General features: G+C 36.9%; 6 protein-coding genes across 7 annotated transcripts in view; 4 read left to right on the forward strand and 2 right to left on the reverse strand.

The window, feature by feature from the left end:
* Positions 1-274: 274 nt before the first annotated feature.
* LOC131928987 (multidrug resistance-associated protein 1) lies at positions 275-16,918 on the reverse strand. Its single transcript, XM_059285171.1, has 32 exons — positions 16,833-16,918; positions 15,871-15,937; positions 15,066-15,248; positions 14,696-14,827; positions 14,415-14,543; positions 14,039-14,161; positions 13,791-13,852; positions 13,359-13,493; positions 12,642-12,875; positions 12,170-12,347; positions 11,651-11,819; positions 11,358-11,509; positions 10,804-10,941; positions 10,465-10,611; positions 10,187-10,271; positions 9,830-9,896; positions 9,420-9,546; positions 9,102-9,278; positions 8,154-8,321; positions 7,736-7,925; positions 7,148-7,253; positions 6,819-6,939; positions 5,632-5,869; positions 4,684-4,994; positions 3,873-4,072; positions 3,570-3,696; positions 3,169-3,270; positions 2,851-2,997; positions 2,279-2,437; positions 1,795-1,961; positions 754-948; positions 275-406 (listed from the first exon to the last, which is right to left on the reverse strand). Exons 2-32 carry the CDS (start codon positions 15,934-15,936, stop codon positions 292-294), a joined length of 4,650 nt encoding a protein of 1,549 aa, XP_059141154.1. The 5' UTR covers position 15,937; positions 16,833-16,918; the 3' UTR covers positions 275-291.
* Positions 16,919-30,327: 13,409 nt separating this feature from the next.
* On the forward strand, positions 30,328-38,224 carry LOC131928986 (S-methylmethionine--homocysteine S-methyltransferase BHMT2-like). Its single transcript, XM_059285170.1, has 8 exons — positions 30,328-30,340; positions 31,449-31,642; positions 32,576-32,770; positions 33,666-33,777; positions 35,356-35,534; positions 36,910-36,991; positions 37,352-37,500; positions 37,912-38,224. Exons 1-8 carry the CDS (start codon positions 30,328-30,330, stop codon positions 38,035-38,037), a joined length of 1,050 nt encoding a protein of 349 aa, XP_059141153.1. The 3' UTR covers positions 38,038-38,224.
* Positions 38,225-46,558: 8,334 nt separating this feature from the next.
* On the forward strand, positions 46,559-53,494 carry LOC131928983 (betaine--homocysteine S-methyltransferase 1-like). Its single transcript, XM_059285166.1, has 8 exons — positions 46,559-46,688; positions 48,848-49,041; positions 49,589-49,783; positions 50,393-50,504; positions 50,870-51,048; positions 51,895-51,976; positions 52,066-52,214; positions 53,328-53,494. The coding sequence occupies exons 1-8, from the start codon at positions 46,667-46,669 to the stop codon at positions 53,451-53,453; spliced, it is 1,059 nt and encodes a 352-aa protein (XP_059141149.1). The 5' UTR covers positions 46,559-46,666; the 3' UTR covers positions 53,454-53,494.
* A 2,233-nt stretch (positions 53,495-55,727) lies between these two features.
* Positions 55,728-62,386, forward strand: LOC131928984 (betaine--homocysteine S-methyltransferase 1). The gene is made up of 8 exons (XM_059285167.1): positions 55,728-55,831; positions 57,493-57,686; positions 58,349-58,543; positions 58,931-59,042; positions 59,445-59,623; positions 60,142-60,223; positions 60,855-61,003; positions 62,112-62,386. The coding sequence occupies exons 1-8, from the start codon at positions 55,819-55,821 to the stop codon at positions 62,241-62,243; spliced, it is 1,056 nt and encodes a 351-aa protein (XP_059141150.1). The 5' UTR covers positions 55,728-55,818; the 3' UTR covers positions 62,244-62,386.
* A 2,176-nt stretch (positions 62,387-64,562) lies between these two features.
* Positions 64,563-67,958, reverse strand: LOC131928985 (peroxisomal membrane protein 11C). Of its 2 annotated transcripts, none has more exons than XM_059285169.1 (5): positions 67,839-67,958; positions 67,250-67,549; positions 66,614-66,789; positions 66,376-66,450; positions 64,563-65,962 (listed from the first exon to the last, which is right to left on the reverse strand). In XM_059285169.1, exons 2-5 carry the CDS (start codon positions 67,490-67,492, stop codon positions 65,722-65,724), a joined length of 735 nt encoding a protein of 244 aa, XP_059141152.1. In that variant the 5' UTR covers positions 67,493-67,549; positions 67,839-67,958; the 3' UTR covers positions 64,563-65,721. The 2 variants fall into 2 exon arrangements, with proteins under 2 accessions (XP_059141152.1, XP_059141151.1); XM_059285168.1 differs by having other exon boundaries at positions 67,801-67,949.
* An 83-nt stretch (positions 67,959-68,041) lies between these two features.
* LOC131928990 (uncharacterized) overlaps positions 68,042-70,878 on the forward strand; it is a 7,684-nt gene continuing 4,847 nt past the window's right edge. The window contains exons 1-3 of the mRNA XM_059285175.1: positions 68,042-68,164; positions 70,252-70,384; positions 70,519-70,619. Of these exons, the coding sequence (XP_059141158.1) occupies positions 70,254-70,384; positions 70,519-70,619 (232 nt within the window). The 5' untranslated portion in view covers positions 68,042-68,164; positions 70,252-70,253. The remainder of the gene's footprint in view (positions 68,165-70,251; positions 70,385-70,518; positions 70,620-70,878) is intronic.

The raw sequence follows: 70,878 nt of genomic DNA on the forward strand, positions 1-70,878 counted from the left end.
TACCAGACCTGTCTTGTGGCCCTAAGATACCAGACCTGTCTTGTGGCCCTAAGATACCAGACCTGTCTTGTAGAGCTAAGATACCCGACCTGTCTTGTGGCCCTAAGATACCAGACCTGTCTTGTGGCCCTAAGATACCAGGCCTGTCTTGTGGCCCTAAGATATTAGCCCTGTCTTGTGGCCCTATGATACCAGACCTGTCTTGTGGCCCTAAGATACCAGACCTGTCTTGTGGCCCTAAGATACCAGGCCTGTCTTGTGGCCCTAAGATATTAGCCCTGTCTTGTGGCCCTATGATACCAAGCCTGCTGTTTTAGCCATGCTGTAGAAAATGCCATCAGTGTTCTTCAGTAAGTTTTGTGGTGTGTCATATTCTCTCACCTCCCCCTTGTCTAACACAAGAATCCTGGGGAATTAAAAAAATAGAATCATAAAAAAATCAAATTACATTAGTCGTTAACTCTTAGTAACTAAAAACAAAACATCATAAAATTTGATATCCATTTTAAAAATAAATTCAAATTCATAGCTTTGCTACTTTTTAAGAATGGAAATTTTCTGCCCAGTCATCCGATATCATATTGTAAATACTTCTTACAAATAAGAAGCTACAAAGTACCTTAATTTTATTTTCGTAAAAGCAGTTAAGCGGACATTCCTTAAGTTAAAAATTGCAGGTCTAAATGAAGGATTGGCAAAAAGCCAAAATAGATCTTCCCTTTCAAGTATTATCTAGCAAAGTTATTTCAGGACCTGTCATAATCCATGACGGTGTTGAGTCTATGAGCTATGGTCAGGATGGTACAGTCGTGGAACTCTTGTCTGATGGTGGTCTGAATCAGCTCATCTGTCTCCATGTCTACAGCTGCTGTTGCCTCGTCCAGTATCAGAATTTTTGTCTTGCGCAGCAAAGCCCTGCCCAGACACAGCAGTTGTCTCTGTCCAACACTAAAAGAAACAGAAAAAAAGTATCTGGTTAAAACCAAGGTTATTTTTATTTTATTGCATTTAAGTTCATTTTTACTTTCTCGTATATACGAAGTATAGAGAAAGTATTGATACGGAAAAACATAATTTTGCAATCTTGTCCGTATGTCTGTGTGTGTGTCTGTGTGTAAACACGATTACTTGAGTACCGTTACAGCTAGGTTGATGAAATTTTATATATAAGTATTTTATCAAAATCGTAGATCCGTATCAACTTTTGAGCGATTTCCAACAACCGGAAGTGGTACTTTTCCTACATTGAATTTTTCAAAAGCCTATAACTTGAGTACTATTTCAGATAGATCAATGAAATTTCACATGTAAGTAAAAGATCTAATTCTCTACCTTCTATCAAATTTTGAGTAATTTCCGTTGACTGGAAGTACTAATTTATGCTATTTCCGATTTCTAAAAAAAAAACACATGTAAATTTATAAAGTACTAATAATATTGCGCACTATTATGCACTATTTGCCGTTCGCTTGGTGCGCAATTCTTTTTTTCTATGAGATTCTATTCTATTTTTAAAAGTTTCAATATTTAAAAATCATGTCTACATTCCAAGTTATATAAGAATATTCCAGAAAGTTTAGGGGAGATCACTCCCGGTTTATTTAAATTGATTTACATTCATATATTCATACTTAAACATGAAGAAAATTGACTAAATTAATGCAACTTATTTGACTAGCCTGTCTGAGGCTAAACTTTTTGTTATATTTTTAAACAATGACTTGGTATGGCATCACAAGCAGCATGAACAGCAAAATAAGATGTCAGGGTATTTATAGGGACCAAGAACACTACCTCAGATTTTCTCCACCCTCCCCACACTGATGATCCAATTTGTCCGGCAGACTTTCAACAAAAGATTTCAGGTGTGCGTGTTCCAGCGCCACCCATAAAGCATCTTCTCCAAATTCACTGAATGGGTCCAAGTTGGTTCTTAGAGTCCCTTCAAATATCACAGGGTCCTGCAGGAAAATACCAGAACATCAGCCAAACTAACACATTCTACAACAGATTTTAAACAGTCAGTCAATGCTTTCAATCAGTTAGCACATAATCAACCTTCCCTATAAGGAGCAAGGGCCATATAGTTAGCTAGACGCTGCTCTGAAATGACTTGTACATGGTAACATGTATTTAACAAAAGGTTTACCACTACTGCACAGCTGTTCAGCTCAGAAATAGTGAATAGTGATTGTAGATTTGTGCCCCATTAGACTAAAAACTGTGATGAAGAGTTGTACCCCTTAAGATTTAAAGTTATGATGAAGAGTTGTCCCACCTGGGGTAGTATTGTGATCTTTGACCTCAGGTCATGTAGACCTAGCTGGCTAATGTCCATTTTGTCAATAATAATCTTTCCACCAGCAGGCTCCACTAGCCTGAAGAGTGCCTGTGTGAGTGAAGACTTGCCTGCCCCTGTGCGACCCACTATACCAACCTGAAACCAATAAAACGTAACAGTAGAAAAACAAATTGTGGCTAAAATATTTTCTACAGAATTAAATCTGTTTTGAGAGAGATCTAACACTTAAATAAGTAAACTATGTCAAAATAATATTTTAATTGTTTCATGAAACAGTTTTTTAAAACCAAACTATCATTATAAAAAATCTCTTCAAGCAAACTCGAAGTTCGATCTTTAATATCAGAAAATAAGAACAATAACAGATTCATTTTCATATATACTAGCATAATTTGATTTTCATCAACACCGTTCTACATTGAATTTGAGATTTAATATAAGTAAATATTATATAATGCTTAGAAAAAAGTTTTAATAGTCTTTTTTTTCTTGCTAAATAAAAAAAAAAATCACAAGAATACAAATTAATTTAGTTTGACAACAATCACCTTTTCCTGAGCATTTACTTCAAAGCTAACAGACTTCAAGACAAGGTCAAGGCCATCCCTATAGCGCAGACTCAGATTTTCAATCTTGACATGTCCAGTGGTTGGCCAGCCAACAGGACTTTTGTACATGAAATTTTCCCAGGCTGCCTAAAAACACAAATAAAGTTAATAGGATGACAGTCAGCAGCTAATTTAACCCAATGAGATAGAGACTTAGAAAGGTATGAGGTGACAAGTTTCTCATGTCAAGTTCTGTACACTGTACTACCCTCTCCATTATGTATAAACATGCCAGTGATAGAATAACAAGTTTCTCACCTCAGTGTCAAGTTCTGTATACTGTATTATCCTCTCTACTGACACAATCTGAGTCTCGAGGTCACTTGTCATTCTCACCAACCAATTTAGGTTTTCCGTCACCTAGGGAAGTACAACAATTTTTATGCCTTTACAAAATTAAATTCAAATGATTTTAAAATAAGTGAACTAAAACAAAATTGTTAAAATTCAATCTATTTTTGTTCAAAAAAACAACACTTTTTGAAAAAGTATATTGCTTTACATAATTCTTTACTGAAAGCTCAATACTTAAGTTTTATCAATGTTGAAATCAACATAAGTTCAGTGCATTTTAAGCTGATGACAAACTTAACATGATTGGCTGGGTTAAAGAGGTTTAATATTATATGTTGCTGTGTTTGAAAGGGTTAACTACATACCTGTAATGCATAGGTGATGGAGAGTCCCATTATGCCGCCACTAATCACATCTCTGGTGGCCACAGCTATAATGGCAGCAGCGAGTGTCACCACATTGCCCACAAACTCTAGACGTACACCAAGCCATCTAAAAGTAAGAGAATACACCACAAATGTTCAACCCAGCCACATGTTTAAAAAATCAAAGATTTACAAAACAGAGATTTCATTTATATCAGTGATTCTAAGTGCAATTTATTGTATGATCGGTTTGGGGAAAGAGGGGGTGTGTGTGTGTGTTTAGACCACACCCTATAGACCTACCTATTGCAACTGTAAGTTATGAACATGAAGATCTGATTCAAGTCCACCTTGCTATCAGCCTCTTGCACAAATCTTTTCTCCGCTCCGAATGCTCGGATAACGCTAGCACCAGTCAGGGTCTCACTGAAATGGTTAAAGATGGGAGAGGTAGTTTTGGCTCCTAGTCGCTTCAGTTGACGAGAGGTGGCTATAAAAAACCTCTGAAAGAGATGTGTAGTTTTTTTAATATTAATTGTGTTATAAAAATATAATGTGAACTACTGAAATTATAACAATATTGCTGATTTAGCCTTGGATGACAATGGATATGTCCAGAGAAGTTAAATCCTCAGGGGGAGTACCAGGGCATAATCTGATCATGGGTTTCTGGTATTGTCCAAAAGAATGTTAAACATTATATATTGCACCTATAAGTTGCAGAAGCTGCCAAAAAGAAACCAGTTTGCAATCCTATTGTCTAAGATGGTTTGAATTCAAAGTTTTCTCTTCTAGATGGGTTTCGATCCCAGGCTGACGAGCCTCATTTGCTTGTGAGTTCAAGCTCTAGAATTTCAGGTTAGTAACCATGTGCTCTCCTATCCAACCATGCAATCCCCATTATAGAAACCTTTTTAAATTAAAAAAAAAAAAATAAAGTAAAATCCATTTTTTATTTTTCCTGAATATTATTGTTTTTTTTAAAGTGAACAACATATTAAAAAGAAATGAAATTTAATGCCTAAATAATTTTATTAAAACATGTTTTTTTTTACAATGGAAACTCTTTTTTAAATAAAACAATAAAAATAAAAAAACAAAGCCAGATACCAACCTGAATAAAAAAATATAGAACAGCCAAGGGCAAGAGGAATGGTAGAAATATTGGCGTGCTGTATGAGATAATGATGACAGAGGACAGGACAATGAAGACACAGTCCAGCCAGTAGTGGAATGTCATGGGGATCTGCTCGTCAACGTCATCCATGTCTTTAGAAAAACGGTTGATGATGCGCCCGACTGGTGTGGTATCAAAGAAAGACATGGGGGCGTGTAAGATGCACTGTAGCATGGAGCTGTGAAGTTTCCTTGAAGCGTGGATGCTGCGGAAGCTCTCAGTCAGTGAGTAACCCATAACAAACAAGGCTGCAGATGGTAAAAAAAAATAACTGCCAATAATTCACTCTCATTTAAAATTAAGGCTGAATTTTAAATAATACATCATCTTCAATAAATTATCTATATATATAATTCTCTTCTGTGAGCCGTTAGAAAACAAGCTGCAAGCGCGCCTTACAGTCCCCTCTCTTCCTCTCTATCGCTACCACCCCCACCCCCTCACATGGTCTGGTGAGCTGTGGTTCACGCTGTTTACATTTTACAATCATAGAGACGGGTTTGGTGATGGCTATTAGGGGCAGATAATGTAGTTTGAAACGATTTTAAACTTAGAGGAGGTAACTAAGAGGAGGCTGCTTTCACGTGGGGGGGGGGGGGGGGGGGAAGGGGGGTTTAGTGTTTTTAAGCAAATATTTTCAGTGGCAGCATTGGTACTGTCGAATTCACACATTATAAATTACTGAAAAGTAGAAAAAAAAAACCAACTAAATACGCCGCGGGTCGGCTCGTTGAATTATAGAATACAATTACTCATCCATAATAATTAATTAAACATATTATTTTTTAATTTTCATGTCATGTTTCAGTTTTGAATCTCTATAAAAAAAATAATTATAAAATCTAAATTATTTAAATAAAATCAAGATAGTAAAATTCAGCTCACTTTGAAGAATGCCAAAGACCCCATAAATTCCGATGTAGAAATTATTTTCATCCATCCTCTGTGTGCTGTTGCTTGGCCATTTGGTGAAGTTGCCGAGGTTTGTGTCATCAGTCCAGATACTTAAATAAACTGAAGAGCCCATATCAGAGGCTGTGTAGCCAGCATAGAACAAAATGATCAGACTGATGTAGAAGAATCCTACAGAGTTCCCATACTCTTTAAACACTCCAAATCTGACCTGAAGATTGATAAATATTTAGTTGATTAAAAATGCAGACTGAAACTTAAAATTTGTTTCATAAAGTAAACTATTTTATTAACATCTATTGTAAAATTTGATTACTGATCTCAACAATTCTTGCTGAAAAATCATTTTTTTTGTTTGTAATTCACAACCATGATAATCTAATTCATGATCATGAGACCAATGAAGTCTAAGATTATTATTAAAAAAAATTAAAAACAGTAAAATTCATCATCATAATCAAACGTTATAAGGAAAATAAACCGGGAGTGATCTCCCCTGAACTTTCTCGAAAAATTCTTATATAATAAAATAGGGGATGGGAACTCGGGATATAGACATGAATTTAAATCCATTTTAAATACTTAAACTTTTTAAAATAGAATAAAATCTCGTAGAAAAAATAATTGCACACAAGTGAACACCAAATAAAATGTGCATCATAGTGCAGAATATTATTAGTACTTTATAAATTTACATTAGTTTTTGAGAAATCGGAAATAGCGTAAATTAGTACTTCTGGTCAATAGAAATTACTCAAAATTTGACAGTGAAATTTCATTTATCTATCTGAAATAGTACTCAAGTTATAGACTTTTGAAAAATTCAAAATAGAAAAAGTACCACTTCCGGTTATCGGAAATTGCTCAAAAGTTGATACGGATCTACGATTTTGATAAAATACTTACATATGAAATTTCATCAACCTAGCTGTAACGGTACTCAAGTTATCGTGTTTACAGACACACACACAGACATACACACAGACATATGGACAAGATTGCAAAATTATGTTTTTCCGTGTCAGTGAGGTGTATAACGTCAAGATTTGCAAAAATCTCGATTTTTTTCTTGCTTGATTACTTTCTCTATACTTTCGTATATACGAGAAAGTAAAAATGTTACTTTAAAAAAAATGCTAATGTTAAAAAAAAATGAGTACATTTCCAGTGGCCACCATTTCTTCTTCAACCAGAGTGTCTTGTTGACTTTGTTGAAGCTTCTTTGGAGACTTCAACTTTTCTTCACTCAAAATCTCCTTTTTCTCTGAGATCTGTGTTATGCTATGGATATGAAGACTAATATCAGTTTACCTCGAACAGCATTTTAAGCTAAAACTAAAAGCATTCACAAAGATTATTTGAAAGTTAAATGAAGGAATCTCTGTAAATTTAATCTTGTTCCATCACAAGTTAAACTAAAAGTTAATACAACTGTGAACTACAAAATGTTAATTCTTAAGATACAATATTTTTTATATTAAAAACCTACGTAGAAGAAATCTTTCTTAAAATATCTATATCTGTTCCTTCGCTATCATCATTTTCATTATCTGTTTCAGATATCTGTCGGAGGACTATTTCTTTGAGTTCCTTTACTATAGAATATAAAGTGAAACATCAACCAACAAAGCACCAAATTATATAAATAAACATTTAGAACCATATGTGATTTCAATAATAACCAGAGATTAGTAAAAATATCTAGTATATTCTTATATAACAGTTAGGGAGATGGCACTTTCAGTGCAATCTGGCTTTAGAAATATTTTCTATTATTTTTTTCACACTTAATTTAAAAAAGAAACTAGAATAGAATCGAGTAAAAAAAGAATAATATTATCAAAAGAGTACTCGAGTTATTGTGTTTACAGACTCACACAGATGGATAGTATGGCATAGCTAAGTTTTCAAGTTCCAAAAGATTTTAAAATGTCAAAATTTTTCAAAATCTCAATTTAGATTTTAGCAAGATTATAATGCACACTTTATATTCAGTATATGATAACAGGGTATAGCTTGACATTTCCAGCACAAGGGACTTAACCTTTAGGTCCACTAACTAAGGGATTTAACTCACATTCTTCACTTGTAGTGTTATCTTGATCAACTTCCTGAGTAAGGTATGCTGTTATCAACTTAGCGAATGGCCCATTGTGTGTCATCAAGTCCTTGTAGTGTCCAGCTTCAGAGATTTGACCTCCAGTCATTACAATGATATGGTCAGTACGAGGAAGAAACTGGATTCCATGGGTCACCAAAATTCTTGCCTGCAATTAATTTTAGAAATTAATTAATAATATAGAATAATCATCAATAATTTAGTTTTATACAATTTTTTTAAAATCTGGAATAGAATTTTAATTAAGTAGCTAGAGATTAAAGTTTTTATATTAGAATTGGAAATATCTTCCAAATAACGTGTCTCAATCTAAAAGAAAAAAATAAATACTTAACCATACAAACTACAATAATTCATTTGAATAAATGAGGATTACCTTCCTTTTTAAGAGCCCAGCCTCGCTGATGACTTGATCAAAGATGTGCTGACCAACATGAGAGTCCACAGCACTGAGAGGGTCATCCAGCAGGTAGATGTCTGACTGGGAGTACACAGCCCGGGCTAGCGCCACACGCTGCTTCTGACCCCCTGAGAGGTTGATACCCTGCACAAATAGAAGAACTGATTCTGTGATGCCATGTCATAACATTCTATAAAAGTAGTGTGATAAGACTGATTAAACTTAAACATGTTTCATAAGCAGTGTAAACCTGGTTATGAAAAGCTAAAATCCATCTTAAATAACTATTTAAAAAACCCATATAAGTTACATTTAACAATCTTTTAAGGTAACATGAGCAATTTGTTCATAACAGTTAATAAATTGATTAGTCAATCAATTTGTGCTAAATCTTAACTTAACTGCAAGACTGAAAGAAGTTGACAACAAAAAAGCTGAACTGAATTAACTGGACCAAATAAACAAGACAAAATGAGCTGGACCAAATACACTGGACAGAATGAATAGGACAGAATTAACTAGTCCAAATAGACTGGACCGAATGAACTGGACTAATTAAACTGAACTATATGAACTGCACATAATAAAGAAGACAGAATGAACTAAACCCAATACACTGGGATGAATGAACTGGACTGAAATAAAGTGATCCAAATAAAATACAGCAAAAAAACTTGACTGAATTAAATGAACAAAATAAACTTAACCGAATGAGGTGAACCCAAATTTGCGTAAATAAATACACTGAACTGAATGAACTGGACCAAATGAGTTGGACTATGGTCCAAATAAGTTGGTTTAAAATAACTGGACTGAATAAAAAGGATGAGATAAACAAGACTAAATGAACTGAACCCAAAGAGCATGACTAAATATATTAGACTGAATGAACTGGACTAAATACATTGGACTGAACGAACCCACCCTTTCACCAATCTCCGTCAAATCCCCAGCAGGCAGAATGTTCAGATCTGGTCTCAAAGCACAAGCATCGAGACACTGGTCATAAAAACTCTGGTCCAGTGGTCTCCCAAACAAGATGTTGTTTCTCAGTGTGTCATTCTGTATCCATGCCTGCTGTGAAACATAAGCCAAACTACCCTGCAAAATAATTTAAAAAGTAGTAATGTACAATAATGAACACAGGCAAGGAATATGGGAAACAAATAATAAAATGATTCACTAAGTATAATATTTTGTAGACTTTTAATTTTCCATTCTGGCTATCAAAACGTTACCCACCTTGATGCTGACCCTTCCCTCCATTTTCTGCATCTCTCCCAGTAAAGCAGACAACAAGGAAGACTTGCCACTGCCCACAGTGCCAACCACAGCCACTAACTTGCCTTCATCCACACTCATGTTGATGCTACAAACACACAAAATTCACTGAAGTAACATGCCAACTTGATCAAGATTGTACACAAAAGTAAAATTAACTATGATAATTTTAAAAGCTGTTAACTTCAAGTTTTAGAAAAAAAAGCTGCCTTTCCTAATTTATATTAATTGATTATTGATATATAATATATGCCATATGTACTACCAATTACACTATTTAATAAACAACATTATTATTTCAACTATGCTACAGACAACCATGAATGGAGAGACAAGCATATTATTTTGTTATTCAGGGTATAGGAACTAACTTTTTCAAAGTGATTCCAAATTCAGAACTCCATCTGAATGTACCCCTCTCAATGTGGATGACATGGTCTGTAATTATGAAAGTTAAATGTCATTTTAAAATAATTGTAGAACACTGAATAATATTAGTTATCCCTCTTGCTTTGAGCTAGGGAGGACAGAGAGTTTGCTAAATTGCTTTTCTGGATGTCACAGTACACATTAAGAATGTATTTTAATATATCATGGAGATTTGACTTTTAAGAGAGTAATGGGCCTTTAACTTTCATGAGAGTAATGGTCCTTTAATTTTTATGAGAGCAATGGGCCTTAAATTTTCATGACATTTAAAATTATTTTAATGAAGTAATTAAGCTTACCCGACTGATCTGTGTGATAAACATTTCTCTGATCTATGTCATCATGACATAGATACTTCTCTATTCGTTTTGCAGAGATAAATGCCTGTAGAAAAGATAATTTACCTGTCTACAAAATATCCCCACAAATTTAAAAATTGGTTTATTGGTTAAATAAAAGGCCTGTGAACTTTTTTTTAACACAAAATATTGTGAATTAAAAAATAATGAATAACACAAATAATTTTCAATTAATTTTTTTTAAAAGCAACATACAAGTTAAAAATTGTAAACACTACCTTTATTACATCTGTAACAATCATAGGGGCAAAGTTGATAGAATAGCGCAAGATGTTCAAAAGTGAAATGGCAACAAAAGCTGTTTTAGGGTTCAGGTAGTGGTCACTAGACAGGTACACATAACTCAGGAAGGTCAGCAGGGAGACCTGTGGAGAAAGAAAAATATATTGTTCCAGTTTAATCTAAGCTGAATCTTTTTATAAATAAATAAAGTCTGTGTTCTGGAGTGGTGTGACCATACATTTATCTACAGATGTTACATAAACATTAACTGACACAGACCAACAGGCCAGAGCTGATGCTTACATTTTACGCTAACATTTAGTTTTTTAACCTACCAGGAATGGAGCAACAGCCCATGAAAAAGACAAAGTGCACCCTAAGATGGCAGAACGACGTAATTTCTGCAGTTCCTTATCACGGACTTCAAGTATTCTCCTTTCAAAACTCTTCTCCCATGCAAATAATTTCACTATCTGAAAGCAACAGGGGATTGTGATAACGTACAATAAAAAGTAAATTTGGGAATACATAAAGTCTACTTGTTCAATACAATGGGATGTTGTGATATGAGTGTGTAGCCCAAATTACTTAACGTGAGTGTGGGAAAGTAGAGAAAATTTAGGATTGTGTTGCTTTACAAGGCACTAATGCATGAACTCTATATGTTTCTACTTATCTTCGAGTATGACAAGCTAAAGTGTCATTACTGTAGTTGGTGGGTCAGTTAAAGCCTTACATATGATATTTATTGGATAGCAATGTTGAGGAGTGAAATGTACTATCTGTCCCCTGTTGTAAACTTCTATATGAGTCCCATAGCTCTCCAGGTTAAGTGGTGTAAATTAGGTAAAGAAATACACTGTCATCTGCATATTGGGGAAAAACGAACCTTTATTCCACTGAGAAGTTCATTCATAATTTTCATCCTCTCATCCTTGTGAGCCATCAGCTGAGTTTGTAGGTTGCCCAGTTGGGCTGTGATGAACCCATTGGCAGGAATTAGAAGCACCAAAAAGCCAGCACCAGCAAAAATGGAAATACCTGGAAAAAGATTTAATAATTGTCTTAAAACTGAGATGGTCTGGAGTTATGAGAACAAAATTACTCAATTGTTGAATGGTAGAACAAGTGATTCCCAACTCTTGCATAAAAGCCCCCCTCATACATTAATTCAACCAGTACCTATGATATTGTATAGAAGATACATGGATACGACTATCTGTAATGGGCTTGACCACATGGCCCAGGCATAACTCATCAGACTTTCAATGTGGCCAGCATCCACAGACATCAGGTTGACCACCTCACCCACAGTTGATTCTTTCCTTGCCACGTTGTCCATAGTCAATGACTGAGGACGAGAGGCCAGGTTTATAATAATATAATACTTCAAATAAAAACAACAACACGTAACTGTTATCTAATGATGAAACAAACCACAGTTATAGAGTTAAATAGTGCTCTTTGCTTTAATTTTTCAAGTATGAACAATTCCTATATTTTTCTGGTTATGAAAAACAACTTATTAGAACAGTTAAATTGGAAAGTCCACAAGACTATGTGGTTAGCCAAACAAAACTGCTTTGCCTTTCACAGATTCTGGGTTACCTCCCATGTGTTATATGGACTAGAGTCTGAGTGACAACAGCAGATTGTGAATCTTTATTTAGTGTACTGATGTCACCAATATAATGAACTTACTTTCCTAAACACTGAAGATATGATGGAAGCCCTGATTCTCAGTCCAAGAGAGGTAGATTGGTGAAACAGCTGGTGAAAAAAGATTGACTGCATGCACATGGACAAGAACAAAGTCACGGCCAATAGGAAACCTTGCCATGGTTCAGATCCTGTGTTTTGTACAAAGTCAACGAGAAACCTTTAAAAAAAAATTAAGAACAAAAGCTGTTAAAAAGTAGTATTACATAAAAAGAATAAAGTAGTATTACGTTACAAAAAAGCATTTATTACAAAGTTTTTTTTAATATAAAATTAAGAAGAAAAATTAAAAAGAAAAATTTATTCAACAAAGTATCTGAAAGTATTATTTATTTATTCATAAAGCCTTTTAAAAGTTACAAAAAATTAGACTATTTAAAGAAATATACGAAAAAGAACGCAATTTATTTTAAAGCCTGAAAACAAGAGACCAAGTCTAAATAAAAACTCTTACCCTAAGAGAAGGGGATTACACAGTAGCAAGACATCGTAAAACAACTTCCAGATCTGACTAAGAAAATATTCTGCCCAGAAAGTTTTGAACAAAATTAAAGCAAGTGAAGGCACTACTTTTGGTTTTTTAACTTCACCATCTAAACTTTGAGTGGAGGATGAAGCTTTGCCTAATAGGGGAGATCGCTCATCTGCTTGCTTTTTGAGGGAGACAACACCTGTCTTTCTCTTCGATCTAAAGAAATGGAATTACATTTTACAAAATGCCTTGCAACTCTCAATATCTAAAACTTTAAAATAAAGCATTTTTAATTATTTGTACACTGGGTTTTAATTATAGTAGATTCATTTAAAAATAAAAAATTAATGCATCATTGCCAAAGATGCATTATGAAATCATTGTAAAAGGAAAGCACCCTTTAAAGATAGTCCATGGGGTTGAGGGACAAAATTTCATGTTTCCCTGACTCCAACATAAGGAGGTATAGTGGGGTCGGCAACAAAAGCTCAAGCTCACCCTTAATTTCACAAACTTAAACCTGGTACCTAACTTACCTGGGTGGACTCAGGGATATCATACAAACTCATGCCAGAGAACAAAACCTATGACTTTTAGTTGAGTAATCACTCAACCCACACTCGTCCAAAGTAAAGAAATCATGGTATATCACTGAACTATAAAGAAATGTAAAAGTTTAAATAAAAAAATTTACTTTACTTTCTTTGAGCTGCCTCTAATGCTGGGGTCCATCGATTTAAAAATCTTGGCAGAATGGTTTGACATTTGTCCCTAGGGGCAAGGTCAGGCATCACCCGCTCTGTCAGGGGCTGCTTGTAGCCTTGCTTCATGATACTGTTTTATAAAATAAGTAAAAAAATTGCATTCATCTATCCTACTTGATAATACTTCAAAAGTCAATTTTTATTTTAAGACAGAATCTTTCATGATGATTCATAAAAAAAAGGAAAAAATCTTCTTTGTATTCTAGAATGATTATACATTTTATAAAGTAAAGGAAAGTAAAATAAAATAGCTTTATTAAATAATACTATTTTATAAGTCAAAAGGAATCTTTATAACAAAAATATTAACTCTGAAAACATTTTCTTAAGTTATTTTCTTTATGTTCAATCTTTTTGGAAAAGTTACCTTTGCATCCACCAGAAAGTAAATCGAGATGGAAATGAAGCATTGTTTTCAGGACTTGGTTTCTTAGAATATGAAGAAAAATAAAGTTGAAAGTTCAAAAAAGTTATTCAAACAAATTATAAACACTACTTGAAAAGTGAATTTGAGGAAATTTAAACATTGTATTTAATGATCTTATTTAAAGACTTAAACAAAAAAAAAATAAATAAAATAAAACTAGTGTTATTTAAACATTCAAATATACATACCCTATTAATGTTATTGAAATGTATATGGGTTTTTTCAGCAAAAAAATGTAATATAAATTCCATTATATAGCAGAAAAACTGGATATAAAATGTTGAGAAAACAAACAAATCTGTTGTATACACCTGTAAAAAAACATTTTTTAAAGTCACTACTTAGTTTAAACCGCCTTGTGTTTAAAGATTATTTTACATTATGATGTCTATCTCAATAATTAGAAGATTATTAATCCATAAATCTTAAGTCCATGCTTCTAATCAGCAACTCACTCAAGGGAAAGTAAAAGTAATAATTCTTTATATGAAAAGTCTCAATACAGTGTATATTTTCCGGTGGAGAAATGTAGTGAATCATCATAGCCAAAAAGACAAGTTTTACCTCTAGTTTTATGTAGGTGTAGAAATGTACAATGTTCGTGATGAGCAGCAAGAGCCAAAATATGAACAAGATCCCTGATGTTACAAAACGCTTTCTCCGTTCTGCTATTGTATAAGCAAATGCTAGAAACTGGTAAAAATAGAAAAGTAAAATTCTTATATAATTTTATTCTTTTATTAATCTAATATTTATGTAATATAAACAATTTTTCAATCAAAAATGCTACTTTGAAAAAGTACTTTAAAAAAGTTCGATGTAATAGCCAGAAAAAAAGTAATTACCAAAGTTAAAAGGAGTGTAGCCTGCTCAAAAACATCAGCTTTCAATAGCCTGTCTGGTGAAGTATTTCCTTTTTTACTGATAACATTCAGTAGGTTGATAATTGTTAGGATAATTAGAGCACACAAGATTCCCTAATGAGAGGAAAGACACTTTAATATACAAATAAATTAACCTTGTTGATTATTTTAACATTGTATGTATGAAATTTAAAAAATAATGTGTAAGAGTGAAAAGAAAAATTATACTGTGATAAAATTAACACTGTACTGTTAAAAAATTTACAAATATAAAAACTGCTTAAAGATTCACATGCACCACCAGAGCAACACTGCTAGTTATTTTTGCATGGTTACAAATAGAAAAACTTACCAGTTTAAAAATAAACAGTTTACTAAAGATATGGCCAGATTGGATCCTACTGGAACTGGCCAGGTACCAAACATAGAAGGGTGCAGTGAGCCACAGCCATCCACAGGGTATCCAAACCAGGACGGTTGACTGGAAACACTGAGTGAACTCTGGCCATGTGTTGTACCAGGTCAAATCTATGTCCTAAAATACATAAACATTATATAAAACTCTGGCCATGTGTTGTATCAGGTCAAATCTATGTCCTAAAATACATGAATATTATATCAAACTCTGGCCATGTGTTGTATCAGGTCAAATCTATGTCCTAAAATACATGAATATTATATCAAACTCTGGCCATGTGTGGTATCAGGCAGTGGCGTAGCGAGGTCGGGTGTCACCCAGTGCGGCACTTAATGGTGTCACCCCCCAGAGGCGTAGCGACCCTTCCCGGGGACAAACTTTCAAATTTTCAATTTGCACTCCCCCCCCCCCCCCCTCAAACTTTCGATTTGCACCCCCCTCAAGTTTTTCTCTATTTATTTTGCTTTTTTTTGCCTTGGTGTCACCCCCCTAAATGGTGTCACCCTGTGCGGTCCGCCCCCCCCCCCCCCTCGCTACGCCCCTGGTATCAGGTCAAATCTATCTCCTAAAATACATGAACATTATATGGATCACTGGGTGAACTCTTGCCATGTGTTGCACCATGTCAAATATATATATGACTTACATTACATGAAAATCATATGGTATTGCTTTTATATGAAATTTTATAAAATAACAATTTAAAATTTATTAGCTGATAAAAATATTAAAAACATACCCAAAGTGGATCATCACAAAAGCCATTAAGTTTATTATCAAGATGTTGATAGCTGATGTTATTCATCCTGAAAAATCAAGAAGACACATTAGAAAATAATAACATTTGACATCAATAGAAAAAAATCAAAACAAATTGATGTTTTTTCTGTAAACTGCAAAAAAAAAAACAAAAAAAAAACAAAACAAAACAACCACACACAATGATACTTTAAATAAAATAAATATTTCAAGTCACTACACCTAGCACTTGGTCCTAACTTAGTGGTTGGCAGGTGAGTTAGACTCTAGAGTCACATACAGCTCGGATAAAAAAAATTTTTTTTTAAAGCAAGAGCTTGTTTATAAGAAAAGGGTAGGATAAAAGACAACTCATTTTCAATTTAGTTTCTATGACTAACAGTGTCAAATTAAAATGCATTTGTTTTGATGTTAGCAGAAATAATTTATTAAATAGCTGAAAAAAAACTTTTAACCCTGGTTTCATTTACCTCTAAATAAAACCGTTTCTAGTTTAACAGGAAATATAGTATTTTTTATAGAGTCTTTAAGTGAATAAAATCAATTAGCTATTATATTGTTAACACTTTTCTAATTTCCCAGCATAATGAAAAAATAGTAAACAATTCCAAACATCACATATAGGCCCTACATACAGAGGTCAAGAGAGGGCTAAAAAAGGATTGGCAACCCATGATCTCTTTACTACCCGGAGAGGGTTACTCTTCTCTGAATGCATCTATTGCCTCCAGAGGCGAAGCAAGCCATGTAATATGATTTTTTTTCTAAAATTATTCACTTTAAATAGGCCTACTTTTTAAATTCACTGATTCAAAATACAGATGTACTAGTTTCACGGACTTAAAATGCATTGACAAGTGACATAATCATAACAACACTTAAATTAAATTATGATAGGGTTGTTTAATAGAAGATAGTTAAAAAAAAAAACCAGAGTCTTACTTTTGTTAAATTCTTGTTAGAGCTACCCTCTTCAATCACAAAAACTCAGAGTCCAACATTTCAAAAAGTGATGCAATGTTAAGAAAAAATCAGCAGTCCTATAATATTAATAAGAATTAACCATTTCTCTGAAAAAGAATATTTGCTTGAAGTAAATATCAAAATTAATAAAATTATTGCATAACTTCATGTAACTCAAAGAAAAATGGTGATAATTTAAGAAGATCCATAAAGTAAAGTGACATAGTCCTTTATATATTTACCTAGGCCTAGGGTAATATATAATAAAGAGAGAGAGAGAGAGAGAGAGTCGGAGAGAAAATGAGACCTATTTTAATTTTTTTTATAGCAGCTTAAGATAAAAAATTAAAATGATTAGGCATCAGGGCAATCACTTGGCAATCAGATAATTGATTTGATAATTAAAGATATTATCATATTAGGCCTAGAGATTATCCAGTGATAATGTAGACTGTAGACTAATAATGTTTTTATCTTTACTCTATATCAGTGGTTCCCAACCTTTTTCGAGTGGCGACCCCCCTTTTATAAAAAGTAAGTGACCCGCGACCCCCATAGAATTAAAAAGCCGAAATTAGTATGGAAATTAATAAGCACTAAAATAAGATTTTTTAGTAGACTTTCAATATGAACTACTCTTGATAACTATTTTAATAGCATGAGTAAAATTGCATACTATTCACTAAACCTTCGTGGTTAAGTTTTTAATTAAAAACAAATTTGTTAACGCCAACCTATGTCATTATAATTATCTTAATTTTGTTTTCAATCGAAGAATAGTGTTGAAAATATATTCTCGAAAAGTCAATCAATTTTACGTTTGGGTATGAATGGTAAATACTACACCAAAATTGTGTCTGCAGTTTTTCGTCTTACTTGGAATCATTCTGCAAATCAAAGAATTCATCTTGTAATTCTCGGGAATGCTGGCAACATCAAGGGAAGAAGAGAATGGGTAATGCGTAAATGCAGATTCTTCTTTTTTCAGCTCAGAGAAATAGCGATGCAGTTCCTTTTCAAGAGATTCAAGATGCCCAGAAATCGCTTCTTTCAAAATTTTAATTATCTCACAATCAGATTTATCTACCACACCGCAGAGTTTCTCAAATTTACAATATTTCCAAGATTTATTTTCTTTTCCGATTTTGCAGCTTTGATAAAAATGCCCCGAGATTATCATGGAAAGTTATAATATTCGTTCATTTTCCCTGAAGCTTCAGGTTAAGCTTATCTTGATGTTCGAACATATCTGCTAGGTATGATACTCTCTCCAACCACTCTATGTCGTTTTAAGTATACCAAAAAGTCTTGTTTCCTTTGCACTTCCAAGAACAATTTGATTTCAGATTTCAATTCAAAAACACGATTTACAACAATTCGTTTTACAGCCAGCGTACTTTAGTGTAGGAGCAGAACCTCGTGATCTATATTAATGTTTTTGCTCAGTTCTTTTAATGCTCCAGATTTTATATAATTTACGACTTATACTAGCAATGGACTCTTGAAGTCGATTGGTTAGGGCAGTGGTTAGGGAGCTAAATCTTTTCTGTTTTCTGAAAGCCCGATTTTGAGCTAAACATAGATGGTACACCATACGTACAAACCCCCACAGCCGTTTTAACCCATTTTAATCATCCAGTTTCAAAAAAGGTATTTATTTTCTCCATGTTATCTTCACAAAAGAGCAACTCTTCTTTGCTATCATCCGCATGATTATAGACACAGACCAGCAACTGCGAACACGAACTCACGACTGTTGATTTATTAACTTGAAAAGCAAACAATGGTGAAAGCATAATTTCAAAAAATAAAGTGTTATTTAACATTTACGTACATGCAGCGTTTAATGAGATTTTCTCCTATTGTTTTTTTTTTTTTTTTTTTTTTTTTTTTTTGCTTGGCATCTTCTATCGCGACTTTATTTGATGCTAGCACTAATGCTGGTGAAAACTTTCTGTTCGATCAATTGTCTGGCGTTAGCAACTAGCTTCTTACCGACGAAAGAACTCCATATATTTTTTGGTGTGTTCCGAATGACTCGTCTCAAATGGCGTTTTAGTTTTGAAGGTTTCATAGATTCGTGACTGAGAACAACTTTGTACAGTGTGCTTTGTTTCTTCTCTATTACATTTCCAGTGATGTTAATGAAGCCGAATTGCAAAAATTCTTCTAAATATTTATGTTTTGTTTAAAATTACTAAGGTTTAGTATACCAGTTGGCGACCCCCCAGAAAGACCTTCGCGACCCCCCTGGGGGTCGCGACCCCCAGGTTGGGAACCCGTGCTCTATATGATAATATAAGCTAAAAAGAAAGGGGTTTAGGACAATTTTAAAATAATATTATAGGCCTATTCAGAATATTACTTAGTATATTCTAGTATAGTATTAGGTCTAGTTAGTTAATAGTAATTAGTTAGTTAATAATTAGTGAAGCATTAGGTTCATCAGTATTAGTGATTTCAGATTTAGGGATTAGGTCTACTTTTATTTTTTATATATTAGAAGCCTACTATTAATATTAATAACATTATTTATTAATTTATTATAGAATTATCCTAATATATAAAAGCCCATGTGCGCACCTCTCTCTCTCTCTGTCCGCATGTCCCAAGTGGTGCCCTGTCAAAAGAGCCGGGGACAAATTGGCCCCGTTAATATGACCCCGTCAAATCACCCCATGACAAAACAACCCAGTCAAAATAACCCCGTCTAAAGGGCCCCAACTTATTGGCTCCCGTCTTATTGACTCGTGACAAATGGGCTCCCGATATTTAGGCTCCCGACAAATTGGCTCCTGACATAAGGGCTCACAACAAATGGGCTCATGACATATTGGCTACCGACAAATGGGCTCCCAACATATTGGCTCCCGACATAAGGGCTCACAACAAATGGGCTCCCGACATATTGGCTTCCGACAAAATGACTCAGGACATATTGGCTCCAGACAAATGAATGACATGACCACTATTGGCATAAAAGTAACCATTTTGTCCTACCTCAAATAGCACTATAACCTCTTTTAAATGCCTGAATGAAATTTTTTTCATGAACCAACATTAATTTACAAACAAATCGAGCCATTAACAGCTAAATTCCGCCAATTCTAAAGTTTTGATAATGTTTAATTTACAACAGTAAAGATCTGTTGCTTAAAAGCGAGCACAGAAGTGTAAATGTATGATATACATGATGTTTACAGGATAACGGCATTTTGTTTTGCTAACCTACAAGCATACTACAGGTAGGAATGTACAGCATGGACCCCTCTCCCCACACACTGAAATTGACTCATTTATGGAAGTCATAGATACTATTTCTTATAATAGATAAACTATTATAAAAATAGGGCCTGCCGAACAAGAGATGCATACGTTGTATTATAAGAGTGTTGGATAAGCTAACTCTAGACGATATTGATGAAGGGTCCCACTGGCAGGTGTCATATTCAATATGTCATATTTTGCCGGGATACTTAGTCTCTACAGAAACCATATTGTCAGTGGTCCTTTAGTCGGGAGGCTTATTGACAGGAGCCTATTTGTTGGGAGTCGTAATGACGGGGGCCGCTTTGTGGAGAAACTAAATGGCGGGAGCCTATTTGCTGGGAGTCGTAATGACGGGAGCAGTTTTATCGAGAAACTAAATGTCGGGAGCCTATTTGTCAGGAGCCTATATAACGGGAGCCTATTTGTCGGTAGCCTAAATGACGGGAGCCTAATTGTCTGGAGCCTATATGACGGGGTCCATATGTCGCTGGTCCTTTTGACAAGGGTCAATTTGATGGGGCTCTTATGTCAGGGCCGATTTGTCGGGGTCATTTTGATGGGGCCGTTTTGTCATTGGCCGTTGTGACGCCGCACTGTTCTGAGCCTAAGAGATCAGTATCTTCAACGATATATGGAGAACTTAAAGATACAGACTTTTGTTAAAAATAATATGTGGGATGTTTTAAATGTATAAACTAAATTTTATTTAAAGAAAGAAAATAAAAATAAAGCAATATTCTAATGTAGAAACAAATTTTTAATTATGCAACCAGTAAAGTGTTTATGGCTGTGACAAGAACGCAATAAACAATCACGTCACATGCCACATGTTTAAACTATGGAAAGAACACAACACTAATGGCATCATCTTCCAAATTTAGAATATGAAGAAATGAACTATTTCATTCAAATTTGATTTACATTTAGATTCTATAAGTCTACGATCTGTATCCAAATTTCTCTGTCAAACTCATACAAATTACTTTTAAAAACAACATAAATAACATTGAACAGCCGGGATTTTAATGGAATCATTAAAGTCTCTTAATCAGTGTGTGGTACCCTATGTTTATTTAAAATGTGTTGGATTTTTAGCTATTTTGTTATTTCTTTCCTTGGTCACTAATATCGTTCAATGGGTAGTAAAGCACATTGATTTTGACTAATAGCTATTTTATAAAATATTTGTATAAAAAATGTGGGGCCTATAACATTAAAAATATAGGTAATCTATTGTAAATGAGCTTGGTTGCATCTGATGAAAACATCGCTATTCTTTATTTTTTACTAAAAAGTTTTAACACAATTATTTAAAAACAGGTACATTAATGAAACTTTCAAAACATAAAAGTAAAGTAAAGTTCCCTTTTCAAATCTGACGGTCTATAGGGCAAGTGAAGTAGAGTTCACTTGTTTCTGTGACCTCGGCATATGAAGAGATAGTGTGGTCAGCACTATGCCCAGCCGCCTTAACTTTCCCTAACGTGAGTTAGGTACCCGTCATAGTTGGGTGGACTCAGTGACGGTCTACTGACTTGAACCCGGATTTGAACTCGAGACTTACGGGTTAGCAGTCCAACTCTCTACCGCTAGGCCACTCTGTCTTTCAAAACATAACTCCTAATAAAAATGTGAAATAATTACTAAAATTTAATGAGTCACCTTTTTTCACATTACTAGTCCCGGATGATTTTACGTACCTAAAACGATAGATTACCTATACTTTTATAAAAACCTTAACGCCTTAACGAGGCACCTTTTTTTCACATTACTAGCCTCGACGATTTTACTCACCTAACTAAAGCAACAGATTAACCTGGCCTATAATAAAATATATGGGTAATCTATCGTTTTGGGTACGTAAAATCGCCCGCGGCTGTTAATGTACAAAAACGTTACCTCATTGTCAAGGCTGTAATAGAAGTATATTGTGATATATTTGTGTCAAATATTATAGATAAATGAATAATATACCTAAATCAATAGATAAATATATCAATATAGGCCAGAAATCAACTTTAAACAGCAGTGTCTGCAAGCAAGATTTGCTATATAAACAGCAGCCATTTGTAAAATAGAGTGACTTCCGCCTGAATCTCGCGCTATAAGTCTATAAAAATAAAACTTTAACAAGATGGCTGCTATAGTAAATGAGCATGGTTGCATCTGTTGGAAACATCGCTGGTGTTCATTTATTACTGAAAAGTTTTAATTCAATTGTTTAAAAACAGGTACATAAATGGGGAGAATGTTTATACCGGTGTCTGATAATGGAATCTTCTTTAAAAAAGGGGTGTTAGGTTACTGGTAGTTAACTAAATACACACATGGCTGGCTAATGTCAACTGCTAACCCTGTCCTTAACCCTAACCCCAACCCTGGTCCAACCATACGCCTAACCCTAATTTCTAACCATAAAATTAGTCGAGATTACAATACTACACTAACAACCCAACACCCCTTTTTTAAAGAAGATTCCATTATCGGACACTGGTATCTATAATCATCCCATAAATGAAACAGGGAAACGTTTTTGTATTTTTCAAAACATAAATCTTCCTCAAAATGTGAAATAATTATTAAAATGTAAGGAGTCACCTGTTTTTCACATTACTAGTCGCGGGCGATTTTACGTACCTAAAACGATAGATTACCAATATATGATATAGGCCCTAACACTCATTAGATCTACTAGTAGTATCTATTCCTAGATCTCAGTTAATGAGTTTGGCTAATTTTAATTTTAGCCTAATAATGAATATTTATCAGTAGAATAGAATTCTACTACTGAGACAGATGAGACATGAGTGAGTCTCAGTGAGAGTTTGAGAGCCTACTGACTGGGTGACACTGGTGACTGACATAGTGATAGTGATGTAGGCCTATTAAAAAAAATTGAAAAAGTAAACACTGAATGCCAAATAAAAATGGGGATTGAGAGACTTCGACCTAGATATCTAGATCTAGATAGTTTGTAATGTATTATTAACTAAACCTGCCTAAAATTATTTTTGTTTCGATCAACACCTGTGCGTGTGGAAAACGAAAGTGCTCTTTTGAATCTCCAAACGTAGAGCTCTCATGGAAACCAATAACACCGCTTTTACTTTTACACAAAAATAATATAAACGCGGTGTAATGCGATTCGTCTATTTTGGAAACATAATTAATAAAACGAATACAAAATAATTTATTAATCAAATTAGCTTTTACGAACACTGTTTTATATTAAGTTTGAAACAAAATGAGGCTTTTGCGATAATGGAATATTGCAAATGTAACTACTGAGTAATTACAGAGCTACAGAGAAAACTATGCTTTAAACTTTAATCCGGGTTAAAAAAAAACACTAATTTAAAAACACTCAGTTTCTTTCAGGCATCTCTTCAGACGTACAACCACACAACAACAAATTCCCCCCCCCCCCCCATAAAAATCGTTTTAATAACAAGCTTTTATGTACTAATGCACCAAAAAGTAGAAAATAAATGAATTTCTTTAACTATATAGTAATATAATACACTACTTTTTATATAACTATAAAGAAAAGCGTGGGGCGCTTCCTAAATATAAGTAAAAGTATCCAAAAGATATTATAGTGACCCACGCTTTTCTTTATAGTTATATAAATATTAGTGTATTATATTAGGGGTAGTCCATAAATGACGTCACACTGAAGGGATCGGGGGGGGGGGGGGGTCGGTAATTTTGTGATTTGTGACGTTGTGTGATGAGAGGGAGGAGGGGGGTTCAGATGGTGCGACGTCACACTTTTGTTTTATAGATAAGACATGTTAGAAAACGAATGTTAGACGTTATTTAACGTTTTAGAAAAACGTTTTAATAAATTATAATAGGAATTGATTAAAATACTCTATTTTGACATATTTCAGACAAGATATTGGAAAAATATCGATGTTTAAAAAAAAATTCAACTGCAATTTTGACGGGGGGGGGGGGGGGTCTAGGCTAAGGTGTGACGTCATTTTAGGCGGGGGGGTCTGGCTTTTTGTGACGACGTGTGACGGAGGGAGGGGGGGAGGTAAAAAATCGTCCAAAAAAGCGTGACGTCGTTTATGGATGACCCCACTATATATTTTAAGAAACTCATTTATTTTCTACTTTTTAGTGCATTAGTACATAAAAGCTTGCTTTAAAAACGTTTTTTATGAATTTTTTTTTAGTCCTTTACATGTTTTTTTTTACAACAGTTACATGACTAAAAACCATTGCGCGCCTATTGAACGTGATGACGCGCTATTGAACGTGATGACGCGTGTGGAGTAGTTGGATAGAACTGCCTACTAATTCGGTCAAAATTTTAATTAATTCATCATTAATTAATTAAGGCATCCAATTAAGTTAAATTTAATGTCACGATGCATTGTCTTCATGTCTTGACCCACGTACCAATTACGAACCGTATCTGTCAGTTAGAAGTACCTGCAATTTCGCTCGGGCGTTTCGATCTAGACAGACTGACAGACTGATAACATACAGAGGAAGTGAGTTAAATAAAAGTTTGTAAATTTTTTTGTCATAAAAACCGTTTTAATAACAAGCTTTTATGTAATAACGCACTAAAAAGTAGAAAATAAATTATACACTACTATTTAAATTACTATAAAGAAAAGCGTGGGCCACTTTAGTATCTATTGGATACCTTTACTAGTATTTAGGAAGAGACCCACGCTTTGCTTTAAAGTAATTTAAATAGTAGTGTATAATTTATTTTCTACTTTTTTGTGCATTATTACATAAAAGTTTGTTATTAAAACATTTTTATAATTTTTTTTAGTACTTTACATGTTTTTATTTACAATAGAGTTAGTTACATGACTAAAAACCATTGCGCGCCTATTAAACGTGATGACGTGCTATTGAACGTGATAACGCGTGTGTAGTAGTTGGATAGAACTGCCTACTTTCTTCCTTCCTTATACGGAAACCGGCTCAGAAGGTTTACTTCCATTAGCCAGGCAGGCATCAGTGTAGCAAACTCCGACCTTTAAAGAATTTCCCACACATCGGTCGCTACTTCCGTCGGTTCTCACCCACCGCCTGGTACCCGGCTCGATCGTGGGGGGGGGGGGGGGGGGCGTTCGGCAATTTTTTGAGCCTAGCGCATACAGCAGCTCTACTCGGCCAGATCAAAAACCTCTAGCTGCTGTTGGCTACCACTAGCCATTCCGCACCCACTAGAGGGGTCATGGGCTTGGTCCGACTAGTGGCACTCCTCCGAAGCCACGTGAAGGCCGCAGCTTAAAGTCAAGATATCTGGTTAGGGTCAAGAGCAAACCCTTCTTGGTTCCCGGCAGTCTTTTACCTCTCCTCCCCCACGCTATTATGTAGGGGACTTGGGAGTCCGACGTACCAGGCTCTTCGGAGAGAACTGCCTACTAATTTGGTCAAAATTTTAATTAATTCATAAAAAATTAACTAGGCTCCAAATTAAGTCAAATTTAATGTCATGTTGCACTGTCTTTATGTCTTAACCCACGTTCCAACTACGAACTGGATCTGTCAGTTAGAAGTGCCAGTAATTTCGTTCGGGCGTTTCGATCAAGACAGACAGACAGAGGAAGTGAGTTAAATAAAAGCTTTTAAATTTTTTTCATGAAAACGTTTTAATAAGAAGCTTTTATGTACTTATGCACTAAAAAGTAGAAAATAAATGAGTTTCTTTAAATATATAGTAATTGAGGTAGATTGTAATGACTGACGAGAAGCCGCGTTGGTTGTTAACAGTCTTTATTATGTACAGACGCCATCATGCAAAGAGAGAGAAATGGCGAGAGAGAACTATTTATAGATAACAACATGTAAGGGACATCACTCAAGATAACAATATAAATATAATACTAATACAGAGAGTGAGTTCCCTTGACCTCACAATTAACTCAATCTATTACATCCCTTTACCCTTAGAACACAATAACACATCTCTCAATAGAACAATTGATAGTATCCTAAAATCACCAATTATATTGTAACATGAACACTATGGTAGATTACATCCTTACAAACAATGCACAATATGCTACAACATAATCAAAATACAAAACAATGATGTCAAAGTCCTTTTGACCTTTAAAATCATAGGTCTAACTTATTTGGGACTTTGATTGTCCTGTTTGACCTTCTCAGTGGCCTTTGATTTGGTGACTCAATATTCTGACCATTTGGATTCTCTATCTCAGGAGGTCTAGGATTTAAATCATTAACTCCAGAATTTACATTTTCTGACTCCAGACAACTTGGTTCACTCATATCAACAGAACTTGGTTGTGGAACAAACTGAGTTGGTGTGAACTGATCAGACTTGGTGGGATTGACAGATTCACACTTATTATCTGCACAAGTTATTTTTAACTTTATAAGGCACAGGTCCTGTACATTGAACAATTTGACCTGGTATCCATTTTTCCTTTCTCCCATAATTTCTTAGATACACATTCTTATTAACACCAAATTCTCTTTCAATGGGTGTTCTGTCATGATTGACTTTTTGAATTGGCATCTGAAAGTATTAAATGGCAAAAATCTTTTTCTCTTTTCTTTTGATGTTACCCTTTTAGTTTCTGTAAGTGCTAATGATGTTAGCAAAGTTGTTTGATGATCACATTCCTTCTTACTAATGTATTTTCTTTAAAACATTTGAAATTGCCATAACACCATAATCATTTATGAAGTTACAAATACTTTGTTTAGGCAACTCTGACTGATAATGGACTGCATCTTCTCCATCTTTTATATTATCTTCACAAAGGTTTTTATTTCTTATTTAATATGGCCTTAAGTCATCATTCACAGACTCTTCAGGCCAACCATTCTTACAGTACTCATATATTTTTATTAAGCACTCATCTTTTTGTGTTTCTCTTTTAATATCATTCACGTTTATATTGGAGTTATCCATGATAGTGAAGAGAACAAATACATCTTCTGGTACATAGCTCAGGCTTTGGTTTTTTAAAGGTAATCTACTAAGACTATCTGCACTATTCTCAGATCCAGGTTTGTATTTCAATTCATAATTGTATGCAGTTAGTGTGATAGCCCATCTTTGAATTCTTGGTGAGGCATGCTCAGGTAGGGTTTTGTTTTCTCCAAATAAACCTAGCAATGGTTTATGATCTGTAATGATGGTGAACTTCCTACCAAACAGAAACTTATGAAATTTCTTAACACCAAAAATGATGCCTAAGCCTTCCCTATCTAACTGAGAATAATTTTTCTCAGCCTGGTTCAAAGATCTACTGGCAAAAGCAATGGGTCTGTCACCCTTCTCATCCATGTGGGACAAGACTGCTCCTACACCATCTGGTGAAGCATCACATGTTAATATAAGTCTTTTCCCTGGGTCATAGTGAGTTAGTAAGGTGTCAGCAGACAAAGCCTCTTTTGCTGTATTAAAAGCAGCTTCTTGTTGTTTACCCCAGTGCCAAGTTGCATTTTTCTGTAGCAGCTTGTACAGTGGTGATAGTTTACCAGACAGATTCCCTATGAACTTTGCATAGTAATTTATCAAGCCCAAAAAAGCTCTTAGTTGTTGGGTATTTTCAGGTTTGGGTGCTTCTTTAATGGCTTTTGTTTTCTCAGGTTGAGGTCTGATACCTTGCTTGCTTAATATATAACCAAGAAAACTAATTTCTGTCAACATGAATTGACATTTATCTTTGTTTATCTTTAAACCTTTTTCACCAACAATTTTCAATACTTTATCAAGTGTTTTAAGATGTTCAGTGTCATTCTTACCAGTTATGTACACATTGTCAAAGTACACACAAACATTTGGAATGTCCTTAAAAATACTGTCCATGACAGCTTGGAAAATTCCAGGGCTAGATGATATGCCAAAACATAGTCTTTCATATTGGTAGAGTCCTTTATGTGTGTTTATTGTCGTATAGACTTTTGAATCTGGATGCAGTTCTAGTTGAGTGTAAGCATGACTAAAGTCTAATTCAGTGAATTTGTCTCCTCCTGCCAAATTCAAAGAAATTTCCTCAATGTTAGGTATAGGGTACCTATTTAGCTCTATTTGCTTATTCAGTGTAGTTTTGTAGTCTCCACAAATTCTTATAGAACCATCCTTCTTTAACACTGGCACAATGGGTGTCGCCCAATCGGAATAGTCTACCTTCTTTATAATGCCATTAGATTCTAATCTGCTTAGCTCATTTTCAATTTTATTCCTCATTGCATAAGGTGGAACTCTAGCTTTGCAGTATCTTGGATTTGTATCTTTAATGCTTAACTTCACTGTTCTATCATTTAGTAATCCAGAGTTACCAAAAACACATTTATTTTCAGATATAACTTTATCTAGTGAAGTAAGACTAGATTCTTTTACATTCTTCAATGAACAAATACTCTCCCAATTTAACTTAAGATCACTTAACCAGTTCCTACCTAGTAATGGCGGTCCATTTCCTTCAACCACAAGAAGAGGAAGTTTAACACTTTGACCATTATAACTTACATGAACCATACACTCTCCTATTACCGGAACATTGTCACCAGTGTATGTTGTTAAACACTTGTGACATGGTTGTAGAGGCACTGATCCTCCTGTGACAGCGTCAAAGTCCTTCTTTGTGATGACTGTTAGCGATGCTCCAGTGTCAAGTTGGAAGCTGATGCTCTTACCGTTGATATAAACTGGTACATTGATGGGAGCATGACTTATTGATTTCACAGAGAACAGGTTGAAATCCGGCTGCGAATCAGTTTGAGCATTTTCACAGGTAGAGTGGTTCATTGGTTGGGTTAGGTAGTCTTGGTGAGAGTTAACATAGTGCTGCCTTTGGTTGCGGTACTGTCTTGACTGGCTAGATTTAGCAACAGACGAAGACTTTGCAAAGCAGGCCTTGGCAATGTGACCTTGCTTACCGCACTTATAACAAGTTGCTAACTTGAACTTGCACCGATGAGATGCATGGGGACCTTTGCATCGATGACATTTTTGATAATTATTACTAGATTTAGATCTAGGATTTGAACGAGCAGGCTGTTTAGCATAAGTTGGAATGCTCTGATGGGGTTGATGTTTATTGACTAACCTGCTGTTTACTGCATGGATCTCTGAAGGTGCTAAAGATCTCGCCGCATCTGATGACTGCTGGTATGAAGTTGCAAGTTGTATTGCTTTTTCCAATTTTAGATCTGACTCGAGCAGCAACTTTCTTTGAATATCAGGACTGTTTACACCTGTCACAAACTTTTCACATATTCTGTCAGACAGCGTGTCTCCGAATTCACAAAATTCACTTAAATGACGTAAAGCAGCAACATATTCTGATATTGACTCGTTTGGTTGACGAGTCCTACTGTCAAATCTAGCTCGACATAGAAACTTTGATGGGGTAGGCGCATGGTGGTCTGTTAGCAATTTGCTCAGCTCGTTAAAGCTCTTGGTATCTGGACTAGCTGGTGCGCATAAGTCCTTTAGTAGCCTGAATTGTTGAGGCCCTATGACTGTTAACAAAACAGCTCTCTTTTTGGCTTCTATCGTCACGTCGTTAGCTTCTAGGTAACAGCTTAACCTCTCTAGGTAATCTTGAATGATTTCATCATTCGCATCAAATTCTTTTATTTGGCCATACAGCGCCATAATTCTAGAAATAATTAGCTAATAAGCTCTAGCAAACCTCTTTTTTGCGTAAGTAGGTGCTCTTTCTAGTAGATGTTTATCCTTCGTCGCCAAATGAGGTAGATTGTAATGACTGACGAGAAGCCGCGTTGGTTGTTAACAGTCTTTATTATGTACAGACGCCATCATGCAAAGAGAGAGAAATGGCGAGAGAGAACTATTTATAGATAACAACATGTAAGGGACATCACTCAAGATAACAATATAAATATAATACTAATACAGAGAGTGAGTTCCCTTGACCTCACAATTAACTCAATCTATTACAGTAATAGAATACACTACTATTTATATAACTATAAAGAAAAGCTAGGGTCACTATTTTCTCTATTGGATACTTTTACTAATATTTAGGAAGCGACCCACGCTGGAAGAAACACTGACAACCACTAAAAACAATCAATGTGATTAGATTCTGTCCAGAAACTATTACACTATTCGGTAACGCATTACACTAACCTTATGTGACTCTTTTGACCTACTTCTCCAAACTCGATTTAGTACATAGCCTAGATCTACTAATAGTATTACTACCATAATTGCTGCAAAATGGCGCGCCAAGGTAATGTAATCAAACTATAGAACTTCAATGAAAATTTTTAATTTTATCAATTTTAATAATTAAATATTTTTTATTTAAACTTAAATTATAAATTCATCTTTTTATGATGAAATGCTTGTAGTGCAGCAACCAGTTTTTGCTGCTATTAATCACAATCGAATCTAAAAAAAAATAAAAAAAAATAAATTAAAACAGCTAAAACAAATGTGACAGATATGCTGTTATACATAGACCTCGGTTCAATGTTTCTTCATGATTCCGTGTGTGTGATTGGGGGGGGGGGGGGTGTTACCCGGTGCGACCCCTCATGATATATATATATATATATATATATATATATATATATATATATATATATATATATATATATATATATATATATATATATATATGCATACATAACTTTTCCCTCTGTAAATTTTGCAGTTTTGTCACCCCCGCGGACAATTGCTTTAATTTGCGCATACTTGATAGTAACGATACTTATCTATAGTTAGTTATGAATTAATGCAGCTGGATGTGGCATTATTTTCTCTATAGTTAGCAAATTTACGTCATGATGTCAGCCCTTTCTCACTCCCCGTCTTGTTGGGATCTCATTTTGAATCTAATAGATTATTTACCTTTAATTAATCATTAATTGAGTGGGCAAAAAGCATTTTCTTCTGCAAATTTTTTTGCCTTGGTGTCACACCCCTTCACGGCGTCACCCGGTGCTATTTGCGCCCCCCTCGCGACGCCTCTAACAAAAAAGTGAACATAGATATATATTAGTTAAAACGCATATATTTGCATTTTTTCTGGTACATTCAACCAAAACAACAACTAAACACCACTGAAGGTTAATTGCTATTATAAAATAATTTATCTCAAGGTATTGGTATTCTTAAAAAGACTGGCATATAATTGGTATTTATGAAACACTGATAGGCTTACATGTATTTTTATGTTTTCTTCCCCCCCCCCCCATCACGTGGTTGATGCAATTCTTTTCTAAAAAGAAAATCTTTAGGCAATAGGATTACATGAAATATTTCAAATGCAATACATAAGATATTTAATACAATGTTAAATGATTTTATTACTTTTTAAATGTCTGATTAAACAGGATCATTACTGGATCGCCTGGGAAATGGCGGGAGTCTGGTGGTCGCGGAAGGATACATTTTTGAATTTGAAAGACGGGGCTATTTGCAGGCGGGTGCATTTGTTCCAGAAGTGGTCATCGACCGTCCAGATTTGGTCAAGATAATGCACGAGGAGTTTGTCCATGCCGGAAGTGAAGTTGTACTAGCATTTACGGTAGATTAAACGCGATTTTCTTTGTTTAGATAGCCCAGTGGTTCTGTGGTTCTGAACTAGCCGGGGGTGGGGGGGGGGGGGGGATGTGTTAAAAGTAGAAGTATTAAAAACAAAATGATTGGAAAATTTAGAAAATTGAAAATCACTTAAAATCTGTTTCAGAAAATTAGAAAACTCATAGACAACACATTTTTAAAAAATAGTGTAAAAGCAGATTCTAAATTTCCAAAAGTGTTGTTGGAGCCGAACGCTATTATGCAGAAATGTTCATGGGTGTACTCTGTACTTAATTTAATGCAGACCTACATGCCATATATATATATATATATATATATATATATATATATATATATATATATATATATATATATATATATATATAAACTAGTGTTTTTCTACTTACAAGTACATACTATAAAATTATAAAAATCAATGACTTTTTTTAATGCGCTAGACTAAACTATCGTAGGTCCTACTGGGATATTCTTCTACTCTTCTACTGACCATCACTGGACAATTTTACCCTCCTGGTCACTTTATATTAATAGTACATAATTGTTGACCTCTACAAAATAATTCTCTTCTACATCAGTTACCAATGTATGTTAATGATGTTCAAATTGTTGACCATCTCTGACCACTATACAATAATTCTCCTTTACTGTTGACCATCACTGACCACTGTATACTAATGGTACTCAACTGTTGACCATCACTGACCACTGTATATTAATGGTACTCAACTGTTGACCATCACTGACCACTATATATTAATGGTACTCAACGGTTGACAATCACTGACCACTATAAAATAACTCTCTTGTAACTGTTGACCATCACTGACCACTATAACATTAATGGTTCTCGACTGTTAACCATTACTGACCACTGAATATTAATGGTACTCAACTGTTGACCATCACTGACCACTAGTACTACGGCCACCGTGAGAAACTCCGTCTTGTGGGGAGGGAAGATGAGCTGGAGACGATGAACAGACGAGCTCTGTCGATAGCTCGTGAGGTGGCGAGGTCAACGGGGACGTTGTTTGCCGGCAACATCTGCAACTCCACCATCTACAAGAGGGGTGACGACAGCTCCAAGAAAGCCACCGAAGCCATGTTTAAGGTCAGGCTCTTAGTCAATTCAAGAAAGATTATGTTCTGTCCATTCCAGTGACAGATTATATCTTCTTCTTCGTTCTTAATTTTTAGTGTTGGAGGGGATCGAGCCTTATCTGCGAGAGGGTTTGAACTCGATACTTTTTCGAATTTATCAACCATGAGCTTTTGCCGACTCGACCATGCTTCCATCACAATTAAGGATACGTGTCAACTGGTTATGCGCCATTGAGGCCATTGACTCCGATTTCAGCCTGCTTTTCTTTTTGGATTTGCTTCCATAGCCTTTGTCCAACCAAGAACAAACTACAAGGCAGAAGTTGTTTGATTTTGGAGTTGTCTCTCCTAGAAGAGTGGCTGTCCCCAGCTAACGAGCCTCATCTGCCAGAGGGTTCGAACTCGAGACTTTTCGGTTTAGCAACCATGAACTTTACCGACTCGACCACTATAGGTACTGTATGCAATGCAACAACATGTCGCACTTGCCACCCTAATTTTTTTTTAAATAACAGCTTTACTAGAATTAAACTGTCTTGTTTTCTGAGATTAAGATGTAATATGAAACGCGTTCAAAATTTCCAAAAGGTAAACTATAAAGCATTCTAATGAAACAGATAAAGTTTCATGAGGTATAACGGAGGTTTAGAGAAGGTTAACGTGAAGACGTGCAAGTTGTATCCGAACAAACGACTTTCACTGATTGCTATACTGTAGCATGTGACTTAAGGTTGAAATGGTGACTTGTAAAATCTTTGCGCCAATAGAATTTAGTTCGAGATGATGACTTCTAGGATCTGAGTTCCAACAGAATTCAGGCTGAATTGGTGACTACTGAGATCTTTACTCCAATAGACTTTTGATTGAATTGGGTATCACAAGGTGCTGAATGTATCCTTTTCTAGGAGCAAGTCGAATGGGCCGTTGACGAAGGTGTTGATTTTATCGTGGGAGAAACTTTTGCTGAGTTGGGGGAGGCCAAACTTGCTCTGCAGACAATCAAATCATACGGGAAAGGTGGGTTTCATGTAACTTTGTTACGTGGAAGGTGGGTTTTAAAGGTAATTTCAACAAACTTTGTTACGGGAAAGGTGGGGTTTAAAAGTAGTTTCATGTAACTTTGTTACGGGAAAGGTTGGTTTCATGTAACTTTGTTACGGTAAAGGTGGGTTTTAAGGTAGTTTCATGTAACTTTGTTACGGGAAAGGTGGGTTTAAAGGTAGTTTCATGTAACTTTGTTACGGGAAAGGTGGGTTTTAAGGTAGTTTCATGTAACTTTGTTAAGGGAAAGGTGGGGTTTAAAAGTAGTTTCATGTAACTTTGTTACCGGAAAGGTGGGGTTTAAAAATAGTTTCATGTAACTTTGTTACCGGAAAGGTGGGTTTAAAAGGTAGTTTAATGTAACTGTGTTACGGGAAAGGTGGGTTTCATGAACTTTTGTTACGGGAAAGGTGGGGTTTAAAAGTAGTTTCATGTAACTTTGCTACCGGAAAGGTGGGTTTAAAAGGTAGTTTAATGTAACTGTGTTACGGGAAAGGTGGGTTTAAAGGTAGTTTCATGTAACTTTGTTACCGGAAAGGTGGGGTTTAAAAGGTAGTTTAATGTAACTGTGTTACGGGAAAGGTGGGGTTTAAAAGTAGTTTCATGTAACTTTGTTACCGGAAAGGTGGGTTTAAAAGGTAGTTTAATGTAACTGTGTTACGGGAAAGGTGGGGTTTAAAAGTAGTTTCATGTAACTTTGTTACCGGAAAGGTGGGGTTTAAAAGTAGTTTCATGTAACTTTGTTACCGGAAAGGTGGGGTTTAAAAGTAGTTTCATGTAACTTTGTTACGGGAAAGGTTGGTTTCATGTAACTTTGTTACGGTAAAGGTGGGTTTTAAGGTAGTTTCATGTAACTTTGTTACGGGAAAGGTGGGTTTTAAGGTAGTTTCATGTAACTTTGTTACCGGAAAGGTGGGTTTAAAAGGTAGTTTAATGTAACTGTGTTACGGGAAAGGTGGGTTTCATGAACTTTTGTTACGGGAAAGTGGGTTTTAAAGGTAGTTTCATGTAACTTTGTTACGGGAAAGGTGGGGTTTAAAGGTAGTTTCAAGTAACTTTGTTACGGGCAAGTTGGGTTTTAAATGTAGTTTCATGTAACTTTGATACGGGAAAGGTGGGTTTTAAGGTAGTTTCATGTAACTTTGTTACGGGAAAGGTGGGTTTCATGTAACTTTGTTACGGGAAAGTTGGGTTTTAAGGTAGTTTCATGCAACTTTGTTACGGGAAAGGTGGGGTTTAAAAGTAGTTTCATGTAACTTTGTTACGGGAAAGTTGGGATTTAAATGTAGTTTCATGTAACTTTGTTACGGGAAAGTTGGGTTTTAAATGTAGTTTCATGTAACTTTGTTACGCGAAAGGTGGGTCTCATGTAACTTTGTTAAAAACTGGATGACAGTGGCCTGAATTTGGGAAAGGTTGTTTGTTTAGTGAACAAAATGAAGTAACTGTTCTTGGTCATTTAAAATGATATATTTTATTCAATTACAATTTTTAATAATAAAAAGATTACTTGGTCGTTTATATGTTATGCAATAATTCATAAGTTAATTGCAGGTGTTCCTGCAGTAATTACACTGAGACCATCCGGGCGTGACGTCACATTTGATGACGTCCCATTTGATGACGCATGCCGGCAGCTGGAGGAGGCGGGGGCTGCTGTGGTTGGCCTCAACTGTGGCCGAGGTCCGGGCTCTATCCTTGGTCTGATGAAGAAAATCAGGGCCGCCTGTAAGGTGGGGTTCTGTTTGCCATAGTAGTCAGTGGCGTAGCAAGGGTCGGTGAGGAAAATTAATAGAGATTGAATTAAATGAATAGCACAGCATTTTTACTTTCTCGTATATACGAAGTATAGAGAAAGTCTTGTAATCGTGCAAAAAAAAATCGAGATTTTTACAAATCTCCACGTTTTACATCTCACTGATACGGAAAAACATAATTTTGCAATCTTGTCCGTATGTCTGTGTGTCTGTCTGTGTGTCTGTCTGTCTGTCTGTCTGTGTGTAAACACGATAACTTGAGTACCGTTACAGCTAGGTTGATGAAATTTCATATATAAGTATTTTATCAAAATCGTAGATCCGTATCAACTTTTGAGCGATTTCCGATAACCGAAAGTGGTACTTTTCCTACTTTGAAATTTTCAAAAGCCTATAACTTGAGTACTATTTCAGATAGATAAACGAAATTTCACATGTAAGTAAAAGATCTAATTCTCTACCTTCTGTTAAATTTTGAGTAATTTCCGTTGACCGGAAGTAGTAATTTACGCTACTTCCGATTTCTCAAAAAACTAATGTAAATTTTTAAAGTACTAATAATATTGCGCACTATTATGCACTTTTTACTTTCTCGTATATACGAAGTATAGAGAAAGTCTTGTAATCGTGCAAAAAAAAAAAATTCGAGATTTTTACAAATCTCGACGTTTTACACCTCACTGATACGGAAAAACATAATTTTGCAATCTTGTCCGTATGTCTGTGTGTCTGTCTGTGTGTCTGTGTGTCTGTCTGTCTGTCCGTGTGTAAACACGATAACTTGAGTACCGTTACAGCTAGGTTGATGAAATTTCATATATAAGTATTTTATCAAAATCGTAGATCCGTATCAACTTTTGAGCGATTTCCCATAACCGGAAGTGGTACTTTTCCTACTTTGAATTTTTCAAAGGCCTTTAACTTGAGTACTATTTCAAATAGATACATGAAATTTCACATGTAAGTAAAAAATCTAATTCTCTACCTTCTGTGAAATTTTGAGTAATTTCCGTTGACTGGAAGTAGTAATTTACGCTACTTCCGATTTCTCAAAAAACTAATGTAAATTTTAAAAGTACTAATAATATTGCGCACTATTATGCGCTTTTTTATTTGGCGTTTACTTGGTGTGCAATTAATTTGTCTACGAGGTTTTATTCTATTTTTAAAACTTTAAGTATTTAAAATGGATTAAAAATCATGTCTATAGCCCGAGTTCCCATCCCCTGTTATTTTATATAAAAATATTCGAGAAAGTTTAGGGGAGATCACTCCCGGTTTATTTAAACGTAGGTGTGTATTAAAATACTATGGTGAAGTTATGTTCTTTGTATGTTTTGCATGATATCAGGGTCCGATAGCCTGTTTACCTGTGTGCTTCAGGACTACAGAAGACTATCCGACCATGCAGTCTCTCACAGACTCTGTTTCAGGTGTGTTTCAGTAAATTTAACCTTGTGAAAAGCTTAGGTAAGTTGAAGAGTAGTTAGTGATTGAAGGTTATTACACAGAAAATTTAGGTACAGGTTAATGTGGTTGGGGGATAAAATATACATTGACTAAGCGTAATGGTTTAAGTTCGCGAGCGCGCATTCCAGAGTTCTTCCAGCTCTGACGGATACCTGACTAGTTGGGCAAGGTAAAGGTGGCTGGGTGTAGTGCTGAACATCAAGCCCTTTTCCAACTGAGGTCAAAGATTACCTAACATGTTTAACCGTACAGCCACTTATAAAAGATACAATGAGCCACCTATCCAGATATATAACTACAGTTAATAATTCAACCTTCCCCAGGTAAACAGTCGTTCCCGTATGACTTACCTGGCCACACGTGCACGAGAAGTGAGATAGAAAACTTCGCCAAGTCCTGTAAGGAGCTGGGAGTCAACTATGTTGGTCTGTGTTGTGGTAATTGTTCACATTACACCAGGATTGTAGCAGAGGTATGTTGGTCTGTGTTGTGGTAATTGTTCATATTACACCAGGATTGTGATTGAGGTAAGTTGGTCTGTGATGTGGTAGAGGTATGTTGGTTTGTGTTGTGGTAGAGGTATGTTGGTCTGTGTTGTTGTAGAGGTATTTTGGTCTGTGTTGTGGTAATTGTTCACATTACACCAGGATTGTGGCAGAGGTTTGTCAGTCGCTTCAAGGCTCAGTTTCATTAGTACATCATATAGGATCTAAAATAATGAATAAACACATTTTGCATTTGCATGCTAAACTTTTCAGACCGGAGCTAAAAAGCCACTTTATATACACACACAGAAAACCTAATTATAATAATAGACCTACACCTTTGGTGAAATAGAAAAATAAAGGCATTATTTTGACCTTTTGACCTCTGTCTTGACCAGGTCTATGGACTCAAGCCACCAGCCAGTCGTTTCTCTCCTGACATGTCGAAACATTTCATGTACGGGGACAAATCCAAGTTTGACCAGTACCACACTGAAGAGATGGTCAAGTTTTACAAAGTCTGACAGCCAGATAGTTATTGAAAATAAAGTATGATTGTTAAGTGTATACACATATTTTCATACGTTTCAGACTGATGCTTTTATATTCAGATAATCTAGTGTTGAAATATCGACTGCAATGATGTATTTTAAACCAACCACCACCGTATCTAAATTCCTGAGTTGTTTGTTATTATTTAATATAGAATACGGATAGCTCAAGTTAAAATTTTGATTAATTCGAAACAAGAAATGTGGGCCTTTATCTGCTCAACCAGATATACCCCCAAGGCATCGATTAGATTACAAATAAATAATTGTTTTCACAAGAATATGTCTATAGCTACGCTAAAGTGACCACTTGCAAATTGAGTCATGGTTCATATAATCATATTTCAACGCTGAAAAAAACCACGTAATAGTGGGTGAAGATTCAAACAAAAACAAAAATTTCTAGTGTATACTCGTTAATAATAAACATTATGGTATAGTAATATGCCTTAACATTTGTATATGTACAATTTCTATACACTTTATGGACTGGTCATCTATGAAATTGGTAGGCAGTATTAGACAAAATCTACAAAACAATATGGTTACTTTAAAGAGACAGAACATTCGTAATCAAATTAGACAACGATATCACGGTATTATGTTAGTTATCTTGGTGAAGAAATGACCCCCCCCCCCGTTAAAGTGGCCGAGTTCAACGCAGAGGTGAAACCAAAATTATGTACACTGGATAAAGCACGTTATTTATCTTTAACGAATTGGTGTTCCACACTGAGCTTGTACGCTAGGGTTACGTGCTCAGTGTGTTTCCAGTGGTTAGGTAACATATGCATTATCATAAACTCTCGCCCCACCCCCACACCACGTGATGTTTTCGCATTTAAAAAACTTAAGAAACCTGACGAACCTATTTTACTTTGTGAATAAACGCCAAAATATTTAATTTCATAATTAATAAACAAATATTTTAAAAATCTCAATAGCAGCAAGCTTTTAAATGCACTGAAAATGAGATAATAAAACTAAACTGCTTTCTTTATGTAAGCCCTGCTAGGGGGGGATACCTTAAAATCTATCTTACCCTTCCCTAGGCTTATCTAACTAACTACTGTCCGGTCAGTGCAAGCCCGGCTAAACCCAGGCTGGTTAATAACCTAACCTTAGTCTAAATTAAAAACAAAAAAACTTTAACAATAATATAAAATTTATTTCACAAAATAATAAATATGGAACCAAAAGTTATTATAAAAAAACAGAATCTAGATCTAGACAAAACACTCAAGACATAGATCTACAAAACAAACAGAACTCAACGAAACAAAACACCCAATTTCGGACCACCGTCCTAGAAAGAGGAAAAATAAGACAAATCAATTTAAAATGTAAAAAAAGTTATACACAAGGCAGTAAGCTGACACAATTGTCAGCCTAAACAAGAGGCTCTCATAAATGAAAGTAAAATCTACAATAATCCATGACTAAACCCAGGCCATCGTGCTACCACGTGGTCTGGATAAAACAAACATTGAAACTTCTCAAAGTCAAGACTAAATAGATCTAGTACGTAGTCACTTTGTATACAAAATAAGCAAACAAAAATATGGAAAACATAATAAAACACTATAAAAATAACCCTACGTTACCATACACCATATAAAGGTGTCACAGAAACTCTTTAACACACAGGCCCCGACATTCCAGCAGAACGTCCCTCCCTGTCGACACCCCACATTCACGAACAAAGAACCCAATACTACGAACAAAGAAACCAAAGCTACGCACAAGAAAATAGTCCCTAATACAACAATAACTTACATTCAGGACATAAAGCAAAGTGGAGCAACAATTCAAAACAAAGTTTGCATAAATAATAACATTAAAATATAAACAAGACACAATAACCAGGCTACAAACCATTGTAAAAATCGAAATCATATCAGCGCCATAATAGCGGACTACTTAACTAAAAACCACAACAATCCTCAAAGGAACATAAAAAGCGACATTCGCCTTCTTAGTTACAAATAATTATAATAACAGATAAACACACTCCAGCCGCTCACATACACGCCCCTTAAAGCTTGCGGTCACCGCAAGCTAAATAACTTGAAAAAAATCAGCCCACAGGGCACAATCATAATTTTACAAAAACAAAAACTTTGCAAAAAAAACCAGCCCACAGGGCACAATCACAATTTCAGCAAAACACAATTTTGCAAAAGAACTTGCAAAAAAATCAGCCCACAGGGCACAATCATAAATTTTACAAAAAACAAAATTTTGCAAAAAAATCAGACGATGTGGCTGTAGCAGCCGGCGGTACAACTTTGACCGGCCTTGGGGAGGGCGGTTGAGCCTTGGGAGGCACATATCTCCTAATCTGTGTGCTGGCCACCCGGCGGGTGCCAGAAGGGCCATCTTTCTTTTTAATGGTGTAACACCCGCCGGTGATCGGAGGTAATTCGACCACGACATAAACTGTCGGGCCGTCCAGGTCTGCCATTTTGCGTCTGCCTAGTGGGGGTTGTCTCAGAAGGACCAGGTCGCCTATGGCCAGTTCAGCTACAGGTGCCTTTTTGACCTGTTTGTCCTTCTTGCTTGACTCTGTCTGGGGGCATGCCCCAGCACCACCACCCGGTGCCTTAATTAAGGACGGGTTAGGTTGAACCATTGCCTCTAGTTCCTCAGATTGGTCCACCTTTACACTGGTTATGCTAGCGCGTAGGCAGGATGTTGGGCCTGATACCACTGACGGATCTGGGTGAAAAGGTTGGTCTAATGGCTGTACCACCTTGTCGTCCTTCATTCTGGGGTCTCCTTCCGTCGCCTGAATGGTTGGTACACCATTGGCAGGTACCAGAGTCCTTTCGCGGGGGCATAGGACCTTGTCCCCTCGCCATACCTTCGGTGTCACTTGATTCCCTTTGCGCTGATATTTCTTTGTCATATGGCAATGACGGGCGAGGTGACCCCTCTGGTGACAGTTATAGCAGCCCTTTGATTGGACCTCCGTGCGCTTGCGAGGTGCTTGGCGCACATTGGAAAATTTGGGGTCCCGCGTAAAGTGCTTCAGCAGAGCAGCAAGCTGCTCGGTGAGCCTGTTGACTTTGTCCTCCAGCTTGGACCTGAACGAACATTTTTCAATGGGCCTGGCATTTATTGCTGCCACGTAGGCAGGTTCAGCAAGAGGGTCCTCGTCTCCAGACCATCGAATGGCCGCATCACGTATGGCCAGGAAGGGGATCTTGGGGTCCCGGAAAATCAGCTCGTGCAGATGGCGTCTGACTGTGGCCTGGCTCAGGTTTTCCACAAACTGGTCTCGAAGAAACCCTGCATCAGTCTGTGGGACCTGCAGGGCACTCTGCCTCGTAACCAGGGTCTTGAAGGCCCTGTGCAGTCGGTGCGAGTAGGCCCTCACCGACTCGTGTTGGCCCTGTACAACCATCTGAAACTGGGCCATGAGCTGCGGTACTCTCCTCTTCTCGCCGTACACCTCCCTGAGGAGCCTGAGGGTGGCTTCTGGGTCATGCTGCAGGTCATCACCCCTGCAGCTCAGCTCCTCTCTCACCGCTTCCCCCAGGTACTGCCAGAGGAGGTCCTTCCTCTCTTCTACTGAGAGGTTTCCCCTGGCCCTCCAGAGGGACTGGACCTCTTTGATGAACCGGTCCACCTCATAGCCATGGCTGTCCCCATGGAACCTCCGGATTAGGATCTCCCTGGGTGGAACGATGATGATGGTTGGTGCCACCTCCGCCATCTCGTCCGAATTGGGTGTTTTAAACAACAAACGGTTCCTACACTAAACAAAAACTAAACACAAATGGTTCCATAAAGGGCCTATCAAGAAACAAAAATTTATCTAAGCTACATCTAGCCCTATCAAAAAAACAAAACTTTAACTAGACTAAAGCACTGACCCCACTCGTGCTACCAATTTGTAAGCCCTGCTAGGGGGGGATACCTTAAAATCTATCTTACCCTTCCCTAGGCTTATCTAACTAACTACTGTCCGGTCAGTGCAAGCCCGGCTAAACCCAGGCTGGTTAATAACCTAACCTTAGTCTAAATTAAAAACAAAAAAACTTTAACAATAATATAAAATTTATTTCACAAAATAATAAATATGGAACCAAAAGTTATTATAAAAAAACAGAATCTAGATCTAGACAAAACACTCAAGACATAGATCTACAAAACAAACAGAACTCAACGAAACAAAACACCCAATTTCGGACCACCGTCCTAGAAAGAGGAAAAATAAGACAAATCAATTTAAAATGTAAAAAAAGTTATACACAAGGCAGTAAGCTGACACAATTGTCAGCCTAAACAAGAGGCTCTCATAAATGAAAGTAAAATCTACAATAATCCATGACTAAACCCAGGCCATCGTGCTACCACGTGGTCTGGATAAAACAAACATTGAAACTTCTCAAAGTCAAGACTAAATAGATCTAGTACGTAGTCACTTTGTATACAAAATAAGCAAACAAAAATATGGAAAACATAATAAAACACTATAAAAATAACCCTACGTTACCATACACCATATAAAGGTGTCACAGAAACTCTTTAACACACAGGCCCCGACATTCCAGCAGAACGTCCCTCCCTGTCGACACCCCACATTCACGAACAAAGAACCCAATACTACGAACAAAGAAACCAAAGCTACGCACAAGAAAATAGTCCCTAATACAACAATAACTTACATTCAGGACATAAAGCAAAGTGGAGCAACAATTCAAAACAAAGTTTGCATAAATAATAACATTAAAATATAAACAAGACACAATAACCAGGCTACAAACCATTGTAAAAATCGAAATCATATCAGCGCCATAATAGCGGACTACTTAACTAAAAACCACAACAATCCTCAAAGGAACATAAAAAGCGACATTCGCCTTCTTAGTTACAAATAATTATAATAACAGATAAACACACTCCAGCCGCTCACATACACGCCCCTTAAAGCTTGCGGTCACCGCAAGCTAAATAACTTGAAAAAAATCAGCCCACAGGGCACAATCATAATTTTACAAAAACAAAAACTTTGCAAAAAAAACCAGCCCACAGGGCACAATCACAATTTCAGCAAAACACAATTTTGCAAAAGAACTTGCAAAAAAATCAGCCCACAGGGCACAATCATAAATTTTACAAAAAACAAAATTTTGCAAAAAAATCAGACGATGTGGCTGTAGCAGCCGGCGGTACAACTTTGACCGGCCTTGGGGAGGGCGGTTGAGCCTTGGGAGGCACATATCTCCTAATCTGTGTGCTGGCCACCCGGCGGGTGCCAGAAGGGCCATCTTTCTTTTTAATGGTGTAACACCCGCCGGTGATCGGAGGTAATTCGACCACGACATAAACTGTCGGGCCGTCCAGGTCTGCCATTTTGCGTCTGCCTAGTGGGGGTTGTCTCAGAAGGACCAGGTCGCCTATGGCCAGTTCAGCTACAGGTGCCTTTTTGACCTGTTTGTCCTTCTTGCTTGACTCTGTCTGGGGGCATGCCCCAGCACCACCACCCGGTGCCTTAATTAAGGACGGGTTAGGTTGAACCATTGCCTCTAGTTCCTCAGATTGGTCCACCTTTACACTGGTTATGCTAGCGCGTAGGCAGGATGTTGGGCCTGATACCACTGACGGATCTGGGTGAAAAGGTTGGTCTAATGGCTGTACCACCTTGTCGTCCTTCATTCTGGGGTCTCCTTCCGTCGCCTGAATGGTTGGTACACCATTGGCAGGTACCAGAGTCCTTTCGCGGGGGCATAGGACCTTGTCCCCTCGCCATACCTTCGGTGTCACTTGATTCCCTTTGCGCTGATATTTCTTTGTCATATGGCAATGACGGGCGAGGTGACCCCTCTGGTGACAGTTATAGCAGCCCTTTGATTGGACCTCCGTGCGCTTGCGAGGTGCTTGGCGCACATTGGAAAATTTGGGGTCCCGCGTAAAGTGCTTCAGCAGAGCAGCAAGCTGCTCGGTGAGCCTGTTGACTTTGTCCTCCAGCTTGGACCTGAACGAACATTTTTCAATGGGCCTGGCATTTATTGCTGCCACGTAGGCAGGTTCAGCAAGAGGGTCCTCGTCTCCAGACCATCGAATGGCCGCATCACGTATGGCCAGGAAGGGGATCTTGGGGTCCCGGAAAATCAGCTCGTGCAGATGGCGTCTGACTGTGGCCTGGCTCAGGTTTTCCACAAACTGGTCTCGAAGAAACCCTGCATCAGTCTGTGGGACCTGCAGGGCACTCTGCCTCGTAACCAGGGTCTTGAAGGCCCTGTGCAGTCGGTGCGAGTAGGCCCTCACCGACTCGTGTTGGCCCTGTACAACCATCTGAAACTGGGCCATGAGCTGCGGTACTCTCCTCTTCTCGCCGTACACCTCCCTGAGGAGCCTGAGGGTGGCTTCTGGGTCATGCTGCAGGTCATCACCCCTGCAGCTCAGCTCCTCTCTCACCGCTTCCCCCAGGTACTGCCAGAGGAGGTCCTTCCTCTCTTCTACTGAGAGGTTTCCCCTGGCCCTCCAGAGGGACTGGACCTCTTTGATGAACCGGTCCACCTCATAGCCATGGCTGTCCCCATGGAACCTCCGGATTAGGATCTCCCTGGGTGGAACGATGATGATGGTTGGTGCCACCTCCGCCATCTCGTCCGAATTGGGTGTTTTAAACAACAAACGGTTCCTACACTAAACAAAAACTAAACACAAATGGTTCCATAAAGGGCCTATCAAGAAACAAAAATTTATCTAAGCTACATCTAGCCCTATCAAAAAAACAAAACTTTAACTAGACTAAAGCACTGACCCCACTCGTGCTACCAATTTGTAAGCCCTGCTAGGGGGGGATACCTTAAAATCTATCTTACCCTTCCCTAGGCTTATCTAACTAACTACTGTCCGGTCAGTGCAAGCCCGGCTAAACCCAGGCTGGTTAATAACCTAACCTTAGTCTAAATTAAAAACAAAAAAACTTTAACAATAATATAAAATTTATTTCACAAAATAATAAATATGGAACCAAAAGTTATTATAAAAAAACAGAATCTAGATCTAGACAAAACACTCAAGACATAGATCTACAAAACAAACAGAACTCAACGAAACAAAACACCCAATTTCGGACCACCGTCCTAGAAAGAGGAAAAATAAGACAAATCAATTTAAAATGTAAAAAAAGTTATACACAAGGCAGTAAGCTGACACAATTGTCAGCCTAAACAAGAGGCTCTCATAAATGAAAGTAAAATCTACAATAATCCATGACTAAACCCAGGCCATCGTGCTACCACGTGGTCTGGATAAAACAAACATTGAAACTTCTCAAAGTCAAGACTAAATAGATCTAGTACGTAGTCACTTTGTATACAAAATAAGCAAACAAAAATATGGAAAACATAATAAAACACTATAAAAATAACCCTACGTTACCATACACCATATAAAGGTGTCACAGAAACTCTTTAACACACAGGCCCCGACATTCCAGCAGAACGTCCCTCCCTGTCGACACCCCACATTCACGAACAAAGAACCCAATACTACGAACAAAGAAACCAAAGCTACGCACAAGAAAATAGTCCCTAATACAACAATAACTTACATTCAGGACATAAAGCAAAGTGGAGCAACAATTCAAAACAAAGTTTGCATAAATAATAACATTAAAATATAAACAAGACACAATAACCAGGCTACAAACCATTGTAAAAATCGAAATCATATCAGCGCCATAATAGCGGACTACTTAACTAAAAACCACAACAATCCTCAAAGGAACATAAAAAGCGACATTCGCCTTCTTAGTTACAAATAATTATAATAACAGATAAACACACTCCAGCCGCTCACATTTATAAACAGCTTTTGTCGCTATCTGAAAGACGTTTATCTGCCCCTTTAAAGCAGCTGTCTGTGACCATATTTTGCAGACGACAGCAAGTCCTTAATCTTGTTACTTCCACTTACTTTCACCGGCTCAACGATTGTAAACATTCTCATGAACTTCAGCTCACCAGACTGTTAGTGTGATAGCGTCTAACTAGTTATCTCCCCTTCTGTATTGAATATAATAATATATCGAGTGTTTGAATTTTTAAAATCTCCTTTAGTTTCGAAACCGTTTAATTAATTTTAAATGACCAATGAAACATCTAATTAAATTTAAAAAAAAATAGACTTGTATTGTCATCGAAGTGGAACTTATCTGGAAAGTTTGAACGAAATGGCTATATTAGAAGTGGTTCAAAATTGAGTTACAAAATTTGCCATAAACCCACAAACAAACAAACAGACATTGCGAACTAAATAAAAGCTTGTAAAGAGGATTTGTTGCTGCTAGTTTGTGTCGATGTGCCTTCTATTTAATTTTTGGATGTTGAAGCAGTTTAAAATCTACCTTGAAATTTAAAAAAATATAAACCTATAAGCAGGTCTCCCCGCCAACTGACACAGCTAACTGACCCGCCCGTGGGTGGGGTGAAGTAGAGTGTCCTCTGTCGGTTACACCCCTGATTCTATTGTAATCGCCATGTGCTCTACTTTCAATGCTGCCTGACTCAATTATACGAGACTGAAAAAAATTATGACTCAGCACAACAGAACTTGAATTCTCAGCCACAGCCTCATTGTCTCCATGTTCAAGATGGCGCAGTCAGGTACGTCCGTTATTCTTTACCTCGTTGACAAAATTGTTTTGAAAAATAGTTTTATATGTAACTGTTAAATTAAAAGCACAAATGAAAACATATACGGTTCTTACTCTAGGAAATATATATTTTTAATATTGTTGTTGCAAATAGAGCGAGGTAGTTCTTAATAGTAGGCCTATAATGATGAAATTCATTTAATACACAAGACATCTTTTTAAAAAAGCTTTTTTTTTTTTTACATTTTAAAAATGTAACCTGCTCGACAAAATTCTTATCTCCATTCACTGGCTAAATAACGGCCCATGATAGCGGTGAACGACAGTTGGTTTTAGAAATAAAATTATAGGCTTATGAGTATTCTTTCTAAAATATGGCTTATAAAAACCCGCATGCTATACATAACACATACGCCACACAGCTAATCAGTTGTGAGTTGAAGACATCCCCCACACACCTGTAACAGCTGTGTTAGCAGAATGTTTGGCATATATCATGTGTTGTGGCTACATGCATAACACACTTACAAACGTGTAACAAGAAAGTAAGCGACACTTGTGTAACGTTCTGCATAGCGCGTGTGTTGTGAACATATGCATAAGAAAACAAGCGACAACCACCAACTTCTTATTAAGACCACTATTATGGGTCCAGCAGGACAACTCAGAGGAGTCTGAGAATAATCATGTTACGGTTTGTATTATTATTGATTGGCCTGGTGACACGGGCAGCAACACACCCACAAACACCTTATTTATCATAGAAAACCATATCTCCCAACCACCCCCAAAAACTACACTGAATGGCGATATGAGTACAGCCTTACCATGCTACGTTTCTATGAACAAAAGCTTTAACTATCAATATATTTGTTACGGCAAAACACAAAGTGTGGCCAAAGCACGAACCACCATATATTTAATGTATGTATTCGCAAGATTAATATTGGTCAATACTTGAAAATTTCAATATATTATCTACGGAAACTTGAGTAGATTAAAGCAGTGTTTCACACATTTCCAACGACGTTGGGAATTTAGCGTTAGAACATTGGTAGAGGTTTTAGGTCTTCGCTAGAGTTCGCTACATTATGGGGTATGACGTGCAGAAAAAGACGAGTTTCTGTGTCCGAATCTATTTCTATAATGAAAACCATAGACAGTCATTAATTGATACTTTCTGGTACTTCAAAATACCCTGTTAAGAGATGCTATGGCTCCACCCTACACCGGGAGAAAATGGGTGCACAATAAATCCCCCCCCCCCCAAGACGCGTTAGACGAATACATCATGGACTGCCCTTGTATCTCGATCCCTCTCTCAACCTTTGTTGGTACAGTCTAAAAAAACTGCTAAACTTTTCTTTTGGAAACAAGACTTGGTAATCCAATTGCCTTAGGGGTTCCACACCAGGTTGATTTCGGAATTTTCTCTCCTAGATGGGTTGCTGTTCTAAAGAGGCTAAGGATCCTCATCTTTAACCAGATTTGAGCTCAATTTCAATTTGGCGTCATGTGTCAGTTTTTAGCGCAATTTCCATTCTGAAGAATTGCGTTTATTAACCCGTCATTTCTGGATGTATGAATGTATGGGTGTGTGTTCGCAGCTTTAAGTCGTATCTCCTCCTCAACGAAGCAATATCGAGGACTAGTTCCAAAAGCAAATTTGTTAAGCAAGTTACGAGGATGATAGTGGGCCAAAAAAATTCCGGAATTCCTTCCTGAATTTCACGGAAAAGCAAAAAAACCTCGAAAAAATGCAGTTTTTGGCCCATATCTCGGCAACTAGACCACTTAGCGACTTGAAACATTTACAAATCGATTCCTGCTCTAATTTAAAACAATATTGCAGAAAAAGTTTTCAAAAATATCCTTTCGTTCGGTCACAAAATTAAAAATTACATAAACACCTACAAACCGATCGTTCTCCTAGCTTGAATGCACCCCAGCATTATACGTCAGAGCTATTTTTAGATAACATAAGGAAATTGTGCATAAATGTCACTAGACTTTTTAATTAACTTGTTTTTTTTAGCAATGACATTTCATATTCTGATTGTTTTTTCGATGAAAAATCAGGTTTTAAGGAAACAATATTACATAAATGACATAGTATTTTTATTTACCACGTGCATCTACTTGTAAAAAAACCTTTCTAAAATCAAACAGGATCATTATTAGAGCGCTTGGCAAATGGCGGGAGTCTGGTGGTCGCGGAAGGATACATTTTTGAATTTGAAAGACGGGGCTATTTGCAGGCGGGTGCATTTGTACCAGAAGTGGTCATCGAACGTCCAGATTTGGTCAAAATAATGCACGAGGAGTTTGTAAATGCCGGAAGTGAAGTCGTACTAGCATTTACGGTAAGTTACAAGTTCACTTCTCTAAGTTGTTAGTAATAAATCAGTCAGCAGTTCTAAGCCTTTTTTCATTTATCATACCCTAGTTCGAAGTTAAGAAACAGTGGAGACAATGAGTACACATTCTCCGATTAGAATTTTGCAATTTCGTATTTAAAAGTGATTTTTAAATACTCTTTTGTTGAACACTACCTACCACTATAATATTAATGGTACTAAGTAGTTTACTATCACTGACCACTGTGTATTAACGGTACTAAGTGGTTGACCATCACTGACCACTATAAAATAATTCTCCCTTACTGTTGTCCATCACTGACCACTGTATACGAATGGTACTAAATGATTGACCATCACTGACCACTAGTACTACCACCACCGTGAGAAAAACAAAAAATTAAGAACGAAGAAGAAGACTGACCGCTGTATGTTAATGGTACTCAACTGTTGACCATCACCGACCACTATAAAATAATTCTCCTTTACTGTTGACCACCACTGACCACTGTATACGAATGGTACTAAATGATTGACCATCACTGACCACTAGTACTACGGCCACCGTGAGAAACTCCGTCTTGTGGGGAGGGAAGATGAGCTGGAGACGATGAACAGACGAGCTCTGTCGATAGCTCGTGAGGTGGCGAGGTCAACGGGGACGTTGTTTGCCGGCAACATCTGCAACTCCACCATCTACAAGAGAGATGACGACAGCTCCAAGAAAGCCACCGAAGGCATGTTTAAGGTAAGGGATCTTTAAGAGGGAAGAATTATTTGAACACAATTGCCAATTGTATTAGGCACAAAACTGTAAGATGTATTTGTTTTCTTTATCATAATGCGTATGTTTTTTCTCCAAATTAACTTCATTAATTATTACACTGCAGTAAGCCTATACAATGAATTTAAAGCCTCTAAATGTAAAAACTGTTTTAGCGGAGTAGATAGCCTACGCGGATTCGATTCTAATTACTCTAACACTACCAGAGGCGTAGCGACCCTTCCCGGCGCCCGGGGGCAAACTTTTCGATTTGCACCCCCTCCCCCCAAGATTTCGATTTGCACCCACCCCCCTCAAACTTTCGATTTGCAGCCCCCTCAACCTTTCAATTTATTTTTCCAACCCATTTTGGCGCCCCCTAAGGTCGGCGCCCGGGGACATATGTCCCCCCCCCCTCGCTACACTACTGAACACTACAACCCTATCCAAGCCTAACATGGGCTCAATTCTCAGATTCAACGTCTTTTATATAGCTGTCGAAAGTACACAGTTTATGCTTCTAAAATACCTGCAAGTACTTGAAATAGACATAGTTTATTTGTGTTTTCGACTATAAAACATCTTTTACAACAGGAACAAATTGAGTGGGCGGTTGAGGAAGGCGTCGACTACATCGTTGGAGAAACTTTTGGTGAGCTTGGCGAGGCTATGCTTGCACTTGAGTCCATCAAAAAGTACGGAAAAGGTGGGTTGTATTGAACTATTAAAACAAACTAGCTTTACGGATTTCGTGGGTTTTATTGGGCTATTTAAAAATACTAGCTTTAGTCCATCAAATAGTACGGAACACGTGGGTTTTATTGAGCTATTTAAACATGATTGCAACACAATTAATAAAAAAGTCAGGAAAATGTGGAGCTATCTAAATATGTTCTTACCAAACTAGGACAAATTGGAAAAATTGGGAAAAAAAATACTGTCTTATTTTTCTTTCAATTTTGCTGTTCAAAACACAAATGGCCCATCAGCGGTATACATATAAAGAAATAAACGAGTTAAAGATGTCTTTACTGAGTAACTGATGTAGATACGTATGCTCCTGAAACCCAGGTGTGCCAGCAGTCATCACACTAGCATCTGCAGGACACGACTACACATTTGATGACGTCCCATTTGATGACGCATGCCGGCAGCTGGAGGAGGCAGGTGCTGCTGTGGTTGGCCTTAACTGTGGCCGAGGTCCGGGCTCTATCCTTGGTCTGATGAAGAAAATCAGGGCCGCCTGTAAGGTGGGTTTTTGTTTGCCATAGCAGTCAGTGGCGTAGGGTGGCGAAAGATGTGTGAGTGTGTGTTACAACATCAAGATTTGATCTTTCTTCATCTTTTCTTCTTTTTCTTCGTCGTTCTTAATTATTAGTGTTGAAGGGGATCGAGATTTATCTGCCAGTGGGTTTGAACTCGAGACTTTGTTCGAATTTATCAACCATGCTCTTTTTGCCGACTCGACCACGCCTCCAACACAATTAAGCGGTACGTGTCAACTGGTTATGCGCCATTGAGGCCATTGACTCCGATTTCAGCCTGCTTTTCTTTTTGGATTTCCTTCCATAGCCTTTGTCCAACCAAGAACAAACTACAAGGCAGCAGTTGTTTAATTTTGGAGTTGTCTCTCCTAGAAGAGTGGCTGTCCCCAGCTAACGAGCCTCATCTGCCCGAGGGTTCGAACTCGAGACTTTTCGGTTTAGCAACCATGAGCTTTACCGACTCGACCACGCCGACCCCCATCTTTCTTCAAATTATGCTGTTACATTTGGTTTCTGCCTACAGGGTATGAAATACTCTTCTCAATCACCAATGCCATACTCTACTCAGAACTTTAGGGTTCGTCAGTGGCATCGCAAGGTCAGCGGCCACTCAAAGTACTAGCTTTCGGGTGTCACACCTTTCTTTTATGTATGGTGCTATATCATGCTTAATAATATATTTAGCGGTATTCGCTTTTAAATGGGCAGCGTTTCGTCTATCATCCTTTGTTGGACAACTCCATTCTAAGCCAACGATGTAAACATCTACTATGTAAACATTCTGTATTACGCTATCAAAACATTATTATTAATTTGCTTTTTCTGCTTCAGGGACCTATAGCGTGTCTACCTGTACCGTACAGAACCTCTGAGAAGTTCCCCACCATGCAGTCTCTTCAAGACCCGGACACAGGTGAGTAGTGTGACCACTGACACACGCAGGTATTGTAGTGGGTGCCAGGATTGTGTTGTCTATGAATATCTTCATTCAACCTTCCCCAGGTAAACAGTCGTTCCCGTATGACTTACCTGGCCATACGTGCACGAGAAGTGAGATAGAAAACTTCGCCAAGTCGTGTAAGGAGCTGGGAGTCAACTATGTTGGTCTGTGTTGTGGTAATTGTTCACATTACACCAGGATTGTGGCAGAGGTATGTTGGTCTGTGTTGTAGTAGAGGTATGTTGGTCTGTGTTGTGGTAGAGGTATGTTGGTCTGTGTTGTGGTAGAGGTATATTGGTCTGTGTTGTGATCGAGGTATGTTGGTCTGTGTTGTAGTAGAGGTATGTTGGTCTGTGTTGTGGTAGAGGTATGTTGGTCTGTGTTGTGGTAGAGGTATGTTGGTCTGTGTTGTGGTAGAGGTATGTTGGTCTGTGTTGTGGTAGAGGTATGTTGGGCTGTGTTGTGGTAGAGGTATGTTGGGCTGTGTTGTGGTAGAGGTATGTTGGTCTGTGTTGTGGTAGAGGTATGTTGGTCTGTGTTGTGGTAGAGGTATGTTGGTCTGTGTTGTGGTAGAGGTATGTTGGTCTGTGTTGTGGTAGAGGTATGTTGGTCTGTGTTGTGGTAGAGGTATGTTGGTCTGTGTTGTGGTAGAGGTATGTTGGTCTGTGTTGTGGTAGAGGTATGTTGGTCTGTGTTGTGGTAGAGGTATGTTTTTCTTTGTTGTGGTAGAGGTATGTTGGTCTGTGTTGTGGTAGAGGTATGTTGGTCTGTGTTGTGGTAAAGGTATGTTGGTCTGTGTTGTGGTAGAGGTATGTTTTTCTTTGTTGTGGTAGAGGTATGTTGGTCTGTGTTGTGGTAGAGGTATGTTGGTCTGTGTTGTGGTAGAGGTATGTTTTTCTTTGTTGTGGTAGAGGTATGTTGGTCTGTGTTGTGGTAGAGGTATGTTGGTCTGTGTTGTGGTAGAGGTATGTTGGTCTGTGTTGTGGTAGAGGTATGTTGGTCTGTGTTGTGGTAGAGGTATGTTAGTCTGTGTTGTGGTAGAGGTTGGCTTGTGCTGCGGCCATTGATCACATTACACCAGGATTGTGGCAGAGGTTTGTCAGTCGCTTCAAGGCTCACTTTCTTTGCGGGGCTACCTTTTGTAAAGGATCTAAAATAATCAGTAAACACATTTTGCATTTGTAAGCTAAACTTTTCAGACGGGAGCTAAAAAGCCACTTTATATATACACACAGAAAACCTAATTATAATAATAGACCTACACCTTTGGTGAAATAGAAAAATAAAGTCATTATTTTGACCTTTTGACCTCTGTCTTGACCAGGTCTATGGACGCAAGCCACCAGCCAGTCGTTTCTCTCCTGACATGTCGAAACATTTCATGTACGGGGACAAATCCAAGTTTGACCAGTACCACACTGAAGAGATGGTCAATTTTTACAAAGTCTGACAGTCAGATAGCTATTGAAAATATAGTATGATTGTTAAGTCTGCACAAGTTTTCATATGCTTCTGGCGGATGCTCTTTGTAGTCAGATAATCTAGTATTGAAATATTGAGTTCAAATTATTAAATGATGTATTTTAAAACGTATCTAAATTCATGTGTTATTGAGATTATTAAAAACATTATCTAATACATAAAACAGATCATGAAGTGAACATTTCGATTATTTTTGAAGCAACAAACCCTGTTGGATAAAGTGTTTGTGTATGTTAAAACATTAGAAATTTGTTATAAATTAAATACGCATTTAGCTTATGTTAAATTGAAAGTTAGGGGTATTTTAATTTGAACGGGAGTTAGATTTAACAGGACAGTCCATTATTGGCATCATATTCTTGGAAGGGATGAGGTCAATTTTCTGACGATGTGTGACGAGCAGAAATGGACGGAGAGCGTTTTGAAGATTGACAATAACAGCCTGTTAATTACTCCCTGTCGTTCTACCCTATCCTATTAATTAAGTCCCAAGGTCAATCAACCCCAAATAGTTGCAGTCGTTTAGAGAGAGATCCGGGTGGGGATAGCTCAAGGATATGTTAGGAATAGGTTAGATATAGGTTTAGATATAGTATATAAAGAAGAATAAATCCGTGTTACTTCCAGACTTGAAATTTTCGGGGGGGGGGGGGGGGGGGGGGGGGGGCGGACAACAATTTTCGGGGGGCGGACATTGTCATAAGTATATATTTTCTATATAAATTCCATTTTGTTCGGGGGGGGGGGGCGGTAGACTTTCTTCGGGGGGGGGGAAGGGGGCGTTTTCCCCCCCCCCCCCCCGAAGAGATGCCTGGACGAAACTCTGGAATAGATGTTGAATTAGGTGCAAATGTGTTGGTGTAGGTGTATATGTTGATGTTTGTGGTTGAGTGAGGTTGTGGTGAGAAATGGTTTATGCGTATGCTTATGTTTTTGTGTGTGTTTTTATTTATGTTTTGAAAATGTATTAAGGTTTAGGGTTTTTGTTTGTGTTTATGTTTGAGTTTGTGTTTTTTTTAAATGTTATTTTTTTAAGCGTAGAATTGCGGGGAGAGAAGAGGGTTTACGTAATTGTTTAATTGTTTGTGGTTGTGGTGAGTGTTAGGGTTATGTTTATGTTTGTGTTTATGTGCTTGTTATTTTTTTAGTCGTAGAAGTGCGAGCAGGAGTGAAAGTTTAGGTCCAGGTCTATGTTCGTTTATGATTGCGGTTGTGGTTGGTTGTGGTTATGGTTTAGTTTAAAGTTAGGATTAGGGTTATACATTTTCTATATTAATTTTGCATATAGACATTAATTAGAAATTTAATAAATTAAAAAAAAAACCGGGTAGCTCCGGGTATATAATACTTATTAATAACTACACACTTCACGATCTCTTACATACACGTTTTTACTAAAGCCAGTGCTGAGCCTGGCTGGGACGGGTAGTCTACATAATAATGGTTACTTTAAATAAACAGAACATTAGTGATCAGAATAGACAACCATATCACGGTATTATTTTAGTTATCTGGTGAAAAAATACCCCCCCCCCCCCCCAAGTTAAAAAGGCCGAGTTCACCATTAGAATGGAACAGAAATTGTTACACTGGGATAAAGCACGTTATTTATCTTTAGCGAATTGGTGAAGTAAGTTAGCTTTAGGACCTATGTTTCAGGCCGAACCTTTAGGCTAGGGTTACGTGCTCAGTGTATTTCAGTGGTTAGGTATTACATACAACAATGGCGTTATCATAGACACCCCCCCCCCCCCCCGCACGTACAGTTTTCGCTTTTTTAAAACTGAATAAACTTACGAACATTAGTGAATGAACGCCTGTAAAATTAAATTTTATAATGAAAAAGAGGATTTGTTGCATTCAGTGGGGGGGGGGGGGGGGGGAAGGAACGTTGTTTCATAATGCACAGCGCATCTTTTGTGTACTTTTGTAGGGCAGCGGTTTGTTGCCATTGATTCCGAAATATGCAGCACCCAGCGGTCAACTCAAGCTGTTTGTACTCCGACCCTCAAAAGAAAAAAAACAAGTTTGTGTCGAATTGGCTTCTTTTTAATTTTTAGATGTTGAAGCTGTTAAAATATCTATCGTGAAATAAAAAAAACAACAACAACATATAAGCAAGACCCTCCCCAAATAGACTAACCCACCGGGCGCCCGTTGGTGGGGTGAAGTAGAGTGTCCTCTTTCGGTTACACCCCTGATTCTATTGTAATCACCATTTGCTCTACTTTTAATGCTGCTTGACTCAATTATACGAGAGTGAAAAAAAAATAGGACTCAGTACAACAGAACTTGAATTCTCAGCCACAGTCTCATTGTCTTATAGGTTCAAGATGGCGCAGTCAGGTATGTCCTCTTTAATCACTAACGAGAGAGTTTAAAATGTAGTAGTTATATTCAAAGAAAAAAGAAAAAACAGTTCTGACTCTATGAAATATAATTTTTTTATAATGTTTTAGAGTGAGGTAGTCTTAATAGGATGTCATTTAATACACTAAACACTTAAAAAAAAGAAGCTTTTTTTTGTATCTTACCAACTCGACAATATTCTTATCTCAATTCACTGGCCAGATAACGGCCGTGGTAGAGGTGAACGACTGTAGGTTATAGAAATAAAATTAACTTGAAAAGAAGTTTTAAAAATTATGAACATGTGGCTTGTAAAAACCTGCACGCTACACATAACACATACGCCACATGTTTGAACAGTTGTGAGTTGCAATCATCCCCACCTACCCACACACATGTAACAGCTGTGTTAGCAGAATGTTTGGCACAGATCATGTGTTATGGCTACACGAATAACACACAAACGTGTAACAAGAAAGTAAGCGACAATTATGTAAAGTGCGTGTGATGTGAACATCTGATTAAACTTATTAGAAAACAAGCGACAACCACCAACTTCTGGGAATGAATAAGAAGAAGTTGAGCATAATCTTACACAAATACACATTAATCATGTTACGGTGTGTATGATTATTGATTGGCCTGGTGACACAGACAGTAACACATACAAGTACACTTTTTATGTCAAATAAAACAATATCTATGGGACGGAGTGGTCTAGCGGTAGAGAGCCATACTACTAACCCGTAAGTCTCAAGTTCGAATCCGGGTTCAAGTCAGTAGACCGTCCCTGAGTCCACCCAACTCTGATGGGTACCTACTACCTAACTCACGTAAGGGAAAGTAAAGGCGGCTGGGCATAGTGCTGACCACACTATCTCTTCATATGCCGAGGTCACAGAAACAAGTGAACTCTACTTCACTTGAGTACAACCACACCATTCTAAGTTTCAATGACAAAAGCTTAAACTATCAAATTGCGGACTGGAATATAATTACTGTATGTTTGATTTCACAAAATTTTTATTGGTCAACAAAACCTTGACTAGGCTAAAGCAGTGTCCACACATTCCCAACGACTTGGCCCGACTCATATCCACTCTTTTTCTTAACGTTTTCAGTCCGTGGTACTTATCACCTGATGTGACAGTTAACAACTCACTCAGTCCTTAATCCTTGCGCCTCATAGTTTTTGTAAATATATTTTCTGTTTTCCTAGACACAACCGTATTTGTTTTGTAGCGTTAGAACAGTGTTTAGGTTTTCGTTAGAGTTCTCTACTTTATGAGGTATGACGTACAGAAAAAGACACGATGGCCAAATCTATTTCTATAATGAAAACCATAAAGAAACGTAAAGTGATACTGTCCGGTACTTCAACAAAACCTGCTTACCAGATGCGATATCTCATCTTTACATTGAGAGACAATAGATGCACACAGTAGTGAAATCCTCAAGACGAGGCGAGAGCATTACACGAAGAGATAATGTGCCTATGCATCGTCCTTCCCTTTTTAGCTATGACACTTACTATTCTCATTTTCTTTGGCTGAACAATTCAGGTTATGGACAAATCAATATTTCAAAAGTGACATAATAATTTGATTTATCATGTTGATCCACACATATTAAAAAAAAATCTTTTTAAAATCAAACAGGATCATTATTGGAGCGCTTGGCAAATGGCGGGAGTCTGGTGGTCGCGGAAGGATACATTTTTGAATTTGAAAGACGGGGCTATTTGCAGGCGGGTGCTTTTGTACCAGAAGTGGTCATCGAACGTCCAGATTTGGTCAAGATAATGCACGAGGAGTTTGTCCATGCCGGAAGTGAAGTCGTACTAGCATTTACGGTAAGTTACAAGTTCACTTGTCTATGTTGTTAGTAGTCGATCAGTCAACGGTTCTAAGCCTTTTTTTTTTGTTTTCCATACCCTAGCTCGAAGTCAGAGGCGTAGCGACCCCTCCCGGCGCCCGGGAAAAAAAATTTCAATTTGGCGCCCCCCATATAGTTTTTATATTTATAATTCAAAATAGCAGCTAAAATGAGCTTATTTTGGCGCCCCTAGGGTCGGCGCCCGGTGACATATGTACCCCCTCCCCCCTGACGCTACGCCTCTGCTCGAAGTTACAGAAAATTAGTACACATTTTCGGATTACCATTTAGTTAAACCGTATTTAAAAACATCTATGTAAAGTAATTCCTACATATATTGTCCTGAAGTGAATTTAAAAAAAAAATCCATTTGTTGACCACTACCTACCACTATAATATTAATGGTACTAAGTGGTTGACCATCACTGGCCACTGTATATTAATGGTACCAAGTGGTTGACCATCACTGACCACTAGTACTATGGTAGTTAATGTTTGACCATCACTGACCACTGTATGTTAATGGTACTCAACTGTTGACCATCACTGACCACTGTATGTTAATGGTACTAAGTAGTTTACCATCACTGACCACTGAATATTAATGGTACTCAACTGTTGACCATCACTGACCACTAGTACTACGGCCACCGTGAGAAACTCCGTCTTGTGGGGAGGGAAGATGAGCTGGAGACGATGAACAGACGAGCTCTGTCGATAGCTCGCGAGGTGGCGAGGTCAACGGGGACGTTGTTTGCCGGCAACATCTGCAACTCCACCATCTACAAGAGGGATGACGACAGCTCCAAGAAAGCCACCGAAGCCATGTTTAAGGTCAGGGATCTTTAAGAGGGAAGAATTATTTGAACACAATTGCCAATTGTATTGGACACTATAAGTTAAATCATAGCAATTAATAGAATAATCTTACACCTGTTTATGTTTTAGTAAAGAGCCTACTTTTACAAGAGCCTATTTAAAAAAACGTCTTGAAAGTACACGTGTTTTTAGCAAATCTATAATTAGTAATTCCTGGGGTATTCGGTTTTTAAGTCCTTAACCCATAAAACCCAACGAGAATGAATGATGATTATTTCTGAGCATCCATAGTGTTTGATATAATAGTGTAAAAAAAAACACTTGCAAAGTCCTAGAAATAGGCATCTTTGATTTACTTTTTTGACTTTTTAAAATTATAATTGATTTTTCTTTTTAACATAGGAACAAATTGAGTGGGCAGTAGAGGAAGGCGTCGACTACATCGTTGGAGAAACTTTTGGTGAGCTTGGCGAGGCTATGCTTGCACTTGAGTCCATCAAAAAGTACGGAAAAGGTGGGTTTTCTTTGAGCTATTAAAAAACACTAACTTTAGTCCAATCTCGAGTTCGAACCCTCGGGCAGATGAGGCTCGTTAGCTGGGGACAGCCACTCTTCTAGGAGAGACAACTCCAAAATCAAACAACTGCTGCCTTGTAGTTTGTTCTTGGTTGGACAGAGGCTATGGAAGCAAATCCAAAAAAAAAAAGCAGGCTGAAATCGTATTCAATGGCCTCAATGACGTATAACCAGTTGACACGTATCCTTAATTGTGTTGGAGGGGGATCGCTTCCAACACTAAAGTTAAGAACGAAGAAGAAGTCCAATCTGCTGTATAGACCTACATATAAAGGAACAAATGAGTACAATATTTGTATACTGAGTAACTGATGTAGGTACGTATGCTCCTGAAACACAGGTGTCCCAGCAGTCATCACACTAGCATCTGCAGGACACGACTACACTTTTGATGACGTCCTGTTTGAAGACGCATGTCGGCAGCTGGAGGAGGCGGGTGCTGCTGTGGTTGGCCTCAACTGTGGCCGAGGTCCGGGCTCTATCCTTGGTCTGATGAAGAAAATCAGGGCCGCCTGTAAGGTGGGTTGTTGATAGGCATAGCAGGCAGTGGCGTAGTGCGGAGTTAGTTAGAGGGAGGGGGGGGTGAAGGGAGGGTGTTCGAGGTGCGTAACAATACCACCATCATTTATTCATTTCTGGTCTTTGGCGAAATTAAGCTGTTACATTTGGTTTCTGCCTCGAGGGTATGATGTTTATAAAATAATTGTTTTCTTAGTAAATGCAAGAATTTTCATCCATGGTGTCAACCGCCCCCCGCCCCCCCCCCCCCCACCAATTTGTCCCCGATATCGTCCTCACTACCACACCCCGTCAAGAAACACTAACAAGTCTTATACTGGAGGGGATAAATATCTACAAACAACGTTGTGACAGAAATCGAATTATGCTCAATGGCATCAAATGTATAAATACACCTATGTATACAGAAAACAAGAAACAAATTAAGTTGAAAGACAAACTACGTAAACATACTATATCACACTTTTGAACATTATTTCTCCCACAATCACTTCAAAAAATTCCCATTTCCGCTTCAGGGTCCTATAGCGTGTCTACCTGTACCGTACAGAACCTCTGAGAAGTTCCCCACCATGCAATCTCTTCAAGACCCGGACACAGGTGAGTTGTGTGACCACTGATACACGCAGGTATTGTGGGTGCCAGGCTTGTGTTGTGTGACCACTGATACACGCAGGTATTGTGGGTGCCAGGCTTGTGTTGTGTGACCACTGATACACGCAGGTATTGTAGTGACAGTGGGTGCCAGGATTGTGTTGTGTGACCACTGATACACGCAGGTATTGTAGTGACAGTGGGTGCCAGGATTGTGTTGTGTGACCACTGATACACGCAGGTATTGTAGTGACAGTGGGTGCCAGGACTGTGTTGTGTGACCACTGATACACGCAGGTATTGTAGTGGGTGCCAGGATTGTGTTGTGTGACCACTGATACACGCAGGTATTGTAGTGACAGTGGGTGCCAGGATTGAGTTGTGTGACCACTGATACACGCAGGTATTGTAGTGACAGTGGGTGCAGGGATTGTGTTGTGTGACCACTGATACACGCAGGTATTGTAGTGACAGTGGGTGCCAGGATTGTGTTGTGTGACCACTGATACACGCAGGTATTGTAGTGACAGTGGGTGCCAGGATTGTGTTGTGTGACCACTGATACACGCAGGTATTGTAGTGACGGTGGGTGCCAAGATTGTGTTGTCTATGAATATCTTCATTCAACCTTCCCCAGGTAAACAGTCGTTCCCGTATGACTTACCTGGCCACACGTGCACAAGAAGTGAGATAGAAAACTTCGCCAAGTCCTGTAAGGAGCTGGGAGTCAACTATGTTGGTCTGTGTTGTGGTAATTGTTCACATTACACCAGGATTGTGGCAGAGGTATGTTGGTCTTTGTTGTGGTAGAGGTATGTTGGTCTGTGTTGTGGTAGAGGTATGTTGGTCTGTGTTGTGGTAGAGGTATGTTGGTCTGTGTTGTGGTAGAGGTATGTTGGTCTGTGTTGTGGTAGAGGTATGTTAGTCTGTGTTGTGGTAGAGGTATGTTTGTCTTTGTTGTGGTAGAGGTATGTTAGTCTGTGTTGTGCTAGAGGTATGTTGGTCTGTGTTGTGGTAGAGGTATGTTAGTCTGTGGTGTGGTAGAGGTATGTTGGTCTGTGTTGTGGTAGAGGTATGTTAGTCTGTGTTGTGGTAGAGGTATGTTTGTCTTTGTTGTGGTAGAGGTATGTTAGTCTGTGTTGTGGTAGAGGTATGTTTGTCTTTGTTGTGGTAGAGGTATGTTGGTCTGTGTTGTGGTAGAGGTATGTTGGTCTGTGTTGTGGTAGAGGTATGTTGGTTTGTGTTGTGGTAGAGGTATGTTGGTCTGTGTTGTGGTAGAGGTATGTTAGTCTGTGTTGTGGTAGAGGTATGTTGGTCTGTGTTGTGGTAGAGGTATTTTTATTCTGTGTTGTGGTAGAGGTATGTTGGTCTGTGTTGTGGTAGAGGTATGTTAGTCTGTGTTGTGGTAGAGGTATGTTTGTCTTTGTTGTGGTAGAGGTATGTTAGTCTGTGTTGTGGTAGAGGTATGTTTGTCTTTGTTGTGGTAGAGGTATGTTGGTCTGTGTTGTGGTAGAGGTATGTTGGTCTGTGTTGTGGTAGAGGTATGTTGGTTTGTGTTGTGGTAGAGGTATGTTGGTCTGTGTTGTGGTAGAGGTATGTTAGTCTGTGTTGTGGTAGAGGTATGTTGGTCTGTGTTGTGGTAGAGGTATGTTGGTCTGTGTTGTGGTAGAGGTATGTTGGACTGTGTTATGGTAATTGCTAACATTACATCGGGATTGTGGCAGAGGTATGTCAGTTGCATCAGTGCTCAGTTTCATTAGTACATCATATGGGATCTAAAATAAAAACAAACACATTTTGCATTTGTAAGCTAAACAAACATATCACAGGGGAGTTAAAAAAACACTTCATAATAAAGGCATTATTTTGACCTTTTGACCTCTTTCTTGACCAGGTCTATGGACGCAAGCCACCAGCCAGTCGTTTCTCTCCTGACATGTCGAAACATTTCATGTACGGGGACAAATCCAAGTTTGACCAGTACCACACTGAAGAGATGGTCAAGTTTACCAAGGCTGACAACTAGACATTGTAGGCTTAGGGCATAAAAATTATAACACGATAACCTGTTAAAATATAAGGTTATAGAATGTGCTGTTTTAACAATATTTTAGGATATGTAATTGTTTTTTTAGTCCATTAAACTAAAGATAATTTTTGAAAACATAATTAGAGTTTGGTTGAGGTCACGTTTTTAAAAATAATTTAAAATTTTTTTTATTAGGGTGTAGTAGTTTAAATGGTTTTAGAAATTGAAGAGTCTGTGGTTTTTATTGAACAAGTACCTCTGATAGGCGTGTTAAGTAGGTACATGGAAAACTTTTGTAATATTCGCAAGTACGAATGTAGCTCAAGTAAACAGGTTTTGTTTGAAGGTTTACAGTAGGTATATGTCTACCATGAGCAACATAAAAACAACAACAACCACCCAGAATCACCCGCAAATCTTTAAAAAGTTATAACCGGGCAAGGTTTATATGGGACTGTACACAAACACTAATTGTTAGACTATGCAACGTTGGTCCTCATCGCTGTTATAACAATAACTCCAGACCCACGCAGAACAAGTCTAAACCGTTGTTCCAGGTGTGAGAGGTGCTTAGATGACTGCACCAACATTGGAGAAAAAGGAGAGTTAAAACATAATCTCTTAGACTCAGTTTGAGGCAGGCTTGAACTGGGCGACAACTCCCCTAACCTCCACTAACATAAAATATCTAGATGTGGTTCTCGTTCATATTTGATTGGTTCATAATACGAATCTTATGCTGTGCAAATGGTTCTGACACGGACAACTATAAGCACAGGGGAGACAATCGACCTTCAGTGTTTATTTTTACATGTTGTTTTCACAAAAAGGGTTACACCTGTTTTAGAGAAAAGACTGCATTGGTCTGAAGAACATTAAATTCGAGACAACAAGCACAATGCCTATTAGTTTTTGTTTTAGCGTTTTAAAATAGGTTTATTCGCAGAAAATCATATTACAGCCACTGGCTGTATTAAAAAATCAGGTATTAAAATGCGACTTAATTATTTAAAAGAAATCTGCTCATAAGACTATAGACGGAAAACTAATTCTTTAGACAAATAAAAAGCCTCTTCTAGATAGAAGTTCCCCCTATAAGTATATATGAATATTTTGTTAAGTTTAATTAATATATTTTTGCATACATTCAAAGTTAATAAACTATTAAATAAGTAAACAAAAAAAAATGAAATAAGAAAATCTTTATTAATGCGCAATTGACTCATACCATAACTTCTGTGGGTATTTCTCCATCAAATTTTTTGACCATGATAACTTTTGATCTGAGCCATTTTATCTCTCAGAACTTTTGTCAGTGAGATATGTGTCTAGGATACTGAGATAATTTACCCTGTCATCATAACAACATACATCTCCATATGTAACAGTAGAAGAGGTCCACAGCCAGCATGTCAACACTACAGCTTCAGCCAAAACTATAACGAACTTCAATGCTACAGCTCCAGCCAAAACTATAACAAACTTCAATGCTACAGCTCCAGCCAAAACTATAACAAACTTCAATGCTACAGCTCCAGCCAAAACTATAACAAACTTCAATGCTACAGCTTCAGCCAAAACTGTAACAAACTTCAATGCTACAGCTCCAGCCAAAACTATAACAAACTTCAATGCTACAGCTTCAGCCAAAACTGTAACAAACTTCAATGCTACAGCTCCAGCCAAAACTATAGCAAACTTCAATGCTACAGCTCCAGCCAAAACTATAACAAACTTCAATGCTACAGCTCCAGCCAAAACTATAACAAACTTCAATGCTACAGCTTCAGCCAAAACTATAACAAACTTCAATGCTACAGCTCCAGCCAAAACTATAACAAACTTCAATGCTACAGCTTCAGCCAAAACTGTAACAAACTTCAATGCTACAGCTTCAGCCAAAACTATAACAAACTTCAATGCTACAGCTTCAGCCAAAACTGTAACATAAAACACTCTGGGATTAACCAAAGCAATAACAAACATAAACACTACTGGACCAGCTAAAACTAAAACAAACTTCATTGCTACAACACCAGCCAAAACAATAACAAACAACAACACTACAGCACCAGCTAAAACTAAAACAAACTTCAATGTTACAACACTAGCCAAAACAATAACAAACAACAACACTACAGAAACAGCCAAAACTATAACAAACTTCAATGCTACAGCACCAGCCAAAACAATAACATACAACACTCTGGGACCAACCAAAACAATAACAAACATCAGTACTGGACCACCAAAACAATAACAAAACATCAACACTACAGGACCAACCAAAACAATAAACAAAAGATAATATTTTAAAATCCAAATACTTTTTATTGAAATAAAATAGTAAATATAAAAGAAATATCTGTTACATGAAATGGAACTTTATAACAAGCAATTACATTGGTTTACATTCTGTTAAGTGACACAGCTTACTTCACTTACTTAATAGATTCATAATGAGACTAACAAACACAATGAAACAATCTCCAGACATAAAACTTACTTCACATAAATGGTAGGAATAAAACTCTTCTATACTTAATAAATTCATAAATGAGACTAACACACGCAATGACACAATCTCCAGACATAAAACTATCACTGTAGCAATAAGTCTTCCAGTTCCATGCACGACATCATTCATTATACAAAACTAGAAACAAATATAACAAAACAAAGATTTTAAAAACCTTTTAACAAGCAACACTTAATTAGCTCATACATAGTCCATAATTCACATGCATTCCATTTTCAATTTTCAAATCAACTGAAAATGAAAGGCAATGATGTGTAAAATCTAAACAACAGTACTACAGACCACATCGTACCACTAAATTAACCACAAAATTAACTGACTGTAGGTTAACAGAAACAATGCAGGATATTACACAAGTGAAAAAAACTTTAAACATGCATCACAACAATATTTCCTGAGTGATTACACAGATGATGTATGAAGTTCCATGTTATAGGTACAGTATAATACAATTGAGTTATTACAGAGATATTTTAGACATTAGTAGCATAATTTGTTCCCCAAATAAGTTGAAAACAAATGAAATTAGAATCTTGCAGTTTAGTTCATTTTACATTATCAAAGCAAGTTTTCTATAAATAAACAAAAATGTTTATAAACAAGTTAGACTCATGCTTCAATACTATTAGTTCATAGTAATCATAGTGCCTTCAAGATTCTAATATACGCATTGCACCACATACTGTTTTACTTGTATATTTCACTGATTAAAAATGTAATGGGTTTATGTGCTTATCTATTTAAGCTAGATATTAAAAGATGACAGAAACCCAACTTCTTCCACCAAACTTAAGTAAGAACAAACAAACATTTTAATATGTGGTGGCTATTTGCTCAAATGTTTAAAAACTTCAATAAAATCTGTTTAAAAAATAAAATTTCAACAAATTTACATGATAAAAAGGCACAAGTGGCTTAGGTTTTTCATGACGCAGCTCATGTTTTCTTGGAAGGCCAATTACGATAAATCATAATCACAGTTCCTATTGTTCCTATGATGCCATTGGTTGAAGGTTTGAGCATACCAGCCCATAATACTCCAGGCGGCATCCATGAAATAGCATTGATGAAATCCGAGCTATGCTGGATAATCAGTAGAACAAGGTCCTTTTTTCCACGAGAAATAGCTTTTAGTTTTTCTTCAATTTCAGCATTTTGTGAAGAGCTGTATCCAACACTACCAAAGTAAACAAATATGTTATTAATACAGAGCTATAAAAAAAAACCATAGTTAAAAGATCTACTAGTTATTTCATTTAGTTGTGTAATTTGTAATAAAGTAAGCCTGAAATAGTATGACTTTATGATCTAATTTCTATGCACATTTTATTGTTGTCTTTCACTACTTTAAACTATGTCAAATATTGTGTTTAACTAAATTTAGAATTAAATATAAAGCTTGTAAAAAAGACCACATTAAGTCAATCACTCAAAAACTATTCATAAACTGCATCAGCCCCCATATCTAAGGTCCAGGAAAACAAGAAAACCCACCTCATCACATTTATGCCACTACCACAACTCTTTGATAAACACAGTTTGCTCCACCCAAATACACCAAATAACCCAAACTTTCTTCAAACCAATTACCTGTCTCTATCCAAAGCTTTTTGTTTGTGCAGGTTCTTGGCTTGTAAATTTAAATTCCTAATTTTTATAAATGATCTGCAAGACAATAATCCATGAATGACAATATGAAAAACTTCCACTTAATACAGCAATTACTTTATGTGAATGTATCTGGTGTTGTCAAAACTCTTAACATTTGCATGACAAAAGACAGTTTCTAAATTAATACAATGGAAATATCCCACAATATAAAACTTACTTAATAATTTCTCCTAAAAGGGACAGAGTCCAGAAAATAAGTCCCAGCAATGAGAACAATGTTGGACTCCCTGCTAGCAATGACTTCTGCCTCAACCAAGCTAAGTGTTCAGAGGGATAGTAGGCTTGATTGAATAGAGCTATAGAAAGCTCAAGTGGTTTTAATATACCCTTTTCCTGAAATGAAATTAAGCACTACTTGTAATGTAATGTTAAAAAACCTCACCCATTTAGCTTTTAAATTTGTTTAGAGAATAGTGTTACTACTAGCAGCTATTTATACACATAGCTAATTAAGTATGGAAATTTTTAACATACTATACCAATCAGTTGATATTACTAACTAATGAGAATATACAAAATATATACACACAAAAAAAGGAAGTAGGAGTGTCTGTAAATCTTAAATAGTTTTTATAATATTTCTATTCAGCACACAGTATGATACAGATAAAACCAAAATGTAATTGTCTAGGCATCATCAACAATGTAGAAGATAATGTCTTTCTCATCAGTTACACAAACATTAAATGTGATTATTAGGCCTAACATGTAAAAATCTGAGTTCAAATAATATTAAAAAGTTTCTTGACCCTTTTTTTAAACTAGACAGCTATCAATAGAATTTTTAACAAACCTTCAGTCCAAAGCTAGTGGACATGTTGTATAAAAGCATTGACAAGTCATCAAACAAACGTAGAATGACACGACAACCACTCATTTCTGAAGATAATTTCCTCCACTTTTGTTGACGGGGTGTCTTGCCTTCTCCTCCTAAAAACATTGCACCATAAGTTACCAGTCTGATTACTTTATCTCTACCCCTGTATGTCTCAAGGAAAGTCACCAGGGTGCTCAAACTTTCTTTGATTGATGACATTTTTAAGATTGTCTTGCGTTTGAGTTAAAACAACAGAAATTCTGCGCCATCCACCACCTGTTAATAACAAAAAACAAGAAATGAATTTATTAGTTATTAATTTAATATAGGCCTATATATATATATATATATATATATATATATATATATATATATATATATATATAGGCTATTATAATATAATATAATAATTGCCCCAAATCATCGAGATTCAACTGAACTGCTGAAATGCTGATGATAGGCTATAAATAAAATTATAAATTATAAATGCTAGATTTAAACCAATTAAAAGTCCCTTAAAAATGTACAGGTGCTAAAAAATGTGTCTCTTAGTGCCCTTCTTTACCCTATCCCTATAGACCTAGAACATAGATCTAGATAATTTTAGAATTTATTAGATTATCATCTCTTCTTTTTCTCTAGATCTGTTTAAGGCATATTTGAAGAGTTCAAAGGTTGAGAAATGTAATTTTAATTTTGGTAAACGAGCTAAGTCGTAAAGTCAGTGATCACAGTTTACGACAGCCAAAAACAGAACTTTTGTTTACATCCTAAAGGAAGTCTTCGTGGCAAATATTTATTCGTTTTAAAAAGGATAGTAATCATGATAACTTTTACATATAACTCATAATATATCTACTTTACATTAAACAGGACTAAGCTAACTTTTAGGTAATTTGCAACGTTAGGCTAATGATAAAATAGAATACAGTAAGCCTACAAAATTACCAATGTTGCTAAGGCAGCTAGAATCTAGAATCTAGATCTAACTGCTAAGCCTGCTAAATAATAAACTGCTAAGCTAAGGCCAGGCACTTTTACTTTGAACTTTGTTTTGTAGTTTTGTAGTGTAACAATTAATTAACAACTATTGAATAGTTACTTAAGTTACATACAATACAATCTAGAATCTAGATCTACAATCTACAGTAAACTGTGACACACTGTCTGTGTCTCACTTTGTTGGTAGTTTGTTATTTAATATTATTAATATTAATATTTAGGCTAATAGGTATTTATTATTTAATGTTGATTGTTGAAACTAATATTTTTTTTAGTTAATAAAGTTATGATTTATGACTGAGTCAGCGAGTCAATTTCAAAACTTTAACTTTGAATTAAAATTAAAGTATGAAAATGTAGGCCTAGAGTAGATCTAGGGATCTATTCTAGTTCTAGAGTGAATCTAGACTATTGTAGAATATCATCTAGAGAATCTAGAATCGAGTGCTATGAACTGGTAGTCTGGTACGAGAATGAGATTTATGCTGCCTTCTTGCAATCCAAGCTAGATTGTCTCATCCTCACTTTTTCATACATACTTGAAAAATTTGCCAGAAGAATAAAAAAATTGGTAATCTATAGTTTTAGGTACGTAAAATCGCCCACGGCTAGTAATAATGTACGAAAAAGTTACCTCATTGTCAAGGCTTTAATTAGGCCTAATAGAAGTATATTATTGTGATATATTTGTGTCAAATATTATAGATAAATGAATAATAAACCAAAATCAATGTCTAAATATATAGTAGGCCAGAAATTAACTTTAAACAGCAGTGTTTGCGATCAAGATTTGCTATAGGCCTATAAACAGCAGCCATTTGTAAAATAGAGTGGCTTCCCCTGAATCTCGCGCTAAAAGTTTTTTAAAAAAAACTTAAACGAGAGGCTGCTATAGAAAATGAGCATGGTTGCATCTGTTGGAAACATTGCTAGTCTTCATTTATTACTGAAAAGTTTTAATTCAATTGTTTAAAAACAGGTACATAAATGAAACAAGGAACATTTTTGTATTTTTCAAAACATAAACCCTCCTCAAAATGTGAAATAATTACTAAAATTTAAGGAGTCACCTGTTTTCACATTACTAGTCGCTGGCGATTTAACGTACCTAAAACGATAGATTACCAAAAAATTAAATATATTCGATAAAAAAAATTCGGGCAGATGAGGCTCGTTAGCTGAGGACAGCCGCTCTTCTAGGAGAGACAATTCCAAAATCAATCAACTGCTGCCTTGTAGTTTGTTCTTGGTTGGACAAAGGCTATGGAAGCAAATCCAAAAAGGAAAGCAGGCGGAAATCGGACTCAATGGCCTCAATGACGCATAACCAGTTGACACGTAACGCTTAATTGTGTTGGAGGCGTGGTCGAGTCGGCAAAGTTCAAACACTCTGGCAGATAAGGCTGGATCCCTTCCAACACTGAAAATTAAGAATGATGAAGAAGAAGAAGATACAAAAATCTCAGTTGTATTTTATCTTTTATGTTTCATTGAAAGAAGTGGCTGCCATTTTACATTACTTGATACTGAAAGTAGGATAGCGAATATTAGTTGAAACCTCACCGTACCAAGCCATTACACACACAACTAAATTTCGGTAATAAAATTAGAAATTCAGTGCAGAAATCTAGCATTAATTAGCCTAACGCTAAACCTTTTTGAGTTTTTGATGAATGAAAACGTCGATTTTATGGGGTATTCGGTTCCTTGTTATGAGATGTGGCATTTTTCCTGAAGTGATGTGGCTCTATGCAGTTTAATAAAATGGCTGCCTAAGTTATAGATTTAGTATTTATTGCATCCAGCTTAGATATTTATGTTGTAAAAAGATGGATGCTGTCTTAACTTAAATTTCAGCATCAGTTAATAATTTAATTAATACTTAGATCTTTGTTATTAGGCCTATATTCACATACTGGCTTTAAAAATATGCTATCAGGCCTGCTACCTATTTATAAATTTTGCACTTTTTTCAGATATGCCAGTCCAGCCTGAAGGTTTCAGGGCAGGTCTTGTTTATTTTATTCTATTGTTAGCTATCCCACTACAGTATTATTTATCCAGCAATGCATCTGTACCATCTGGACAAAGAGATGCAATATTCAAAAGGTAAGAAAACAAGTTTTTACTCTATTTTATTGGTAGTGATCACTACCATAGTACACATATTTGTTTTCTAAAGTTTAAATGTTCTTAGTAAAACCACACTGTTATAAAATAAATAAAATACTCCATCTTCGTAGGTTGGTGGGATCATTAAGTAATTTCCAGTACAAATATTTATCTGTTACATCATGGAAGCGCTGGTGCTCAAATGTTTGGCAGACAGTGGATGGTTGGAGAAGTAAGTATAATAATTAGATAATAAAATAAGAGCAATTACCCCCAGGAGCTACTTTTAAAACTGTCCTGCCTTCTTGTCATCGACATTGTATTACTAATATAAAAAAAAAAGCAAAGTTCCTTTTTCAACCTTAAGGTCCATAGGGCAGGTTCACCTGTATCAGTGACATACGTATATGATATTTGAAGAGATAGTGCTGTCAGCACTATGCCTAGCCACCTTTGCCTTCCCTTATGTGAGTCAGGTACCCATCAGAGTT

This window comes from Physella acuta, unplaced genomic scaffold, assembly GCF_028476545.2.
Source record: "Physella acuta isolate Inbredline_101_S28 unplaced genomic scaffold, ASM2847654v3 ptg001581l, whole genome shotgun sequence".
Classification (NCBI taxonomy): domain Eukaryota; kingdom Metazoa; phylum Mollusca; class Gastropoda; family Physidae; genus Physella; species Physella acuta.

What these genes read in the sequence shown, in the direction of transcription:
- LOC131928987 (XM_059285171.1), bottom strand. Translation starts at nt 15,936, where the DNA reads ATGAATAACATCAGCTATCAACATCTTGATAATAAACTTAATGGCTTT. An exon ending in TTAGAGGCAGCTCAAAGAAA is followed by an intron (nt 12,876 to 13,358) that starts GTAAAGTAAATT and finishes CCATTTCTTTAG; the next exon opens with ATCGAAGAGAAAGACAGGTG. An exon ending in TTATCACACAGATCAGTCGG is followed by an intron (nt 9,897 to 10,186) that starts GTAAGCTTAATT and finishes TCATAATTACAG; the next exon opens with ACCATGTCATCCACATTGAG.
- LOC131928986 (XM_059285170.1), top strand. An exon ending in AATCAAATCATACGGGAAAG is followed by an intron (nt 33,778 to 35,355) that starts GTGGGTTTCATG and finishes AGTTAATTGCAG; the next exon opens with GTGTTCCTGCAGTAATTACA. An exon ending in AAATCAGGGCCGCCTGTAAG is followed by an intron (nt 35,535 to 36,909) that starts GTGGGGTTCTGT and finishes GCATGATATCAG; the next exon opens with GGTCCGATAGCCTGTTTACC.
- LOC131928983 (XM_059285166.1), top strand. Translation starts at nt 46,667, where the DNA reads ATGTTCAAGATGGCGCAGTCAG. An exon ending in CATCAAAAAGTACGGAAAAG is followed by an intron (nt 50,505 to 50,869) that starts GTGGGTTGTATT and finishes CCTGAAACCCAG; the next exon opens with GTGTGCCAGCAGTCATCACA. An exon ending in AAATCAGGGCCGCCTGTAAG is followed by an intron (nt 51,049 to 51,894) that starts GTGGGTTTTTGT and finishes TTTCTGCTTCAG; the next exon opens with GGACCTATAGCGTGTCTACC.
- LOC131928984 (XM_059285167.1), top strand. An exon ending in CCACCGAAGCCATGTTTAAG is followed by an intron (nt 58,544 to 58,930) that starts GTCAGGGATCTT and finishes TTTTTAACATAG; the next exon opens with GAACAAATTGAGTGGGCAGT. An exon ending in AAATCAGGGCCGCCTGTAAG is followed by an intron (nt 59,624 to 60,141) that starts GTGGGTTGTTGA and finishes TTTCCGCTTCAG; the next exon opens with GGTCCTATAGCGTGTCTACC.
- LOC131928985 (XM_059285169.1), bottom strand. Translation starts at nt 67,492, where the DNA reads ATGTCATCAATCAAAGAAAGTTTGAGCACCCTGGTGACTTTCCTTGAG. An exon ending in CTTTTAGGAGAAATTATTAA is followed by an intron (nt 66,451 to 66,613) that starts GTAAGTTTTATA and finishes ATTGTCTTGCAG; the next exon opens with ATCATTTATAAAAATTAGGA. An exon ending in AAAGCTTTGGATAGAGACAG is followed by an intron (nt 65,963 to 66,375) that starts GTAATTGGTTTG and finishes TTACTTTGGTAG; the next exon opens with TGTTGGATACAGCTCTTCAC.